Source organism: Carcharhinus amblyrhynchos, chromosome 8 (genome assembly GCF_965287045.1).
Source record: "Carcharhinus amblyrhynchos chromosome 8, sCarAmb.v2.hapA, whole genome shotgun sequence".
Classification (NCBI taxonomy): Eukaryota; Metazoa; Chordata; class Chondrichthyes; order Carcharhiniformes; family Carcharhinidae; genus Carcharhinus; species Carcharhinus amblyrhynchos.
In genome coordinates, this window is record NC_137331.1 from 74595938 (window position 1) to 74668026 (window position 72089).

Below are 72089 nucleotides of genomic sequence, written 5' to 3' on the forward strand. Positions count from 1 at the left end.
AGGAAGGATGGGATTTTCACTTGGGGGGGCACGGTTGCAGGCTGCAGTCAGGCCAGCAGCCCAGGAAGAAGCTTGGAGTCAACTACAGGGACTGTGTGCAAAGCTGGAATGTTTAAAATGCCAGAACACTAAGACATGCCTTTCTTTCCAATGGAGCTGGCCAGCTCGGGAATGTCGTGTGCAGGTTGGTGACCAGCCGCATCCTTAAATAGCACTCCTGAAAAGTGAGAACTCTGGGAATGGGGTCGGCAATCTCAGAATCAGCACCCAGCTACCATTTTTAAAAGGCTCCAAAGTCATCCTGCCCTAGTGAAAATCCAACCCATCATTGTGTTAAAGGCACTGTAAATATATGTTGTTATTATTCTCTCCCAGAAAATAGGTTGTGATGTGTGAAGCAGGCATTGGGCTTCTTATTTATCCATTATGAGAGTGACAGTGGAGAGTGACAGTAAGATTCCGTGCCAGTCTCAGCAACACCCATTACTCTGTTACTTAATAAAAACCATGATGTGGAGATGCCGGTGTTGGACTAGGGCATGCACAGTAAGAAGTCTCACAATACCAGGTTAAAGTCCAACAGGTTATTTGGGTAGCACAAGCTTTTGAAGTGTTGCTCCTTCTTGACTCACCTGAAGAAGGAGCAACACTCCAAAAGCTTGTGCTACCAGATAAGCCTGTTGGACTTTAACCTGGTATTGTGAGACTTCTTACTGTACTTAATAAAAGGACATTGATTATTCAGTCAATAGCATGTGTCAAATGTTACCTCTTATATTGATCCTATCTTCTTGGATTTTGGGCTGAATTTTTCCAGTCCTGTGGTAGCAGGCTTATAAGTGACGAGCTGATCAGAAGTTCTAGAGAACTTTCTCAAGGGTGGGCTGGGAAGCAGTCTCTCTACCAAATCTGGCCCATGACACCCATTTGGTCTGAATTTTGAGGTCCTGAAGACCACAGCAAAATCCAACGTTGGGCCAAATTCTGCTAAAAACATTACAGCTTCTGAACAATGCGAGGTGTTATTAATGCCTAAATTGGCCAGAATCTTGTCATGAAAAGAATGCCAGTGAACCTCAACTAGCCACAATTACCAAATTGATTTGTACCACTCATACATTGAAGAAATGGTATCTTATCGTTAACTTGCCTGTGATTTTCATGAATTTATACATTAGTATTTGTGTATTTATCCATTAGCCCCTTAAACCCACCACACAAAGTTAAGTCTAATAGTTCACAGTGTATGTGTCTTTATAATGATGTGACAATTGTTAATGACTGCCAATCAACACTTCAGTCCCAGGAAGTTAACAATTGAAAGTGTGAAATTTCATTTCTTCAAGCTCTAAGCTATTATGAATTTTCAAAATGTTGAAGACTTGAAGACTTTTTAAGATGTTTTCTTACCTTTTCTTTCTCTTATTTTCCCCTTGATTTTTATGGAAATTCCACTCTTTATACCTTCCTTGGGCCTGAACAGAACCTTGATTAGTTGAGAGCTAGCATGAAACTCCTTGAGACTTGTAAGAATCATAGAATTCCTACAGTGCAGAAGGAGGCCATTTGGCCCAGGCGCTGTCCCTCTTACCCCTACTAAACCCCCTGACACTAATGGGCAATCCCCCCCAGGCCCTATCTCCTTAACCCCATGTAATTACCCTCCTAATCCCCATAAGGGGGTTTAAGGGACAATTTAGCATGGCCTATCATCCTAACCCGCACGTCTTTGGAGTGTAGGAGGAAACTGGAGCACCAGGAGAAACCCACACAGGTGGCCCAAACATTTCTGAAAGAGAAGATCCAATGCCTTCCTAAGGGACCTATTTGCTCAAGTGGGAACAGAATACTGAAAAACCTGTCATGAAGGGTCACCCCGGACTCGAAACATTGGCTCTATTCTCTCTCCACAGATGCTGTCAGAGCTGCTGAGATTTTCCAGCATTTTTTGTTTTTGTGATTGGAAAAAGCCATTTCTGTTTGGGGCCAAGTGATGTATTCTGTCATTGATGTTGTTTGGATCCTGCAGTGAGATTCCATCACTGGTCCTGGAATTGGAGTCACTGATTTGCCCTTGCAGTCACCATGACCTGGCCCAGTCATACAGTTCCTCTGTCTGCTGGACTTAAATGATGATTTCAAGTGCATGGACAAAGCAATGGGGCCCCTGCATCTATGAAGAAGAGCCCAGAAATTTTGTGTCTGCCATTTTTAAGCTTGAAAGTAACCTCAATGACATTTCCAGAGTCTGCCTATACCTAGGAGAGGTATAGAATCATAGAACCCTACAGTGCAGAAGGAGGCCATTTGGCCCATCGATTCCATTACCAACCATAATCCCATCCAGGCCCAATCCCCATAACCCCAAGCATTTACGTTAGCTAGGCCCCTTGACATTGAGGAGCAATTTAGCATGGCCTATCCACCTAATTCTCGTATCTTAGGACTGTGTGAGGAAACTGGAGCACCCGGAGGAAACTTATGCAGAAACAGGGAGAATGTGCAAACTCCACATAGACAGTGACCCAAGCCAGGAATCAAACCCAGGTCCTTGGTGCAGAGGCAGCAGTGCTAACCACTGTGCCACCGTGCCACCCCAGAAGATGAAAATGTGGTCACTGAAAGAAAGCAACTTGATCTGTTTTGCTCAGCATACATTTTGTCATTTGACTTTCTCATTTCTCGTATAATTCAGTATTTGCTGAGAAATATAGGCCTTAAAACACACAGCACGAATTATACAAATTTTTAATGCATTCATTCAAAATTCTTCTCCATTATTTTAGTGCAGACCAGGTCATTGATTTTGTCTTAGTCACCAGTAACACATGACATAACATAATGGCCATGAATTATACATCAAAGGAAACATGGGATTCTGCCAGATATTACAACATGGTCATAATCTTCCAAGAAGACCTCTCGCTTTCTGTAATTCAAGAATAAAATATTTAATCAGAATTCATAGAAAGCATAATTCAAAGGTACAGGAGCCCTTACTAACATGTTTTAATTGGTTGAATAAAAAACAAGTTCAAATTTGTATAAAAGTAAAAGAAAGGGCTAATGCTGGCATGATGTTTGGTTGAGTAATTATCCTGTGTGGGTGAAAGTGAATCAACATACTCTGCCATGCCTTGTGGCAGGTTGCACATTTGTCATTTGTTCAGGGTCTGCCCACACAGAAGAACGAGATCTAATCCTAAAAATGTCAGTGTTTAATTAAGTTGAGGAAAATCCAAAGAAGACAATTGTCCTTTTCCTCAAGTAGTTATTAATATAAAGACTATATATTTAGCTTTGACTGAAGATACATTCCTCCATTTCATTTTTCAAATAACAGAATTGTGTTTCGCTGACATTGTGCTGTATGCTAATCAAAAACTCAAGACACAGGTTACAGCTTCCATGATTGAAGATCATTTATGGCAGTGTAACTTTAAGGAAATTGCACAAGAAAATGGAAAAACTGTTGGTTTATATAGTATTTAACATACATAAAATATTTCTATATTTCCACATTTCTACCACTAATGATTTAAATCTATGAAATACTTATTAGTTTAAAGTACTTCTCAACTCCTAAGCAGAATTTAGCTATTATTATTTAAGATCATTTAGAAGTGTTACTTCAGATAAACTGGTCAGTATGAACGGGACTTAGCTATGGTCAGTTTCTTGTTCAATCAGTCAAGCAAGGCCCAGTTGATACTGTAGTCAGCTTATCCTGAATTTATATTACGTGGCTTCCTGATCTCTAGTTCTCACCTAATTATTGATAAGGTTCCAGTTGGTTATTGCCACAGTAGATGAGCAAGCCAGATCACAGAGGGAAACCTATCTTACTGATCATAACATTTTTTGTTTGTATTTTGATAGCAAAGAGGAATAATTACTGATTTCAGAAGCATAGAACTCTAGTAACACCTTTACGATTTTTAAAATTAAAAGAGTTATTACAAGAAGAAAACACTTAAGTATACAAGATTAAAACGACATATTCAATAGTTTTACAAAACAACTGCCGCCACCTCCCCCCACCCTGGCACCACCACTCTAAACAAAAACACACTTGGTCAAAACACAGGTAAATGTCTTGGCAACAACTCCCATATAGATTATTAACCATAAAAATCAAATAATATTACCTAAGGCAAAAACTGCTCTCATTTTAACAAAGATATACCACATGACTCTTCAATCACTTCCACTCTGCTGGGGGAATCCAAGAAAATTCAGTAACAGACTTCTTTCTGAAAAAAGACTTTTCTGGCTTGGCCTGTTACAACCTTCACATCTTCACCCAGCACAGAGCTAATATCAGGACATCTCCACACAACTCAGATCAACAGTTTACCTTAAATATCCTTTTCTCCTTTTACATTTAAATGGTTACAGATTGCTTTAAGAGCTAATTGCATGATACATTCAAGAAGAAGAAGTTGCATTCTATGAAGAAAATTGCAACACGGAAGAAAAGATTTACAACTGTAAGAAAATAATGTCCAGAAATATGATGAAGAGCTCCAACTGAATGTATTATTCATATTGGGTGAATCATATAGATTCTGGGTGATTCCATAGTTAAGTGGACAACATATTAGAATGGCGATTGATACTGGTGCTGCTGTATCTTTAATTCCTGAGATTACATATCAACAAAAGCTGAAGCTTTTGTAAAATCAGCTGATGTAATTTTAAGGATTTACACACAAGAGATTGTGTGCCATTAACAGGTTACATAATGCTCAATGTAGAGTTGAGTGGGCAAATAGCAAAGTTGCCTATCCATGTGGTCCATGGTCATTTTCCAGCTCTATTTTGGCGATCATGGTTGGAGAAGATTAGGCTTAACTGGAGCGCTGTCAACACATTGGTCGATTCCCAAACAAACCTACAGCCGCTTCTGGTTAACTGAAAGCTCTATTCAAAGACACACTTGGCTCAATGAAGGGAGTCCAAGTAAAACTCAAGATAAAGCCTAATAGTCAACCAACGAATCTTAAAGCAAGAGTCAAGCCATATGCAATTCTTCCCAAGGTTGGAAAAGAATTAGTATGACTTGTGTTACAGCCAGTTACATTGAGTGACTGGGCTACTCCTGTCGTTCCTGCCTTGAAACCAGATGGTTCAGTTTGTACTTGTGACAATTTTAAAACAGCCATAAATCCTGTGTTGTGTGCTGATCGATATCCTCTTCCTTTAATTGAAGATTTGTTTGCTGGGTTATCAAATGGGCAAAAGTTCAAGTTGATCTTTCACAAGCATATTTACAGATGAATGTAGCTATTGAATTGCAACCATTGCTTACCATCATTATTCATTTTTTTTGTTACTAAAGAATACCTTTTGGAATAAAATCCATACCAGTTCTATTCCAAAGATTGATGGATCAGATTTTAAGTGGTCTCTCTCTGATGTATGATGTTACCTACATGATAATCTAATTACAGGGTGGAAATTGAGTTCGAAATTCTCCCATTTTCACACTCATTTGGCACTTTGAATTTTTTGGTAAGATCGCCCCTATTGTTTGCATATCAAGAAAGAAAAGTGAGTTGAAGTCATTGAATAATTTACTATAGACAGGATCTTGAGTCAGTGTTCGCATCTGTGGGATTGGGACACGGGTTCAATATCCTGCAAAACCCAGAAGTCATGAATTTTGCCAGTAAGATCACAACTTCTGTTTTTTGCCATCCCTTGCCAGTAATGTAATCGGGTTCATGCCCACAATAGGTGAGAACCTGATTAAGATGCATTTTAACATATTACCATATGAATAAAATTCTCACCACCAGATATTGAGTCCTCACAGCATTTTCAAATTGTGCTGACATGACGTCACATTGGCACAGTTTACAATAGCTTCACCCAGATGCAAATCTGTCAGCGGGATCACCTCCAGAGTCTCATTTACAGATTTACACCAAAGTCCCATACATATATTAAAAAATGACATCCATCATCGCAAAGGCCAGAGATGAGTTTCCTCATGTGAACAATAATGGACACCTGGGGTTCGCAACAAGTGTCATAATTTGAAGCTAACGTGGCTAAAATTAACTTAGTTGTCTATGGGCATTTTAGGCTTTTCAAAATGGTTTTCCCGAGTACAAACCGATTTCCTTAAACTTGCTTCTATTTCCCAAATGGATGCTGCAAACTAAGTGGGGGAAAAAAATCAGCAAAGTTACCAGTTTCCAAAAGAGAAAATGCTGGAAAATTTCAGCAGGCCTGGCAGCATCTATAAGGACAGATGACCCTTTGTCAAAGCTCCAGCATCCGCAGTAATTTAATTTTATCAGTTTCCATGGTTGTTTTTATAGATAAAAGTTACAAAAGACATAAGTTAGTAAAATGTCAAGTTAATTCATCAAAGAACGGGCAAGAGATTAAAAGAAATAGGGGTCTTCGTTCTCCAAGCCTTTTTTGTCATACAACTCTTTCTTTACTTCTGAAGGACAAACCTCCTCCCTCAAAGTTTTTGTGCTCCTTGAGTTCCAGCCAGCTCCCCCTCACACTGCTTAATGCATCAATAGTCCCTCATTGGATCTGTGACCATTGGCCTGTTCTGTAATATAGCCCACAATCTCCCCACATAATGCTGCCATACTCTACAGGGAATAAAGGGGGATAGTGCTGCACAAACAAACACGACTCAGGTTGAAAAACAAAACAGTAGGAAAAGGGATGGAGTGAACTGTAAAATGATAAGAAGAGAGCAAAACAAAATAAGTGAAAGAGAGCAATGAGAAATAAGAGCTAATAAGAAAGAGAAATGGGAAGGGTGGAATGGAAGAGATAAAATCAAGAGTCTGTGGGACAGCAGGAAAGGGGAACAGCAGCAGAAGAGAAAATAAAACAATAGACTAATAAAACAAGGTTACAGCATTGGACCATTGCGTTTTGCCAGGTTTATTATTGCTTCGAGAATGTTGAAGAGATTTAGAACATAGAACACAGAACACTACAGTGCAGTCCAGACCCTTCAGCCCTCGATGTTGCGCCGACCAGTGGAACCAATCTAACGACCCTGTAACCTAAACTATTCCAATATTATCCATATGCCTATCCAATGACCATTTGAATGCCCTTAAAGTTGGCGAGGCAACAAGTTTGGTAGAGATGTTCAAAATCATGTGAGGTCAAGACAAAGCAGATAGGAAGAAACTATTTCCATTAGCTGAAGGGTCGAGAACCAAAGGACATAGGTTTAAGATGATTGATAAAAGAACCAAAGTTGACATGAGGAGATGTGTGGGTTAAGTGGATTGGCAATGCTCAATTCCACCTTCATGTCAGGGGGACTAGTTAGGGTAAATGCATGGGGTTATGGAATAGGTCCTGGGTGGTATTGTGGTTGGTGCAGACTAGATGAACCAACTGGCCTCCTTCTGCACTGTAGGATTCTATTTCATTCCACAGTGAATAGTTAGGATCTGAAATGCTACCTGAGGACATGGTTGAGGCAGGCATAAGTGTGTCTTTCATAAGGGATTTGGATAATTATGAGAATAGCAAAACAAAATTGCAGGGATACAGGGAAAAGATGGTGGAGTGGGATTAGCTGGGTTATTCAGGCAGAGAGCCTCACAGATACGACTGGCTCAATGCAATGGTCTCTGCCTCAACTATTCTCTGTGATAGAACATTTCATGCTTTAACAATTCTGTTAAAGAAACTTCTCCACGTTATTCTTAGCCTGAGTTCATCCCAAAAGCTCTCTGTAGCCAATGTACTGTCAGGAATTTGCAGATATCAAGACACCAAAATGGCAGTCAGATAAACAACCACCCAAACTGTTTTTGAGTGATGTTGGTTCAAGGATCAATGTTGCGCAGATAAATTCCCCTGTCCTTCTTCAAACAGTGCCATGGCATTGATTATGTTCACCCCGAGATCAGGCAGCACTTTGGTTTAATGTATCATCCGGTAATGTTGCAATTCAGACTTCAGTCCAACGAGTCTGGTGAGACACTGAGAAGAGATTAACTATTGTCAAACAATAATGCAGCCAGTCAACACCATCCACAGGGGAATGAGAACTTGAGATGGAGGAAGTAACAAACAAAAAAACAGATCAAACTGTGCTAAATTTATTAATTTAGGATAAAACCACAAATCCAAACATAGGTTAGGTTAATTCTCTTAATTGATTACTATTATTAAAGCCTATCTGTATGTCAACTGGATTCTATCAAATATAGAAGACTCTCTGTAATCTATCCTGGGTAAACAATCACTGTACTTCAAAACCAAATCATGTCTCAGACCTGGCTTTGTACAAATCCAAACCAATGTGAAGCAGGTTTTCAATAGTTAATTAGTTAGACACGTTAGAAGATCTCCTGTGGTAAACTAATTACTTGTGCTTCATTTAAAAAACAGCCCTGCCAAGGCCACAGGATGTAAGCTGGTGCTCAGTAAACATGCTGGGAAAAGCTAAGGAAGAAATAAAAGAAAGCACAGCATCATATCAGGATCAGCAGATCGGCAGGGAGCCCAAAAATAATGTCCCACATCTCATAATAAAACGTTGCAAGTCTCTGAAGCCAAAAAGGTTGGACATCACTTGCCCTTAACCCTTATGGGTTGTCATAACAACAGGATCTACCCACTGCAAACAACAAGCGAGAAGGCAGGTTTATCAGACTAATTTCTGCAACTTTACCACCCACATTCCTTCTGTTTAGTCTTGTATGCCAGCAAAAGTATGGTTCATTAGCTGATGTCAGAGGGGAGCTATAGAGATACACAAAGGCGAAACACCTCATAGAGTGAGAGTTGGAATTATGAAAAAAAATCTATCTTGAGTCAATAGCTATCTCTCCCACTCTTTTTCTCTCTCTAAACTGACATGATTACTCAGAAAGGAAAGGTCTTGAATGGGCGGAGGGGTTTAACCAGAAGGCCAATGCTCAATATTAAGTTGTGATGGGTTGATTGTGATTAAGCAACATTGATTGCTGTGTGTTATCCAGTGGGGCCAGGATTGTGGGTGGGGGTAAGAACTCGTTGACTTAAAAATTCATTGACGCACATTCTAAGTGTGCTGTGAACATTATTGGATGGATGCCCATGACCTGCCCCTGAAAAAAGATTACTGCTCCTTGCATATACAATAAGGGCATTGTTTCAAAATCAGGTGCACCAAGCACAAGTAGCAGCAGACTGGCTGCATTCATGGTAACTAAGTTTAACTGCAGCCCGACTAGGAGTTACTATAGGGACCATTAAAGACTGACTTAAAAAATTTTTTAGCTGAAAGTTGAGCCAGGGAAAGCAGAAGTGCGTTGAGTTCCACAGTAGTTCCTGGCTCCCTGTTATCCTCCTTCTTTTCTGACTGATTTCTCCTTCTTAATCACATCCCTCCCCACACCTCCAGAACTGTTAGTGCCAGAGATACAGCAGCCCAGAATTTACATCTGATTGGTTTTGGAGCTACCTGTTCTGGCACCAGGATTTTTCCTTGTTCCCAATTGATGCCAGTGGATGGAAGCAATTAAATTTCACATCTGTTGTATGTGGATAAATGAAATATGTTTGCAATTGTTCCTTTTCAATGCTTCACTTGAAGCTTGGGGCTGGATTTTATGTGCCCCCTCCAGGTGTGTTCTAGGCAGGGTGGGGAACGTATAACATTGTTTGGATGGCTTCCCTACTGCCTTCCTGCCCACCCCCAAGTTTACAGGTGGCTGGGCGCCAAAATCAGCAGCCTACCCACCCTATGTAAATAAATATGGGCCATTTAAACTGGTTAACAAGCATATTGACCTAAATGATATGCTAACCACGCCATAAGACAGTACAGGCACTCAGATGGGAATGGACAAGCTGTTTTTTAAAGCATGAACAAAGGCAGAAAGGAAAGGTGGCACCTCATTCAGGGGTGCCTTTTCCCATTTCAGGGCACCCCTATGCACAATGTCAGCCCCCCTTCCTTCCTCACTACCTGACTGACAGAACACAGTCGTCCATCAGCCCCTGCTCCCTCCTCCCATGACTCTGTGATCCCTCCCCACCCTAAGACCCTGGGATCTTCGGCGTTGGTGCTGCCAGGAGTGATGGAACTGCCAAATGATTGGGTTTGGCTGGAATCTCCCGAGGGCAGTCCCACTTTCCACCAATTTAGCCTGCCCTCAGTGTGTTATGGCTGCGGGATGGGCTGGCATGTAACGAGACAGCTTCCAGCTGACTTTACCACCAGGGAGTGGGCAGTCTGCCCTCCGTAAAATGCAGCCCCTGCTTTCTCATGAAAAAAGGGTCGACCATGGTGACAAACAACCAGCCTGGCCTGATTGACTGACAACATTCATAATTGAGGGCCCCAGAAAACCTCCTTGAGAATGGTAATGGGAATTTGCCTCCTCAGATTCTGGGCCAGCTGAGGTGCAGCTCACATGTGCAATCTGCTGCAAGGGAAACTTTGGTACAATAGATTGAAGTGTTTGCAAATAATCATAGGCAATAATAGGGAAGGCAGTAGCATAGTGCAATTGTCGTTAGACCAGAGATCCAGAAAAATGCTCTGAGGACCCGAGTTCGAATCCCACCATGGCAGATGGTGAAATTTGAATTCAACAAAAATCTGGAGTTAGAAGTCTAATAATGACCTTGACACCATTGTCAATTGTAAAAACCCATCAGGTTCACTAATGTCCTTCAGAGAAGGAAATCTGTCATCCTTACTCGGTCTAAACTACATGTGACTCCAGATCACAGCGATGTGGTTGAATCATAAATGCTCTCTAAACTCATAGAATCATACAGTGCAGAAGGAGGACATTCGGCCCATCCAGTCCAACCACAATCCCACCCAGGCCCTATCCCCATAACCCAAGGATTTACCCCAGCTAGCCTCCCTGACACTAAGGGGCAATTAGCATGGCTAACCCCCACGACCTTGGACTGTGGAAACTGACTAACTAAAGTTAGTGAGCCAGATGGGTTTTTACAATTGACAATGGTGTCATTCTCATCATTAAACTTTTAACTCCAGACTTTTATTGAATTCAAGTGTCACCATCTGTGGGAGCTGACTGAACAAGCTACTCAGTTCAAGGGCAATTAGGGATGGGCATCAATTGTGACGTCCACATCCCATGAATGAATTTAAAAAGTCAGTTGTGACTTCGGATGTGTGAACATTTTCCTGCATGCAGTAGTGCTGATTGTTGGAATGGCATCTGGTCAATATGCTTGTATAAAGATGCCACTTCAACCAATAACCATCAAAGAAAAGTCTGGGGCTGGAATTTTACCAGCCCACCCAGCACAGGAATCGTAGTGGGTGAGGGGCAGAGCAAGGGTAGATCCACTGACTTCAATTTCAGGACAAGCAAGGCCACAAAATCCCACCCTGTATCTTGGACTGATCATTGGTTGCTTTATCCTGTTCTGCCATGTCTTAGCCCTATGCCCATTCAGCTTTGGTAAATTCTGTTGTTGGACTATTATGTTATCGCCCTTCTTGTGGCATCCTTTTAAAACTTCCCCATCCTATTAAAACTTTGCCCCCTCTTATTATTGTCATTCCCAGGCCCACCTGACTGCACTTGAAGATACTGGGCTGAATTCTCACAATAAATCACTAAAGCAGCAAATCTCCTGCTGTTTGCTAATGGCATATTCTGCAATCTCACCAGCCGCATACCTCTGCCATGGGTTTCCCAATGGTGCAGGGTAGCTGCAGTGGGAAATATCATTGACAGCAATAGGACCAGAAGATCTTGCCGCCAGCGAATGGCACACTGCCTCTCACTGCCAAGAAACCTGCTGATGGGAGGCTGGAGAATTCTAGCTCCAGTCTCATCTCCGGTGGGAAAAATGATGATGGGTCAGTTGGTGCAATCCAGATTTCGCCCACACTTAGGGTCAAACGCTCCAACCTCGCCCGGAGCAGGGATCCGCTGGTCCTGCTGTAGTGAATGGACATTCGGCTGAACACCAAGTTCTCGGTTCCCGTTGGCACCAGTGGTGAGGCTTGAATGCCTGGAGAATATTTTGGAGCTTAGGGAGATTCCCATACAATCAGTGCAAAAGCTGATTCTCCCCACATGAATGACACCATGCCAGAGTCCTCAGGAGTCGGATTCTCCCAGCCCAAGGCTCAGCTGTTCACTTCTAGCATAGGAAATGGTCCCTCAGCACTCACTCCCAGTCAGGCCAGGAGGATGGCTGCAGAAGGACATGCTTCACCTTTCTTGCAGGCTGACCCATCAAGGCTGGTGGATGCAATGGGGCAGAAGAGGTACATTCTGCTCTTTCAGATTGGCAGGAAACTCTGGAGTGCTGATACCAAACCCGCATGGGATGCAGTGGCAGCAGCAAAGCCTCCTGGACCAGTGCGCAGTAAAAGGAAGAAAATGAATGACCTGCTATGTGCTGCAAGAGTGAGTTACTTACTACCTGTCACCACCTGGCATCATTCCTGTTTGTCAGCCCTGAAATCTCTGTGATCCACTCCGTGCCACCTCGGATCCTCCTATCACTCAATTTCCCAGCATCTCCCTCAGCACCCATTCCACCCCCCCCCACCTCTTGGAATGCCTCGTCGTGACTCCTGTCTGCCGAGGCACAGTGCCCACACTTGCCACTGTTATAGACCACACCCCAACCTGCTAGGCATCGGCTTAACATATCTTCTTTGTGCCCCCCACAGGAAAAGATCTATCGCCATGAAAGAGACAGGAAGAAGACAGTCGGGGGGAGGGGTGGGTGCCAGAGTGGCGTGTCCTCACCCCCTACGAGGAAAGGGCGCTGCAGCCTCTGAGTGACATGCAGTGAGTCCCTTTAGCTACCAACCTTCATTCTCTGGACTCCCTCTCACCCAGATTGGGAGCCCCAATCCCCGAGGCCATTGACAGCAACATCAGGGGGATTGAGTTCAACCCTCTGGCAGAATTTTCTGGCCACGCTTGCCCCAAGACCAGATAACCCCACCCAAGGTCAACAGACCTTTGCATAGTCCACACCACCCCCTCCACCACACCCACCCACCCTGCCCGTGATGATTCCCTGTGGTGGGCTGGATGGGAAAATTCTGCCCTCTGACTCTCATGCAGAGCTTTCATCAGTGACTGCAAGAGGACTCTCATGCGGAACCTCTGCACCTCAATGTTTAGTGTGTTCCCAGCTGCTTGCATGGTGGAACAGAGCATCTGTCCTGTCTAGGAAACATTTTAGAATTGAAAAATCCACTATAAAAAAAACTGTGGTCAAAAAATGTTAGTTATGGCATGAATCAATTCCAGCCTCTTATATCTGGATCCACTTCAGTTTGCCTATCACTGCAACAGGTCCACAGCAGAGGCCGTCTCCCTGGCCCTGCACTCAACCCTGGAACACCTAGATAATAAGGACACCTATGTCAGACTCCTATTTATTGACTACAGTTTAGCCTTCAACATCATTATTCCCACAAAACCCATCTCCAAACTCTGTGGTCTGGGCCTTGGCACCTCTCTCTGTGACTGGATCCTGAACTTTCTAACTCACAGCCCACAATCAGTAAGAATAGGCAACAACACCTCCTCCACAATCATCAGCCTCTACTATACTCATTATAGACCTTTGAGGCCAAATTCCCCTCCAATTCGATTTTCAAGTTTGCTCAAGACATCACATTAATGGATTGGATCTGAGACAGATACAGGAATTCTCTATCTGAGAATCTGGTGAACTGGTGCGGCAACAACAATCTTTCCCTCAATGTCAATAAAACAAAGGAGATAGTCATCGACTTCAGGAAGCATAAAAGAGAACATGCCCCTGTCTACTTCAATGGGGATGAAGTAGAAAGGGTCGAGAGCTTCAAGTTGTTAAGTATCCAAATCACTAATAACCTGTCCTGGTCCCCCCCCATGCTGACACTACAGTTAAGAAAGCCCACCAACGCCTCTACTTTCTCAGAAGACTAAGGAAATTTGGCACTTTAGCTACGATTCTCACCAAATTTTACAGATGCACCACAGAAAGCATTTTTTCTGGTTGTATCACAGCTTGGTATGGCTCCTTGCTCTGCCCAAGACCGTAAGAAACTACAAAAGATCATGAATGCAGCCCAATCCATCACGCAAACCAACCCCCCATCCATTGACTCTGTCTATACTTCCCGATGCCTCAGCAAAGCAGCCAACATAATTAAGGACCCCACGCACCCCGGACATTCTCTCTTCCACCTTCTCCCTTCGGGAAAAAGATACAAAAGCCTGAGGTCATATACCAACTGACTCAAGAACAGCTTCTTCCGTGCTGCTGTCAGACTTTTGAATGGACCTCCTTTGCATTAAGTTGGTCTTTCTCTACAACCTAGCTATGACTGTAACACTACATTCTACACTCTCTCATTTCCTTCCTTATGAACAGTATGTTTTGTCTTTACAGCGCACAAGAAACAATTCTTTTTATAAGAACATAACAAATAGGAGCAGGAATAGGTATCTAGCCCCTTGAGCCCGCCCCGCCATTCAATAAGATCATGGCTGATCTGAAGTGGATCAGTTCCACTTACCCATCTGCTCCCCATAACACTTAGTTCCCTTATCGATTAGAAATCTGTCTACCCGTGACTTAAACATATTCAACGAGGTAGCCTTCACCCACTTCAATGGGCAGAGAATTCCAGAGATTCACTACCCTCTGAGAGAAGAAGTTCTTCCTCAACTCTGTCCTAAACTAACCCCTCCCTTATTTTGAGGCTGTGCCCTCTAGTTCTGGTTTCCTTTCTAAGTGGAAAGAATCTCCCTACCTGTACCCTATCTAGCCTCTTCATTATCTTATATGTCTCTATAAGATCCTCCCTCAGCCCTCTAAACTCCAACGAGTACAGGCCCAGTCTATTCAATCTCTCCTCATAAGCTAACCCCCTCATCTCCGGTATCAACCTGGTGAACCTTCTCTGTACTCCCTCCAAGGCCAATATAACCGTCCACAAATAAGGGGCCCAAAACTGCACACAGTACTCCAGCTGCGGCCTCACCAGTGCCCTGTACAGTTGCAGCAAGACCTCTCTGCTTTTATATTCTATCCTCCTCGCTATAAAGGCCAGCATCCCATTCGCCTTCTTGATCACCTGCTGCACCTGTAGACTGAGTTTTTGTGATTCGTGCACAAGGACCCCCAGGTCCCTCTGCACAGTAGCATGCTGTGATAAAGGGATAAAGGGGATAAAGATAAATAAGATAAAGGGGAGGCGGTTTAGAACGGAGTTGAGGAGGAACTTCTTCACTCAAAGGGTGGTGAATCTCTGGAATTCTCTGCCCGTTGAAGTGGTGGAGGCTGCCTCGCTAAATATTTTTAAGAAGCGGGTTGATGGGTTTTTGATAAGAGAGGGGATTAAGGGTTATGGGGAGAGGGCGGGAAAGTGGAACTGAGCCACAACAGATCAGCCATGATCTTATTGAATGGCGGGGCAGGCTCGAGGGGCTAGATGGCCTACTCCTGCTCCTGTTTCTTATGTTCTTATGTTCTTATGCTGCAACTTTTCACCATTTAAATAATATTCCATCCTACTATTATTTCTTCCAAAGTGGATAACCTCACATTTGCCAACGTTATACTCCATTTGCTAGGTCCTCGCCCACTCACTCAGCTTATCCAAATCTCTCTGCAGACTTTCCGTGTCCTCCACGCAACTCACTTTTCCACTTACCTTCGTGTCATCAGCAAACTTTGTCACCCTACACTCAGCCCCTTCCTCTAGATCATCTATGTATTTGGTAAACAGTTGAGGCCCCAGCACCGATCCCTGTGGCACGCCACTAGTCACCAACTGCCAACCAGAAAAGCGCCCATTTATTCCAACTCTCTGCTTCCTGTTGGATAGCCAATCCTCAATCCCCACTAACACTGTACTCCCAACTCCGTGTACCCTAACCTTCTGCAGCAATCTTTTGTGAGACACTTTATCGAACGCCTTTTGGAAATCTAAAAACACCACATCCACCGGCTCCCCTCTGTCTACCGCACTAGTCACATCTTCATAAAAATCCAGTAAGTTCATCAAACACAACTTTCCCTTCATGAATCCATGCTATGTCTGCTTGATCGAACTGTTCTTTTCCAGGTGTCCTGCTATTTCTTCTTTAATGATAGATTCTAGCATTTTCCCAACTACAGACGTTAAGCTAACCGGCCTATAGTTACCCGCCTTTTGTCTACTACTTTTTTTAAACAGCGGCGTAATAGTAGCTGTTTTCCAATCCACCGGCACGTCCCCAGAGTCCAGCAAATTTTGATAAATAACTACTAACGCATCTTCTATTACTTCTGCTATTTCTTTCGGAACCCTGGGATGCATTCCATCTGGTCCCGGGGACTTGTCTACCTTCAGTCTACCTTCATTCACTGAATGTTAATACATGAAACAATAATAAATCAAATCAAATTAAAACCATCTGTCCTGTTTGGGAACGTTTCAGAACAGAGGAAAAAAGAAATGAAAAAACAAACTGTAGTTAGACTGAACACTTGCTCAAAAGTGGCAGCACTTCAGAGAAAATGGACTGTGAAAGACCTTGGGGGGGATTTTCCTGTTCCGATTGCCATGGGAACCGAAGCGGGTGAGGAGGAGATAGTGGACCATGTAAAGGTCCGTTGACCTCAGGCAGGATTTTCTGATTTTGGGGGGAGCGCAGCTGGAAAATCCTGCCCCTTATATCAACAAACAAATCCTTCCTTTGAAATAACCTGGTCCTGTCAATCAGATGGCTTGTAAAAGGTAATGGACCGCGAAAGTGAGTGTAAATAATGCAGTGCAAAGCTTTACAGCATCTCAGCAAGCCCAGAGGCTTTAAATAGTTAAAGGGTCATGAAATGGAATAGAAAAATAACACTTCTGAACTTCTCATCACATCGTACAGAAGGCTTTTAACTTCAATTTGACAGCCGATTGAAAATGACAAGCTGAAAGAGAGTTCAAAGGTTTTCAAAGCTGTGGAGAGTAGATCAGCCACATGACCTCCCATCCTGGGGGAGACCCCCAAACTGAACCCCTCCAGTCCAGTTGAACCCCTCCAACACCCATCTCACTTGAAGGACACCCTTTGGCATCCTGACAGGGGCTGCTCTGCCCTTGGGCATCTTGGAGATAAGTGTAGGGAGTGTACTCACCTCCCCCCCCCGCTCCCCCTCAGATTCCATTGCACCTGGTCCCCACTTTTAAGGACCAGTAGCTATTTGCACCCACGTGATCTCTGCTGAGGTATACGGGGAGGGCAGGGGTGGCAGTGTGGGTGATTACCAGGAGGCCGCTGCATTCAACTTTAATCTCACTAAATGATACTAAACTCAATGCAAATTAATACTTATCAGTTTCTCAGCATTTCTGGGCGGAACCTGATCATGCCAGCTGAAGCAAACTGGGAGAATCACCATCAGTTTGCCACTTGGCACAAATTCCATTTGGGGCCTTTCGTGGAACTCTCTGGCCCTGCAGTGTCTGTGCCCAGGGCTAGCAGGACCAGAGAATCGCTCTCACTAATAATGATTAAAATAAGGTTAAATGGAAAAAGTAAGTGCTGTTAGTACTCCAGAATCTAACAAATGTTAAAACGGTGCAAAGAAATGTGGAACTGTTTTACTCATTTACATTTTGGGGTCAGCAGTATTCATCACCATTTATCTGAAGGGCATTTGAAGCTGATAGAAAATGCTATTGAACATTCCAATTCCTCAGGGAAATGTTGCAGCGTGCACACTCTGAATCAAAGTAAGCAAATGTTATTGTGTTGGAGGCACTCGACTTAAACCAGAACTAATCCTGTGCAGCAATTCCAGAAATAGAGGCAACCAGAACTGCATTCCCCAAGGAGATGGGCAGGGGGAGGAGGGGGATTGATTTGGCTTAACTTGTTTATCTTTTTAGCTCTCTTCCAGCTACACAGCGTTAGAACTATCAAAAAGAGGCAATTTAATTTGGGGTTGATACTCTTCCACCTTTTTAATTGTGGAGACAAATAGAATACTCCTGACATCTTTCTTTAATCTGGTAATATTATTCAGTTTATTGAGAGGTTTATTCTGATATTTCTCCAAATATCCCGGCTGCATGTTCAGAATCTGCTTATCTGGATGATGCATTAATTCGGAGATCAGCAGAATAAGCCTAAACGCAGTCCAATGACACTTATAAAACACTGCTTTATCCCCTAACATGGAAGGAAAAGCTGAATGCCTAGCCTCTGTTGCTTAACTTACTCTGAGCCCTTCAATGTTGCTCGTCACAGCATTGCATTGATTTTGAGATAAAGCACTGTATTAATAATTAAGCAGTCAGTTCCCAGAATGTTCCTGCTAATCTGGTAATATGACAGTTTCAGCACAGAATTAAGACGCTTGCACAGTGAGGAACAAATTCATGAAAAATGGCGGGGTGGCCACTCCCACTCACTTCCACACTGAGATAGCGTTATATGCGTGCCCTGCATATGTACAGCCTGGACAGGGTCTGATGTCAGTTAGCATATGAGTATTCAATTGATGAACTATTTGCCATCTTCAACTTTATTGCTCTAGCTAATACCCTCTCCTATTCATGTACAGTTGAGGGACATGCAACTACTGTTAGTTAAAGTTAGGTTCCTTTGTAAAAGTTTGTAAGCACAACAGGGTAGTAGGATAAGATGTGGAAAGTTGATAACGTCTACAGAGAATGGTACTGGCCATTGATTGTTACTGGAGGGCTTCTGAGTACACCCACTTGCTCCCAGCCGTGGGAGATATAGTGCAGTTTCCCTTAGGCTACAGCAGATGAGCAGCAGAAGCAACAAAAGGCATACTCCGGCCCACTGATCCTGCAAATTCTTCCTCAATACCATCTCGAAACTTGTCCCAAAATTAGGAGAGCTGTCTCACAGACTAATCCAGAAACAGCCTGATATAGTCACATTCACTGAATCATACCTCGCAGCCAATGTGCCAGGCTCCTCCATCACTACCCCAGAGGTGCCAGCTGAGTGCACACAGGTGGAACGGAATGGTCCTAGGAGTCCTCAATATTGATTTTGGATCACATGAAGTCTCATGTTATCAGGTCAAACAAGAAGCCTCCTGCTGACTACCAGCTGGTGAGTCAGTACTCTTCTATGTTGAACATCACTTGGAAGAGGCACAGAGGGCGGCAAGGGCACAGAATGTACTTATGGCGGATGGCTTCAATGTCCATTACCAAGAGTTCAGTAAAACCACTGCTGGCAAAGCCGGCCACATGTTCCTATCAGAGTGGCAGGACAGACTGATAATGTTGAAGAGACATATGGCATACTTTTCTTTATTTGCTGATGCATCGAATGTGCTATGGACAGGAAAGGGTTCATTTAAACGCCACTAATTTCTCCTCTTGCCATCAGGAAGCACAGAAAGATGCTTTGATTTGTTTCACTCTTCATTAGCAGTGGTGTATTTCCCAACCTCTCAGTTTTGTTGTGTTCCAATTTTTCATTAATAATCCCACAGCAAACTCAAGTTAGGATGAACTCAAAGGATTCATTTATTGCGCACACTCACAATGCAAAAGGAGGGTTACAGTATTGCCTCCACACAGACAGTGAAGAAAGGAATGCAGAAAAGGATTTACAGTAGAGAGACCACAGAGAAAATCAATATTTTCTCACATGGGCTCCAGAGTCCAGAATCAAAGTGCAATGAGGTATTCCTTCACAGAGACTGGTGGGTTGAAAATTCTTGCTATATAATTCACTTTTCCGGTGGTATTGACTTCAAGAGATGAGATAGGCACCTGGAGATGATTCACTTCTTGCAGAAGCCGTGTTTAACCTGGGCAAAGTTCCTTTTCTGTGAGGCTGCTAGTCAGATGGTAAACAGTAAACTGAATGGAGGAAAAGCATTCAGGAAGTTGCTGAACGCCCTGAGTTTCATTGCTGAGAGCAAGCTGAAGGACAGTGGAAGGAATGCTTGGGTCATTCCACCCACCCACCCCTTCAATCACCATCTGCTGCACCTATGATAGAAACTGTAGGTCGCTCATTGGAGCCCTCAGTCACCCGAGGACTCTTCTTGTAGGATGAAAGCAAGTCGTGTTTGACTCCAAGGGAAGTTCTCTTTGAAGTTCAGCTGTACAGTCGACACAGGTAGTAGCAACTCAGGATAACAAGGTGTGAAGTATGGCATCACAGTGGCACAGTGGTTAGCACTGCTGCCTCACAGCTCCAGTGGCCTGGGTTCAATTCCCTGCTTGGGACACTGTCTGTGCAGAGTTTGCATGTTCTCGACGTGTCTGCGTGGGTGTCCCCTGGATGCTTTGGTTTCCTCCCACAGTCTGAAAGCCATGCCCATTAGGTGCACTGGCCATGCTAAATTCACCCTCAGTGTACCCAAACAGAAGTGTGGCGACATAGGGAATTTTCACAGTAACTTCATTGCAGTATTAATCTAAGCCTACTTGTGATACTAATAAATAAATAAACTTACCTTAAAATTGCCCAGTGGCTTCTTTTGTTCTGGGGTCAGAGACAGACACAATTTTAGCCATTTCAAAGGTGTTTGTTCAGCTTTAAACATTTTAGAAATAGTGATGAAAATATCTATTTATATTTTATAAAAATATACAGTGCGAGGTCTTAATCTTCCCAAATGTAACACCAGGGAAGTCAAATTATAACTGTATATAACACTAATTTGACCACAGCTTGAATACTGCATCCAGTCCTGATCCCACCACATTATAGAACATAGAACATAGAACACTACAGCACAAACAGGCCCTTCGGCCCACAAGTTGCACCGATCACATCAATACCTACCAATCCATAGACCTATCTATAACGCCCAATCCCATTAAATCCCATATACTCATCCAGAAGTCTTTTAAAAGACCCCAGCGAGTTCGCCTCCACCACCACTGATGGCAGCCGATTCCATTCACTCACCACCCTCTGAGTGAAAAACTTACCCCTAACATCACTTCTGTACTTTCCTCCCCGCACCTTAAACCTGTGTCCTCTCGTAGCGACCATTTCAACCCGGGGAAATAGCCTCTGAGAATCCACCCTATCTATTCCTCTCAACATTTTATAAACTTCTATCAGGTCGCCTCTCAACCTACGCCTCTCCAGGGAGAAGAGTCCCAGCTCCCTCAACCTATCCTCATAAGGCATGCCTCCCAATCCAGGCAACATCCTTGTAAATCTCCTCTGTACCCTTTCAATAGCTTCTACGTCCTTCCTATAGTGAGGCGACCGGAACTGCACACAGTACTCCAAATGGGGTCTGACAAGGGTCTTATAAAGTTGCAGCATTACCTCCCGATTCCTAAACTCAGTCCCTCGATTAATGAAGGCCAGTACACCATACGCCTTCTTGACCACCTCTTCCACCTGCGAGGCCGATTTAAGAGTCCTGTGGACCCGGACCCCAAGATCCTTCTGCTCTTCAACACTGCTAAGACTCCTGCCCTTGATAGTGTACTCGTTCATCCCGTTGGTTCTGCCAAAATGGACGACTACGCATTTATCCGCGTTGAAGTCCATTTGCCACTTCACCGCCCAGTCCTGCATCCTATTTATGTCCTGCTGCAACTTTTGCCATCCTTCCAGACCATCCACAACACCACCGACCTTCGTATCATCGGCGAACTTACTAACCCACCCCTCCACTTCCTCATCTAGGTCATTTATGAAAATGACAAACAGCAAGGGTCCTAGAACAGATCCCTGGGGCACTCCACTGGTGACCGACCTTCATGCAGAAAAAGACCCATCCACAACCACTCTCTGCCTTCTGCAGGCAAGCCAGTTCTGGATCCACAAGGCCAAAGGCCCTTGGATCCCATGCCCTCTCACCTTCTCAAGAAGTCTTGCATGGGGGAACCTTATCAAACGCCTTGCTGAAGTCCTTGTACACCACGTCCATGGCTCTTCCTGCGTCAATGTGTTCAGTCACATTTTCGAAGAACTCAACTAGGCTCGTAAGGCACGACCTGCCCTTGACAAAACCATGCTGACTATTTCTGATCGTGCTAAACCTCTCCAAATGCTCATAAATCCTGTCCCTCAGAAGCCTCTCCATCAGCTTACCAACCACTGAGGTCAGACTCACCGGTCGGTAATTTCCTGGGCTATCCCTGTTCCCTTTCTTGAAAATAGGAACCACATCCGCAATCCTCCAATCCTCCGGAACCTCTCCCGTCTCCATCGACGACGCAAAGATCATCGCCAGGGGCTCTGCAATCACTTCCCTCACCTCCCACAGTAACCTGGGGTACATCCCATCTGGTCCCAGTGACTTGTCTATCTTGATAGAATTCAAAAGTTCTAACACATCCTCTTCCTTAATATCCACATACTCAATCTTTTCCATCTGCTGCAAACTTGTAGCAAAATCTCCCAGATCAGTTTCCACCGTGAATACTGAGGCAAAGTACTCATTAAGCACCTCTGCCATTTCTTCTGTTTCCAGGAAAGATGTGATTGCACTAGAGAGAGTGCAGAGGAGATTTGTGAGGATGTTGTCAGGATCGGAAAATTTTAGTGATGAAGAACAAAGAGCAAAGAACAAAGAACAAAAACAGCCTGGGAAACAGGCCCTTCGGACCAACGAGCCCGCGCCGCCATTTTAACATTACCGGTCCCCCCCTCCACCCATGACCCTTATCTATTGTTTATGGCATTCGACATTGAGGGAAACTAATTTAGGGACAATTTATTACCTCCAATCAGCCTAATATCACATCTTTGGGGTGTGGGAGGAAACCGGAGCACCCGGAGAAAACCCACGCAAGCACGGGGAGAATGCGCAAACTCCCACAGACACTGGCCCAAATCCATGTATCTGCACAACAAACAGTGAAAGTCACTGAGCTGTCGTGTTCCCAGCATCTGGTCCAGTTTAAGCACACACTAAGGACATGAAGCACTAGGCCAATCTCGAACATTCAAGAGCAGCCCAAGTACGACCCATCGCGTGTATGCCCCTCGTTGGACAACAAGGTGGACTGACTTAAAACCTGTGAATTAAAAGAGGAAAACGTTAAGAAGGAGTGAATAGTCTGGGATTGCATTGCTTGGAGCAGAGGAAGCTGGAGACTATTTAATTGAAGTTTATCAAATTACAAATGGCCTTGATAGAATAAGTAGGGATGATCTGTATGCCTGAGCAGAGGGATCAAAAGCCAGGGGAAATAAATTTGAACAAATTGGTACAAGGATTAGAGGGGAATGAGAAACACTTTTTCACCCACAGGTGAGTAGGATCCTGAAAGAGTAGCAGAGGCAGGAACTCTCCTTGCATTTAATACTTGGAAGTCTATTTGAGGATCTGAGTCACTGGCTATGGACCCAATGGAGGAAGATAGGATTAGACTGGAGAGCTCTTCATATACCATCCTCAACATTATTGCCAAATGGACTCATTTTATTTTGAAATGTTTCATGTTTTCTATGATTTCAGACTTGGCCTGTGCAGGTGGTGAAATAACCAACAAGAGGGAAAAGCCTTCTTGATCTTGTCCTCACCAACCTATCTGCCAAAGGTGCATCTGTCCATGTGACTACCATACTACTCTTTTGGAGACAGAATCCCATCTTCCTGCTGAGAACGTTCTTCATCCTGTTGTGAAGCATACCTCTGTGCTAAATGGGATTGATTCCAAACTGATCTAGAGGCTCAAAACAAGGCACCAATGAAGTGTTGTTCACCATCAGCACCAGCACAAGTGTAACCTCATGGCTCGGCATATCCTTCATTCTACTATTCTGACCAAGCCAGGAATCAACTCAGGTTTAGCAAAGAGGTATTTTATATTTCTCCATGGGATGTGAGTGTTGCTGGCTAGGCCAGCATTTGTTGCTCATCTCTAATGGTCCTTGGGAAGGTGGTGCTGAACAATCTTCTTGAGCCACTCCAGAGCTTTGGTGTCGCTATACCCTGAATACAGGAGATTACACCAGGAGCAGCACCAGGCATACATAAAAATGAGAGACAAGATGCAGGACTACAGGCATGCTAACTGGAAGAAAGAACATTTTATACAAAGAGCTAAGCAATCCCCCAACCAACAGATCCGATCTAATCTCCGCAATCCTGCCACATTCAATGTGAATGGTGATGGACAATTAAACAATAAACTCGAGATGGAGGCTGTTTAAACATTCCCAGCCTCAAGGATAAGGGAATTCAGCACATCAGTGAAAAAGACAAAGTTGAAAAATTTGCACCAATGTTTAGCTACAATTGTTACTTGAAGGTTCTCCCGAGGTTCCCAGCAGCACTGATGCAGTCTTCAGCCATTTTGATTCACTCCACGTTATAGGCACATAGGAACAGGTGTAGCCATTCAGCCCTTTGAATTCACTCTGCCACTCAGTAAGATCATAGCTGATCTATGGCCTAACTCCAAGTACCTGCGCTCGGCCCATATCCCCTAATACCCCTGCTCAATAAAAAATTGTTTATCTCAAACCGAAACTTAACAATTGAACCAGCATCCATCACAGTTTGAGGGAGAAGGTTCCAAACCTCCACCACTCTCTGTGTATAGAAATGTTTTCTAACATCTCTCCTGAACGATTTGACCCTAATTTTTAGTTTATGGCCCTTGGTTCTAGAGCCTTCAACCAGTAGGAACAGTTTATCCTTATCCACCCTGTCCTCTATCTTGTTGACCTATCAAATCACCCTCAACCTTCTGAATGCGAGAGAATAAAGATCTAATTTGTCTAGTGTCTCCTAATAACTTAACCCTTGAAGCCCAGGTATCAATCTTGTAAACCTGCATTGAATTCCCTCCCTCCAAAATATCCTTGCTAAGGTGAGGTGTCCATTTCATCCAAATCACTTAAAATGGGGTCTAACTTGAGCGGTGTACGTCTGCAGCATGACAACTGCATAACAGCAATGAATGGGGTCCTACAATGCATGGATTGCAGTGACTCAAGAAGGCAGCTCACTTAAAGGATTAACATCGGCAGTACACATGATGCTGATGTAATAATGATGCCTGATGACATGACTGAGAAATAAGTTTGCTCTGGAAGGAGAAGTTCTGGCCATGTGTAGTGGTCTAAATGTTGAAACACTTAGTGTAAGTAAAGAGCAATGGTCTTAAAAAGCTACAAACTCCAGCTATTGTAGACAATAGTAGACTCAAGCAGCATACGTTTGGAAAATAGACCTCTTATTGAGCTGAGTGCCACCAAGTCTGTATAGCATTCTTCTAACAAAGCAGATTCACCGGAGGTTTAAACAGTTCATTCTGAAACAATGTGACTATTAGCATCTGGTCAGGCAGTTCCAAGCCTGTCTGGTTTCAATAGGAAGTTGGTTGTACAAGGCCTGGCTGCATGAAAACTGTTTGTTCCAACTCTGCAGTTTGCAAATTGCAGAGTCCGACTAAGTTTAAACTTGGCCTCCATACATCGTGTTTTATCCATGCTTATCAAAAATTATCAATATTTATGTAACCTTCCTGGAGGACATGGGTCACCTAACCACAGCACTGAGCTACCTGGTACAGTCATGAAAATGAGCAGACAGCATTAAGTGTCTGTTGCCTGTGTCACTTTGGATGGCCATAGGGTAATCACAGGATATGATCCTCATGCCCAATGTTGGGATATCCAATTTTGTCCCAAATCTTCAGGTTAATGATGTTCCATCAAAACTAGAAAAAATTAGAAAAATATAATCAAGGCAAGGAAAGTGTGATGAAGGAAAGAAGAAAATGGAAGGTCTGTATCAGATGGAAGGCAGGGAGAATTAAATGACAAAAGGAACGATGGTGCAAGGCAAGAAGAGATGGTAGTAAATAACAAAGATGATCCAGGAGCAGCTGTAAATGGCAACAGCAAAACTATTATTAGCATCTGCTGTCTGAAACAATAAGGGCGGTGATTATGGTCCAAAGATATTGCAACCAATGTTGAGTCCAGAAGCTTGTAAAATGTGTGAGATTGATTATGTTGTGTTTCTGTATTTTATTCATACTGTAACTGCTTTGTAACTGCCTTTGTGTAACTAAACATCTGCAGTGCACCTTTGATCAAGCTTCAAAGCCTTTCAAAAAGTTCAATTCTCAGCAAGACTACAAATAGCACGTACTCTAGTCGGAAATTGGGAAGATTTAGAATAATGTATGGGATAACTATTAGGTTGGATTAGTTCTCATTCTGCAGCCAGAAGGTGTTGGGATGACAGTATTGATTACTAATATAGTCAGCAAGGTACTGAAAGTACACAATGGGCTTTAGCTTCCAACAGAAAAAGACAAAGCTGAGATTGATGCTGTTTTTATCAAGCTGTGATAAGTAGGTATTGAGGAAACCAAATGAAGTGATAAATTTTACATTTTCACCTGTAAACGCCAAGGCCTTGATTAAACTACACAGCCCTTTGTAATGAGACAGTTGGAACATTCAGCAATGGTGCTGTAAAAGTAAATGTAATCAAAGACAGGATAGATATTGAAAAACATGGAAAACTTGTATGCAGAGCAAAACTGACATTGACAATTAATTTTAACACATTTAAAGCTAGTGGATTAGCAGGAAAGGAGCTGAAAAGGAGCAGACAGTAATATAATGGAGGGCACGGGGAATTTTATGGATCCTGCAAGAGTGAAAAATGTGGCACACGGGATGACTAAATTAGAATGGAGCTGAAACTTCAGTTTCCTGACAGTGGCTTTAGGTACAGAGATTAAGTCAGTGGTGGCGTTGTAGTATCTTGGGCCTCATGCTGTACTCCTTGGTATAAAACTTCATAAAATTACACTCATTGTTTGACCACTGTCTTTTCTGCCAATATTTGATTCCAACTCACTCACCCCAGATACATTCTCATCCCATTGAAGTTGGCTTTCACCCAATTAATTATCACTGTTATGCATTTCTCCTTGTCCTTCTCCCTGATCAACCTAAACTTTATGATACAATGGTCACTGTCCCCTCAATGCCCTTCCACTGTTGTTTGATCTACTTCAGCCAACTCATTCTCCAGAACTAGGTCCAACAGTGCCTGACCTGTCATTGGACTAGAAATATGCTGCTGCAGAAAATTATCTTCAACACATTCCAGAAACTCTTCTCCCTCTTGTTGTTTTGCACTATTTCTTTATTTGGATAATTGAAGTCCCCCATTGTAATTAATCGTTGATCATAGAATCCTACAGTGCAGAAGGAGACTATTTGGCTCATTGAATCTGCACTGACAACAATCCCATATAGGCTCTATCCCCTCAATCTGTTAGATTACTCTTTCTCCCGCATTGGCAGCAATATTGTGCCTTTAACATATGCATTTACTCTATTTACTCTAGTCCCCTGGCACTAGGGCAATTTAGCATGTCCAATCCACCTAAACCTCACATCTATGGACTATGGGAGGAAACTGGAGCACCCGGAGGAAGCATATGCAGATGGGGGAGAATGTACAAACTCCACACAGACAGTGACTCAAGTCGGGAGTTGAACCCGGGTCCCTGGTGCTGTGAGGCAGCAGTGCTAACCACTGTCCCACCATGCTGCCCCAATTGCATCTCTCCATAATTTATTTGCATTCCATGCACTAGTTGGTGATCTGTATACTACACTGATCAATGTTATTGCATCTTTTTCATTCCTTGCCTCTAGCCAGAGAAATTCTGTTCTTGACCCCTCTGGAACACGCTCTCTGTCTCTCTCTCAAATACTGTAATACCATTTTTAATCAACACTGCCAATCTATCCATTCCCTTTTCTTCCTTTCCTGTTTATCCTATATAAATATCTTGTATGCAGGAATATCTAACACCCAGTCCTGCCCTCCTTTGAGCTGGTCTGTGTTATAGCAATAAAATCATACTTCCGTTTGTCAAACTGTGCCTGTAGTTCACCATTCTTTTTGAGCACACTCCCAGTCAAGATGGTGTGTGGCTTGGAAGGGAACTTGCAGGCAGTGATGTTTCCATATATCTACTCACCTTGTCCTTCCAGGTGATAGAGATTGTGGGCATACCAAGTCAACCATATATACTAGTCCAGAGTTGGAGAGTAATGCAAACAGTAGCTCTAGAAAACGTGGAGTTTCTGGTGACTCATACAAAGATTATATTCTCTTACTTTGAAGTGATGGATCTATCATAAACCGACACACCAAGTTACAAGGTATTTCCACAATCCCATAGCCCTAGTGAGAGACAGGTTCACTGGAAGAAAGGGTGGGAGATTCAAAGTTACATCATTGTAACTTTTTCTAATGCAGGCACCCTATGAAAGTGACTACTGCTGAGAGTGTGAGAACATGGAATCATTCCCACTATTCCATAATGCTCATAAATGGCGGGGCAGGCTCAAAGGGCTAGATGGCCTACTCCTGCTCCTATTTCTTATGTTCTTATGTTCTTATAAATGCACCTAAGCACCTTGGCTGCAATTGGAGTATCTTGCATTTACTTTTGTTATTCTGTTCTAGGGTCTATGACTATCAGATAGTCAGTCAATCCTTGGTATTTAATATAAGGTACATAATTACTGTAAATATTAAACTGTCCTCACTATCTGTTACATTGATCTTTCAGTTCTCCCGCATTGGCAGCAATGTTGTGCCATTAACATCTCTGAACTATGCTGGCTGCGGCAACATAACTTCCTTTCTAAGGGTAACGTATTTTTCAATTATATATTATTTGGTGTTTCTAATTTTCAGACAGGAATAGGACAATGGTTCCCTACCTCATGGTACCTCTAAACTATAAGAACAATTTGAAGCTTGCATCCTATTTTCTCTGTTTTCACTTACTGGGAACCTTGTTTTTAACTTCTCCCTGTCATTTCGCCTCCTTTTTTAACCATTCCATCTCTCTCTCGCTTCTTCCAGGATTTTTGTGCCCTTTTTAAGGTTTTGTTTTTTGTGTGGGACCTTTCTCTTCCGCTCCAAGTTCTGTTGGTGATGCGCATCGGCCTGACCAGCATAAAAAATCTAAACCGCGCTTGTATGACTCTTTCCCAGACGGAGGAGGCCCAAGATTCGCTTTGAAGATGCTGACCACAGGGCTGAAGATGAAGATTAGTTTGAGTTTAATTACATTAAATTTGAATCGTTTGGTATCTTTTCGGTGGCACACTTGGTGGGGGGGGGGGGGGGGTGCGTTCTTCACAGCACACCAGTGTGTCAGTCGGAATAGGCAGCCAGTTACTAATTATAATATAAATACATGTCTGTGTGTGTTCAATAAAATGAATTATTCTTTTGACTCATAATCAAAGAATGATTGATTCTTGCTTGAATTTGTTCTTTGAGGCTGTAAGTCAGCCGATAGCCAGACAAATATGTGAATCTGCTCTGAGATTTTATGGGATCACATACCAGCCACAAACAAAATAACTCAATGAATCTGCACTCTACATGTTGTTATGGAACTCCGCTGATGTTATGTATAAGAGGGTTCCAACCTCAAACACTGGTTTCCCATGGTGTATTTTTTTCCGATATTAGTGAGAAACGTTTGCACTAATGATAAGAACTCAGACCTTTCTTTTGTTAAACAAACAAAGAATTTATTAAAGTGGAAGGAAGGTAATAAAACTCTGCAAAGAACAATCTTATATTTTGCAGGTTAACAGTGAACACTTAGTCCCTCAAAGGCATCTGTTTCCCTAAACTTTGCTGAGACTCCAACAGCAACCATAAACCTATTGGTCAAATCAAGCTAGCGATTACTACACGTACAGCTTAAGAGACCCGGATTTGGTCTTTGGTTCAGTGAAGAAAATGACAGTACACACTGGCTTGCAATTAGCACTTCAGCCAGAATTGTCCCAAAAATATTCTAAGTGTTGAAGTTGTGTGAAAATGCTGTTTTTTTCAATGGGATTTCAGAGAACATAAGAACATAAGAAATAGGAAATAGGAGCAGGAGTAGGCCATCTAGCCCTTCGAGCCTGCCCCGCCATTCAATAAGATCATGGCTGATCTGTTGTGTCTCAGTTCCACTTTCCCGCTTTCTCCCCATAACCCTTAATCCCCTTGCCTATCAAAAACCTATCAACCCGCATCTTAAATATATTTAGCGAAGCAGCCTCCACCACTTCAACGGGCAGAGAATTCCAGAGATTCACCACCCTTTGAGTGAAGAAGTTCCTCCTCAACTCCGTTCTAAACTGCCCCCCTTTATCTTGAGGCTGTGCCCTCTAGTCCTACTGTCCTTTCTGAGCGGGAAGCGCCTCTCCACCTCTATCCTATCCATCCCATGCATCATCTTATATGTCTCAATGAGATCTCCCCTCATTCTTCTAAACTCTAACGAGTACAAGCCTAGTTTATTCAGCCTCTCCTCATAGTTCAACCCCCTCAACTCCGGTATCAGCCTAGTAAACCTCCTTTGCACTCCCTCCAAGGCCAAAATATCCTTGCGTAAGTGCAGCGACCAAAACTGCACACAGTACTCCAGCTGCGGCCTCACCAGTGCCCTGTACAGTTGCAGCAAGGCCTCCCTACTTTTATATTCAATCCCCCTCGCTATGAAGGCCAGCATCCCATTCGCCTTCCTGACCACCTGCTGCACCTGCAGACTGGGTTTTTGCGACTCATGCACAAGGACCCCGAGGTCCCTCTGCACCGTCGCATGCTGCAGTTTTTCGCCATGTAAGTAATAGTCTTTCCTACCATTATTCCTACCAAAGTGGACAACTTCACATTTGCCAACATTAAATTCCATTTGCCATTTCCTGGCCCATTCGCCCAGCCTATCTAGATCCCTCTGCAGACTTTCCACACCCTCCGCACAATTTGCCGTTCCACCAATCTTGGTGTCATCAGCAAATTTCAGTATGGACTCCTGCTCTGCCCAACACCACAAGGAACTACAAAAGGACGTGAACAAAGCCCAGTCCATCACTCAAACCAGCCTCCCATCCATTGACTCTGTCTACACTTCCCACTGCCTCGGAAAAGCAGCCAGCATAATTAAGGACCCCACATACCCCCAACATTCTCTCCTCCACCTTCGGTGAATGGAACCTTAGGTACTGTTCCCTTCCTGTTGGTGAACACTTCAGTGGTCACGGGCATTTGGCCTCTGATCTTCGGGTAAGCGTTCTCCAAGGCGGCCTTCACGACATACGACAGCGCAGAGTCGCTGAGCAGAGACTGATAGCCAAATTCCATACACATGAGGACTGCCTCAACCAGGATCTTGGGTTCATGTCACACTATCTGTAACCCCCATGACTTGTCTGGACTTGCAAAATCTCACTAACTGTCCTGTCTGGAGACAATACACATCTCTTTAACCTGTGCTTAATCCTCTCTCCACTCACATTGTCTGTACCTTTAAGACTTGATTAGCTGTAAAGACTCACATTCCAATCAGTATTCTGCAAACTGAGTGTCTTCATATGCCCTGTTTGTGATCAGAACCCTCCACTCACCTGATGAAGGAGCAGCGCTCCAAAAGTTAGCGGCGTTTACAATTGAATAAACCTGTTGGACTTTAACCTGGTGTTGTGAGACTTCTTACTGTGTAGACTCATTACTCAGAGAGTGGTTGGAGTGTGGAATGCACTGCCTGTGGTGAGTGGAGTCGGACACTTTAGGAACTTTCAAGTGGTTATTGGATAGGCACATGGAGCACACCAGAATGATAGGGAGTGGGATGGCTTGATCTTGGGCTCAGCACAACATCGAGGGCCGAAGGGCCTGTACTGTGCTGTACTGTTCTATGAGCATGGATAGAGGATTGGTTAATGAACAGAAAGCAAAGTGTGGGGGTAAATGGGTGTTTTTCTGCTTGGCGATCAGTGACTAGTGGTGTGCCTCAGGGATCAGTGTTGGGACCACAATTGTTTACGATTTACATTGATAATTTGGAGTTGGGGACCAAGTGTACTGTGTCAAAATTCACAGATGACACTAAGATGAGTGGCAGAGGAAAGTGTGCAGAGGATGCTGAAAGTCTGCAAAGGGATATAGATAGTCTAAGTGAGTGGGTGAGGGTCTGGCAGATGGAGTACAATGTTGGTAAATGTGAGGTCATCTATTTTGGTAGGAATAACAGCAAAATGGACTATTATTTAAATGGTAAAAAAAATTGCAGCATGCTGCTGTGCGGAGGGACCTGGGTGTCCTTGTGCAGGAATCACAAGGAGTTGGTTTGCAGGTACAGCAGGGAATTAAGAAGGCAACTGGAATTTTGTCCTTCATTGCGAGAGGGATGGAGTTTAAAAACAGTGAGGTTATGTTGCAGCTGTATAAGGTGCTGGTGAGGCCACACCTGGAGTTCTGTGTACAGTTTTGGTCTCCTTACTTGAGAAAGGATATACTGGCACTGGAGAGGATGCAGAGGAGATTCACTAGGTTGATTCCAGAGTTGAGAGGGTTGGCTTATGAAGAGAGACTGAGTAGACTGGGGATATACTCATTGGAATTCAGAAGAATGAGGGGAGATCTTATAGAAACATATAAGATCATAAAGGGAATAGATAAGATAGAAGTAGGGAAGTTGTTTCCACTGGTGGGTGAAACTAGAACTAGGGGGGATAGCCTCAAAATAAGGGGAAGCAGATTTAGGACTGAGTTGAGGAGGAACTTCTTCACACAAAGAAGAAATAGCGAGGCACCCAGAAAAGAATGGTTTGATCGAGCAGACGCAGCACGGACCCGCCAAGGGGAAGCCGTGCCCGACAAATCCACTGGACCTCCACGAGGATGTGACCAGCACGGCAGACAGAGGGGAACTGGTGGACGCAGCGCCCCCAGACTTCCAAAAGGCGCCTGACAAGGTGCCCCACAAAAGGCCGCCACAGAAGGTGAGGGTGCACGGAGTTGGGGGCAAGGTGCCAGCGTGAATAGAGGACTGGCCACCCAACAGGAAGCAGAGAGCTGGTATCAATGGATGCTTCTCTGGTTGGCAGTTGGTGACCAGCGGAGCGCCGCAGGGATCAGCACTGGGGCCCCAACCATCCACCATCCATGTAGATAATCTCCCACACTCTGTGCATTGCATAGGTTACTAGCATCTATTTCATTATTAAGCTGTGGGCAGGACCTACTCCTGCCTAGGAAGCCAGCAGCATATCACCGAGCAGGTCACTGCACATGAGCTGATCTGTCAGCGCCAAGATCAGCACATGCGCAGTAGCCCCTTATTGCCGGCCTCCTGGCAAGCTCAATCGCTGGCCAGCCCTGTGATCTCCCTATTGCTGGCTCTTTGCACACCACCCAACGGCCCGATCGCTGGTCCCCCCAACCATTCCCGTGCCAGCCCCGAAAACCTCTCTCGAGCCGCTCCTATCTCCAGCCCCCCTGACAGTTGCCCCCTTGCAGCTCTGAAACCCTCATCAGTATGTTGCCCCCGCCCACCACCCGTCCCCCGATTGCTGGCCCCCCTCCTTTCCCCTCCGATCCTGTCTGCAGCGTGGTAGCAGGAGCCTCCACCCCCACCAATCACTCCACCAAGCCCTGCCCCATCAGGCCCCACCTCCGTATGCCATATCCCCCATAGGCCCTGCCCCCTTGGCACTGCCCCATGCCTGATGGACTGTGCCAAGTTGCTCCCTGGGCATTGGCACTTTGCCCCTTGGGCAGTGCCAAGGAGTGCAGGCTGGCATTCCCAGGGTGTCAATGCCCAGGGCAGCATTGACCCTCTAGGGAGCCCTGATTCCCCCCCTTCACTCCAGTAGGTCAGACTGCTAGATCTCTGAAAGTAGGGAGCTGGAGGGAACCACTCAGATGGGGGGGAGAAATGCGAGCGGGCCAGGAGATTTCACCCCCAGGCCTGCTAATCTCATTTAAATGAAATTCAAATGAATATATAAATTACATTGGCATGGTGCTGGTGCCGCCAGGAATCCAGCACCAGGAGACACTATCATGGCAGGAATGCACGCACAAACCCTATGAATTGGCTGATGTGAGACTTTCCTGGCCCACTGCACTAAACAATTAGCACAGCGGGATGGGAGAATTGTGACCTTCATCTCTGGCTGCGCTGTTTCCTGAAGGTGGCTGCCTCTCGCTTTTTCTTGCTACTGCTTTTTCAACACCTCATCTGTATCAAATCGCCTTCCTGGCTCACAGCACTGTGATTACTAATTATATCAATTGCAAAGAATGCCCTGTTCCTTATTCTTTGCTGTCTGCTTGTTGCTGCTCAGTCAATAATATACAAAATACATGGCAGGTTGATATACTTGTACAAAAAAATTATTTTAATAGCATCCTACCAAATCGTGACAACATAGAAGGGAACTTTGACAGCAGTGGACCCAACAATTTAACAAATTAATAAATGGCATCTCAGCGCATGAAATATGACTCTGCAGAGACAAACTAGACCATGTGACTGTCAAATTAATACATAAAATTGTTCTAAAAAGTATAATTAGCTTTAACAGCACCACTGTCCTGACCACATTGTTCCCAAACCTCCATCATATACTGTAAATTACTGTGAGCAATGCCATGGGAGCCCAGTAGCATCATCTTACTGCCACCTCAGTGGAGAAATCCTACCTGTAATGTTTATCATATGTTGCAGAATCATATGTAGCACATAAGGAGAACGCTTAACCCAATGCAACAGGGCTAGCTCTTTGAAAAAGCTGCCCATTAAATCCCACTGCCGTCCTCCTTCCCTGTGAACCCTTTCCCTTTAGTGCAACTGATTCCCTTTTGAAAATTACAATTGAATCTGCTTCCATCAGTTCCTACAGTGGAATCCAGATCAACTCACTGCATCACTTCTTTTTAAATAAATTATTGAAACCTGTGTAGTAACAAATCAAACAATTGGCAGCATAAAATCTATCCCCATGTCGCCGCCGGTTCTTTTGCATATCATCTTAAAGCTGTGTTCTTACATGTTCCAGCCTTGCTCAGAAGATAAAAAGACTTGAATAGCTTTCTCTCTGGAGTCTCTGATAAAGAGAATGATTACTTATTTATATTCTTCACATATTTATCGTTGCCCACTTGGTGAGCAGCGGCTTCACTTTTCAACTGCTATTCATGCAACGATAAATGAAATAGGGGGCTGAAAGTTTGGCTTTGGTAGAGGCATATAACTGGTTGTGTTGGAATAGCCACACCCTGCCTGATTTCATTTCCATTGACCGAAAGAATCAGTTAGTTTGCAGAATTAACCTTTCATTCCTTCTTGGAATAAATCATATGCACGGTGTGCATTTTGACACTGTCATCATTGAATCATTGACTACTGCCTTCAGCTTATGTTCTGAGCATTTTGACTTATTTGGTCATGGGAAGGTGGTAGTAGAATCCCAGTAAGAAGTCTCACAACACCAGGTTAAAGTCCAACTGGTTTATTTGGTAGTAAATGCCACTAGCTTTTGGGGTTTGCCCCTTTGTCAGGTGAGTCTCCCTGGGAGTAGACTCCCATGCAGAATATTTCAGGGCTGAACAGTACAGGCCAGTTGTGTTCCCTAAAGGGAAATCAGATTAGAAATAGAATCATAGAGTACTTACAGTACAGAAGGAGGCCATTCGGCCCACTGAGCGTGCACTGACAACAGACCCAGCCAGGCCCTATCCTCGAAACCTCACATATTTATCCTGCTAATCCCTCTGACACTAAGGGTCAATTTAGCATGGCCAACCCACCTAACCCTCACATCTTTGGTCTGTTGGAGGAACCCAGAGCACCTGGAGGAAACCAACACAGACACGGGGAGAATGTGCAAACTCCAGACAGACAGTCATCCGATGCCAAAATCGAACCCGGGTCCTTGACACTGTGAGGCAGCAGTGCTAACCACTGTGCCACCATGTTGCCCGTGCTATCCAAATAGTTTAGATCAATATGTTATTTGTATAGGTGCCAATATAGCATGCTTTGAGCAATTGACTTTGAGTTAGCTAGTCTATACCCCCACTGTGCAGCACCATCAACCAGTTTTCATATTTTTACTGCTAAAAAATCACCCAGAACTCTGGAGAGATTATGGGCGGGATTTTACAGCCTTGCTTGTCCCAAAACTGTAAAATCCTGTCCTATGTCAACGGGCATTTCTATTATCCACCCCTTGCCTGCTCCGATTCTGTGGCAGGTGGGACAGTAAAATTGCAGCATTTGTGTCAATGCACTGAGATCCATGTACTGAGGGAAAGGAACCTGAGTTCCATCTCATATCCCTACGTACAAACATAGAAAGCAAGGAAAGAAAAATGGCTCTGTGGAGGAATATTTACTTATCCAGATAATGTGATTCCAGCAAGGAATCCGAAAGTCCATCTTTCCCTGCACACTGGTCAGCATAATTGCCTTGAAGCACAAGTGAAAAGGATTCTGAGTTTGGAACATATGCTTTAGTCAACCTGTTTTTTTTTAATCATTTGATGGCAGAAGATTTTAAAAAACTGTAAAAACTGGGTATTAAGAACTGAATCGCTTTTTTCTATCGGCAGATGAGCAAAGATTACCAATGGCCAGAATTTTATGTAAAGAAAACACGTATGTGTCATACTCAAACTCATCTCAAATCGTGTCAGAAGACATCAGGCAAGTGCCCCACTGCCCTCACAAGCGAGAGTGATATTACAGTCGACCAGCACACATGTAAGTCTTAAACACATCTGCAAAATCTTAACAAGCCAATTAAAGCTTTTGATTTACCAACTGAAAGGAATTTTTGTCATCGCATGGGCAATGCAGACATGGACATGTTTTCCATGAATTTCCATCCAGAGGAGGCTGAAAGGCTCCAGGAGCAAAGGCTCTACCCTTTATTCAAAGGAACATCCATTTGGATCTTTGAGCCTGTTGCATCAATCAAAGTGATTGTGGTTGATCTGCGACCTCACTCCATAAGTTCACCTTTGCCCATATTACTAATACCTCTGGTTAACAAAAATCTATCAATTTCAGGCTTAAAAACTAGATTTGATCAATGACCAATTGTCATTTGCTGAGGAGGCTTCCAAAATGATCTCTTCATTCACCTTTTTGTGCAGAAGTGTTTATGAATTGAGTTCCTGAAATGTTCAACTTCAATTTTCAGACAATGCCTCCTCGTGCTGGTCTGTCCAACCAGCAGAAAAATTTTCCTGCCATCTACCGTGTCTGTTCCCCTTAATATCTTGTAAGCTTTCATCAAAGCACCTTTAACTTTCTAAATACCAGGAAATACAGGGAGAGAGGGTGGTGCCGGCTTTGACCATGGGAGGTGAAGGGGGGTGGGATGGGAAGAGATGCTGGCTTTGATCGGAGGAGATGGAAAACCCCTGCGACCTCTGCAGTGGGGTGGAGAAAAGGTTTTTTTCCTCTGACCTGGGCATCTTTTAAAAGTGGTGCTCTGATCTCAGTGCAGTCGAGCTTAACCAGGATGTTTAGGCCCCGGCCTTCAACATGACGATGTGAAACTTGCCCACCTGTTTTTGCAATCAGACGTCAAAAAACCTGGAGAGAAAAGCAGACTGAGAAAAACACATCGGATTTTAGTCAGACTCTGACACTTTTCCATTTCCACCTAAGGAGCTCCCATGTAAGACAGAGCTGAGGAAAAATTTCTTCTCAGAAGGTTTGAGTTATCAAATTGCCTACTCCTGCTTCTATTTCTTATCTTATGTGGTTATGACCTTGGGTGGTGACTTCACACAGTTCTGCACCTTGAAAATTTGGCTTCAAAGTGCAGCATCTCAGCATAGGCTCCAGCAGTCTGGTCTGGCTGTCTGACAACAACAGCATGGGAACTGATGGAGTGACAGGGGAGGAAGCGGGAGTGCTGTTATCCTGAGAGGATAGCAGTTTTGTGTTTCAGATTTACTGATTTGTTGGAGATCAGATTGATAGTCTGCTGTGACTCTCTGTGAACAGTTTTCTCTCTACCTATGAGGGCAGTAGTTGGTAAGGCAACAGTAGAAGCTTCCAGCATAGCACACAGATCTGTGATGAAAACTGATCAAACTGCTCCTTATCAGAGCCACCAGACTGTGCCTCAGAGAAAAAGCTATAGACTGGTGGAGGGGCGGGGGGGAAGAGAGAGGCCTGATCGTTCTCTGGTGGGTGAGGAGCTGGGTCAGAGGGAGGCCCCATTGCTCTCTGGCAGAAGGGGGGGGGGGGTGCAGAGGGAGGCCGATCATTCTCTGGCGAAGGGGGGAGCAGAAGGAGGCCCGATCGTTCTCTGGTGGAGGGGAAGGTCAGATCATTCTCTGGTTGGGGGGAAGGCCAGATGGTTTTCTGGCTGGTGGGGGGAGGGGGCAGAGGAGGGCGACCAGATGAACCCCTGGTGCGGGAGGGAAGCGGCAGCGACTGCTGCCTCTCTGTGGCGATCGTTGGGGAGAAGGGGGCATAGAGGGTCGCGATCGGTCTGGGTAGTGGGCAGGGTAGATGGATTACTTGAGAAAGGGGATGTAGAGGAGATTCACTAGGTTGATTCTGGAGTTGAGACGACAGACTGAGTAGACTGGGGTTAAGCTCTGGATTTCAGGAGAAGGAGGGGAGATCTTATAGAAACATGTAAGACTATGAAGGGAATAGACAAGATAGAAGCAGGAAAGTTGTTTCTACTGGCGAGTGAAACTAGAACTAGGGGGCATTGCCTCAAAATAAGGAGAAACAGATTTCGGACTGAGTTAAGGAGGAGCTTCGTCACACAAAAGGTTGTGAATTTATGGAATTCCCTGCCCAGTGAATCAGTTGAGGTTGCCTGAATGAATGTTTTTAAGGCAAGGATTGATACATTTTTGAACAGTAAAGGAATTAAGGGTTATGGTGAGCAGGCGGTAAGTGGAGCTGAGTTCACAAAAAGATCAGCCATGATCTTATTAAATGGTAGAACAGGCTCGAGGGGCCTGATGGTCTACTCCTGCTCTTAGTTCTTATGTTCTTATTATAAGAGTGACAGTATGTTTGTGTGGGCTATCGCTCCCGCTTTTTGCTCCCGGGCAGCCTTATCTGCTTTTTGTGGCCTGGGAGCGATGTGACAGGGACGCGATTCTCAGTTTTTTTTTCACGGGCATGCACAGTTCAAAGCTCCGATCGAAATAGCAGTGTTTCACTCATGATAAGTCCCACCCACAGCATGATTCAGACCCACAATTTTTTTTTCAGGCTAAGTGTGTATGGGGACACCTGAGAACAGATTTCCAAGCCAGATCTGAATTGCACCCAGATTCAGCACTTCGAATGAAAATTGGGCCCGTATTGGATCTAGGTAGTCTGGAAGGCTGGAATGGATTCGTGCCATGACTAACCTTTCAAAGCACTTCATAATGATGGATGTCAGAGGCACCAGATGATAGTCGTTAAGGCATGCTGTTGACCTGTGTTGACCTGCGAGAAGGCTGACTGACGTTTGCAGTAGTGACCTCAGATACAGGTTCATCTGAGGCATCAGTGGTGGAGGGCATGCTTTCACTGAACTCTTCTCAAAATGGGCATAGAATGCATTGAGCTCATTGAGATTGGAGAATCAGTGCAGACACAATGAGCTAAATGGCATCCTTACGCAACATAACAATTCTGTGATTGTGTGACCTGTCAGTGAGTGATCTGCAATATGTTTGATAGAGCAGTCATTATGGATGGATTGCTGCCTGTATGTGCAAGCTGTGAATTCTAGGTGTAAAACTTGCAACAGTGTATGATGCCAGGATGAATCATCTGAATTGAAGGGCTGAGCACTGAATGACTGATGGAGATGTTGCTAAGTGGGTGCTGGTGCTTTTGTGAGTTGAGCAATGGATGAAGTTAATGATACAATGATAGGATCTATCATTTGAAGATGAACATATCCACCTTGGTATCATGTGTCAGATCATTAAATTTCTTCCTGCATGGCACCCGTGTTCTTGAAACATTGGTCTCTGCAGTTATTTCTTCCCATTGCCTCATTCCTGAGCAATTGTTCAGGATGGCTTCCCGCCCCCTTGTAGATACATGATATTTTTCCTTCTTTCCACATCTGGTAAGCAGACTTTCAGTGCATTGTCAGAAATCCTTGATACTCTTTCTCTGATACATGGTCAGCCATTTCTCAAGGTGTCACAACACAGCCTGACTTCTGAAAAAAAATTACACCACAAATTGGAGAAGAGTATTTGGGGGGAAAAACACTGTCAGCCTGTGTACAGAAACACAGATTATAAGATGCAGGAAAGTATCTTCATTGGGGACTTGTTTCACACCATGATGAAGGAATTGCACTCACGTTGATGTAGAATATGTAATTCAACGACAGTAGCTTTCTTAGTTGAAGCTGACTCCTGTAACAAACTTTCTTCATTGCTTGTTGGTGGAGAAGGAGAGCAGAAGTTCCTTTGAATTGAGACAGTGATGATTTGACAGGTCAGCTGACTGAAGTTTAGAATCAAGTCAATCATCTATAACACTGCTTACAGAAACAAAGAGATATATTTGCTTTTTGATTGCCCGTAACTTCAGATATATAATTTGGCAGGATTTTTTTCAAACAGTGAGACCGCTGTGTCATTTTAGTAGTTAGCATTTTCAACTGTTAAGTTTCATATGCAAATTAGCATCATGTATATTCAGTGTTTGTTCTCTCAGTTTGGTTGTGGTGCATTTAATTAAAGCCAAATTATTAAAAATGTCATGGTTCAGTGACATAGGCAGAACGTGGAAAATGCTCAAGTTTATTTATTAGTCACAAATATAGCTTACATTAACACTGCAATGAAGTTACTGTGAAAGATCTGCAGCTTTAAAGCAATATTTCCCATCACATTTTGACATGACTCTCATTTATGCTGGCTTTTTCTTGTTCTTTTCTTATTTGTTTCTACCCTGCAAATAGTACATTAACTTTCTGCACAGTCTTTCATTGTGCCAAAGTTGATGGCACACTTTTCTTGCAGATGTAGATGGTGACCCAGGAACTATAAACACTTAGTTGGGGTTCAAATCTGAGGTGCTGTTCAGCTGGAAAGAGTTTTGTCTACCAGTGCTTCTCCGTTGATCTATCCTTTAGCTAGTATCCCAGTTCACTTAAGCTAGCTCACTTTTCATGCCGCATTGTTGCCCGTAATTAAGTTTAAAATACTAGCCTTAGACCCACTCTTCTCCCTTTCATTGTGGTTGTAAAATTCAATCATACTGTAGTCACTGCTCCCCAGGGTGGCTTCATTAATTAATCCTATCACATTATACATTACCTAGTTGAATATCATCTACTCTCTGGTTGGTTCCAGAATGTGTTGTTTTAAGAAACATGCCGGAATTTTCCTGTCCTGCCCACCATGGGAATCGGAGCGGGTGAGGACGGACCATAGAAAGATCAGTTGACCTCGGGCAGGATTTTACTGTTTCAGGATGAGCGAGGCCATAAAATTCCACCCACTATCTCAAAAACATTCTATGATCTCCTCATGTAGGCTGCTACTGATCTTTCCAGTTTATATGCAAGTTAAAATCACCCTTGATTAATGCCATCCCTTTATCACAAACCATCCAATATTTATTCTTGTATACTTTATCCTAAATTGTGATTATTGCTGGGGGGCCAGTAGACCACTCCCACTAATGATTTTTCCCCTTTGCTCGACCCTGCAAATTTCTGCACAGTCTTTTATCTTTTTGTTCTTCAGCTTTACCCAAACTGATTTTACATCCTGATTTCCAGAACCAGGTCATCTCTAACTATTGCCACTTTAATTAGCAGTGCTATCCCTCCACCTCTGCCTAGCTTTCTATTCTTATTGAATGTCATATACTATTCAATATTCAGAACCCAATCCTTCTTCCAATATCTTCCTGCAGCCATGTCTCCATAATGGCTGTCAGATTATATTTAATTACCTCAGCGTGCATGATCAATTCATTAACTTTGCTATGGATGCTATGCACATTCAGATATTCAGCTTTTAGTTTTTTTTTGTTTATCTTCATGTTGATGAACACTTAGGTATTTTGTTCTCTGTCCCTTCCTGCTATTCCCTTACCCCTCATTTCCCTTATTACTATTTTGCTCTCCTGCTTTGACTATATCCCTTGATTTGCTACATCTACCGCAGTGTGATCTTTATCCATCCCACACCACCCCTTTGTTTAGTCTCTGCTTCCCTAGTTATGCAGTTTGCTAGATCACTGGTCCCATCAGATGTACACTATCCCAATGATACAGCCCCCACTTTCTCCTGTACTGATGCCAGTGCCCCATGAACTGGAACCTGTCCTTTCTTCTCAAAGATGGATTTGCCACATCCCCTTACAGAACTGAGGAAATACCTCACTAAGTGAAGTGGATGCTGTCTGAATTCCACCCCAATCACAGGCTGTCATACTCTCAAAGACACAGCAGGAATGGAGAGCCAGGGTGGTGAACATGCCAGCAGTGACTGATTGGCTGCACTCTCCAAGATACCAACAATCACTTTTGTGAGCCCCACAGAGAGTATGACAATGACCCTGGGAAAATGTGTTCTCAAGGAAAAGGCTGACACATATTTGCACTATCTGCTGCAAGACAACCTGTGATTATCATACAACATGGACAGTGACAGTAACCGTCGTCTATCGTTCAGCTGCAGATCCATATCCCCACTCAACAATCCTTGACCATTCATCTCTGCATATCTCCTTTTGGATATATGTCCTTTGACCTTGGGATAGAATGCTAATTGAGAGTGGATTGAGATGCCTCTGATCTGTCTAAAACACAGCAATAGACATTGTGCTGACTATTCCAATATTGAAATGAGACCACAAGAGACACAGAGGCCCCAATTTTACCATCGTGTTGCACCCATTTTCAGACACAAAAATGTGGTAAAGTCGGGCTTGAGGCAAGTAGCGCGATCCATGCCCACCTCTGCACCAGTTCTCCCTTTACCAAGGCCCGAAAATGGCTGTAACTGGGACAATGCCCGAAATGGACGCGACAGCCAATTAACTGCATTTGCGTGTATTTCAATTGATGCTGCATGCCCAACCTTAACGGCACTTCCCCCTTCACCACTGCGTTCGCCCATCTGGAATCGGCTCGTAACAGACATGCTCCATATAAACGAAAATCACATGCTGGAATCTGAAACCAAAAGAGGAAACGCTGGAAAATCTCAGCAGGTTTGATAGCACCTGTAAGGAGAGAAAAGACTGACGTTTCGAGTCCAGATGACACTTTGTCAAAGTTAAAAGGCATAGAAAGTGGGAGATATTTATACTGCAGGGGGAGCGAATGAAAGATGAGTAATAGCCACAGATCCCAGGGGAAAAGACTGCTAATGGCTGTCCACAGAGAGAATAAAGAGTGTGAATGGACAAACGACAGAGAAGCTGTAAGGTGTGACAGATGAAGATGTTGGATGAAGTAGGGGGAAAGAGTGGCGGGGCAGTGGGGAAGAAAAATGAGGAAAGACAATAAAGAAATAAAAGGTAGAGAACAGCAAAAATTAAATAAAATAGAATGAAAACCAAGGGGACTGAGGTAGGGTAGAGCTAATCATCTGAAGTTGTTGAATTCAATGTTGAGACTGGAAGGCTGTAAAGTGCCCAGCTGGAAGATGAGATGCTGTTCTTCCAGTTTGTGTTGAGCTTCACTGGAACATTGTAGCAAGCCAAGGACAGACATGTGGTGTAAGAGCAGAATTGTGTGTTAAAATGTCAAGCAACCGGAAGATCAGGGTCCTGATTGTGTACAGACTGAAGGTGCTCAGCAAAGCGATCACCCAGTCTATGCTTAGTCTCTCTCCGATATAGAGGAGGCCACATTGGGAGCAGCAAATGCAATACATCAAATTGAAAGAGGTGCAAGTGAAACACTGCATAATCTGGAATGAATGTTTTGGACCTTGGATGGTGAGCATGGAAGAGGTAAAGGGACAAGTGTTATACCTTCTGCAATGGCATGGGAAGGGGCCATGAGTGACGGGAGAGGTGTTTGATATAATGGAGGAGTGGACCAGGTTATCCCATAGGGAACAGTCTCTGCAGAATGCTGACAGAGGAAGTGAAAGGAAGATATGTTTGGTGGTGGGATCATGCTGGAGTTGGCGAAAATGGCAGAGGATTATGCTTTGCATACGGAAGCAGATGGGGTGAAATGTGAGAACAAGGGGGACTCTCTCCTTGTTCTGGGAGGGAGGGGAGGCGGAGAGAGTCGTGGGGTGGGAGATAGACTGCATGCTGTTGAGAGCCCTGTCAACAACTGTTAATGGGAATCCACGGCTGAGGAACCACGCTCCATTTAAATTCAATTTGGGTGCTCCATCAGTGGGAGTTAGTGAGGAGTAAGTACCAAGGTCAAATGGCTCTCTGCTTGATATCAGGGAGGATGGAGGGGGGGTGGTGGAGTGAGGTCCACTGCCACTCTGCCTGAGATTGGTGAAGGAAGGGAAGAGGAGGGCAAGGGCCTGTGATTGGTCTGGATGGTGGTGGGGGTTGGGGGATAAAGGGATCAGTAATGTTTTGGAAGTGGAGCAATGTCTGTGGGGGCCAGGGGGAGTCATTATCCAGCCCGGGAGGGATGTGGCAGGGGAGCAGCATTCTATCTTATTTTTCTGTGCATGCGTAGTTGGAGGTGCCAATCGGAGCTGTAGGGTTTCGGGTGTGTTAAGCCCCGCCCACAGGCTTATACAGCACGATTCGGAGTCGCTGTTATTTTTGCAGGCAGAGTGCGTACAGGGGCATCTCAGGACAGGTCTAAAAGTTGGATCTGAAACACTTTCAGATCCAAGTCCGCCCAGCACTTAGGGTCAAAGTGGTGAGGTAGGGCCCAGAGTCTCCTTTTGTGTGGAACAAAGGAGTTTCACCAGGCATAGGAGAAAGTGTCAAGCAGAAGGTCAAGACATGAGAATGGTAAATTCTTTCCCATGAAGGTGCAGAGTCCAGAGCTTGAATTTTCATCCTCAAAGCAGAAATTGTGATTTGGACCATTTTCCAACATTGTGAACGTACCTCTAGCTTGGCAGTGGCAGGCACATTGTTTTCATGGTGGGGTAGTGGGAGTAAGCTAGAGTCAGACTAATGTAAGAATTCAGGTTTTGATGAGTAAAACCCCTTTAATGAAAATTCTAAAGGTCTGAATTTTGAATTTGTATCACAAGGTCCTCAGTTGTGTTTGACCTACAAGGTACGAATAATGAGTATTTATAAATCAAGTAGAATTTATTAAAAAAGATTGTACATATACTTATCACAAAGCAGTGAAAATAACATAGAACAAAAGAACAAAAGAAGTTTCTCATCTCTCCAGATCCTGGAGTTCTTGGTGTTGTCAACACAGACGATGTCTCTCTCTCTCCCTTGTCTTTGTAGTGATGTTGAACTGTGTCCAGAAGAGCCTTACACCAGTGGGAGAGGGGGAGAGGGGCAGTGCGAGGGTGCAAAGCATGTCATTAATGCTTAAATCGACCTTGTGCCCTGCCGGTATGATCGGGGAGGTGAAAGACTGGGTATGAACCTGATTTTGTGCCTCCCACCCTATGTTACTGCCTCACCTTGCTGCAAGTTGGGCAGAATAAGGTCATAAGATCACACTCTAAGTGTCATCTTAAATTCATATGTTTTAGCCATTCCTTCAAACTGGTTTTAAAAAAATACACCCAATTGCATTGTGGGCCATTGAGGCAAATCCAGCTGCTTCAGCTCAAAACTCAGTGACTTAGACAGAAAACAAATAAACAATTTTATTTCTTCATAAACAATAGCTTTTCTGCAAAGCATTCCAACTCACAGAAATTCAAACTGAATCATTCAAAAGCTGGTTAAAAAAATCTAAACATGTTACAGGTTCTAAAGATTAATAGAATGATCAAAATCTGACATTACTTGTTCTCAGAAGTAGGGCAAGGTGGGAATGGGAATAGGAGGATGCTAAGGAAGGCAGGTTCAAGGCCCATTTCCCTTCACGGGGCATCAGCCCACTTTAATAAATGAGTTTGAGGCCCCATTTTTCATCACCACCAACCCAAAGCACCACCTCCACACACCACATTGTCCTTCACATTCCCTTACTCCCTCCATTCCTCCACGTTCACACCATACCTCGATGTCCACTTCTTATCATCGCCATGTTTACTCATTCAGAACCCACGATGCATAGAACCATGAACTCAATGATAATATTGAGAAGTGTTTGAGATGCTCATGAAAAAGTCAACAAAACAAAGTTCCCTTGATGGCTGTAGCAACAATCCCTCCTGAGTTAAATCCATTAGTGGGGCTTGGAGTTCAGCAAAATATTCACAGTGTGATTCCAAACCATAGCCGTGCGAACAAAATTTCTAGAGCTGAGTACTTTACATCCTTTTGAAGCAGAAGAACAGATGGACCTCTGATCCACAACTTCAAAAGGCTGAGTGAAAGACTGGACTTTCAATCAAATCTATCTCTGTCTTAAAGATAAGACCACATATAGGAGCAGAATGAGACCACTTGGCCCATCGAGTCTACTCCGCCATTCAATCATGGCTGATAATTTTCTCATCCCCATTCTCCTGCCTTTTCCCCATAAACCTTGATCCTTTTGTTAATCACGAACCTTTCTATCTCTGTTTTAAAGGTAAATAAGATATAATGGCTGAATTCTCCAACCTTGCCTGGCTGGGATTATCTGGCTCCACTGCCATGAACAGAGATTTGGCTGAGCACCAAATTTTCTGTTCTCACTAGCAACAGTAACAGGGCATGTAAGAGCAGGGAAATCCAGCCTCCATCATAGGGAGAAATTAACACACTAAAACCTTAATCTCAGTACAGTTAAATGTAAAAGAGCACTTTATCAATTGAATGAAGGATTCAAATGCATCTGATTACTTTTATAATACTGGTCAATTTATATGTCATTTATCTTTTAAGAACAAAGGCCTATCTTTAATCACTTTACTCATTTGTAAACTGTTTAAGTTATTATATAGCATTACATTTTGACATATGAAGTTGTCAACACCTTTTGAACTTACCTGTTGAAATGTTCCTGACTCCAACTAGGCTCCTTCTCTCATGCAGGACTTATCAGATGTGCTGCAAATTACATCTCCAAACAAAAGGGGCCTTAGTCCATGGAAATAGTGGGGTATGTACGCCTCCAATGGAATAGACAGAGGCAGGATTTCTGGATGGGGGCTTGCTACATGTATCCTTATTCCTCGCATATAAAGATAGAAGTGGGGACAGGAATCCCAGAAGTGGATCTTATCTGCCATTTTTAAATCACCCCAGCCTCCATTCCATCACAGGTAGAACCATAAAAATTCGACTCAGAGTCTTAAGTGAAGTGAATTATGCGCATGCATCCCTGGAGGAATGAAAATCCTGGAGTGACCATTTCTGATCCAACCTCAATTTCCTCCACAAACCTACACTAGGGTATCACCTTCCAAAAGAATGGAACATGGAGAAATCAGTAGAGAAGCATTAACATATCTTCAGTATGATATGCATTACCACAGTTCCGCAATCTCTTTTTACAGCACTTTATTATCTCTGCTGCATGGAGGATTCAAGTATCATCTACTTAATTCAGTCGAAAAAATATGCAAACTGACTGAAGTGTCATTAAAGATCTTGCATATAGAATCAAAAGTGGAGAATTATCTTTGTAACTTGTTTTGAACAAAATTATTAGGCTTTAAAGTTTTTTTCTTCTCTAAGCCTCTTTAACAGTCTAAGGAGTGGATTGGAGGAATTATCCAGTGAGTGCTTTATCAATCAAATATCTGTCATTACTTCCCTAAATCCGGCACAGATTTACCAACTGCTGTAATACACACAAATCTACTTCAACACAGTCAATGTTATACACATTAACTATCTCCAGCAGATCTAAAGGGTAAAAGTCAATGAAGGTTCAAAGAACCTTTAAGCTTCAGCCAAACAGTGATCTTTTATATGTTGTCTAACTGGCCCCATGTTCCACAGGATAGTGTACATTGAATGCATTCCTAGCTCATTTCAACATAGTCAGATATAAAATCCCTTGCTGACACGAAATGGGCGTACTTGTGTCATTGTTGCAAATATGTTCCTGACACTCTGTATCAAACTGTACAAGTGCAAATGCTAACCAGATCTATTTTACTGCATGGAAGAGGAAAGTAAGAGGTGTGACCCAGGATAAGCCCAAGTATCTCCACGCATCATTCTACAATTTGTATTTATCGTCCAGAAATCCTATATTTCAAAATAATTATTTTCACTAAATAATTATTCTTTAATGTTTTATTAAAAACCAACTATTGGATTTTGTTGATTACTGCCCCGGGGCCAAAACCAGGAGGGAATCCCACTTCAGTGGGCAAGAGACCGCCACTAAGGACACCGTCCAATTGATGGTAGACCTCCACCACGAGATGGCGCACCAATCAGAGGACCAGCAGCTCAGCAGCCTCACCAGCACCATCACTGTGGTGGTTATTGTTGAGGTTGCAGCTCCTGAGACAGGGCATGTCGATAATTTGGGGACAGCCAGGGCCAGGTCACCAGGCCTGAGAGTTTTATGGTCTATATGGTGGACGTAAACAACAGGATGCACAGTTGCTGCCATGGTAGTCGATGCCGCTGATGATCTCTCCATGGGCCAGGGAGTGCTCATAAAGGACACCTGTAACCACCACCGCCCCTCCCCTCCCCACCTCCCCTGAAGGCTACCAGGAGGCCACAATGTTTCACCAGCCTACCAGCATGGGAAAAATGCCAAAGTAAATTAGATCCCCAGTGTTTATCAAAATACAACTACATTCCTGCTGCTGGCAAAATGACATGGGTATTGGGAAGACATCAGGTTCCTCTCCTGTAGCCTTCTCCCACCATTTTGTCAGGGTGGAAATAGGTTTTTCTGCTTGGTACTTGGTCGGGAAAGGTGGTGGTACCTGCATTGCTGGTGCTATTTTCCAATGGGAATGTCCCCTCCCCCCAGATCTCCCCTCCTTCTCTGCCAAACCTCCCGTCACGACCCATCCCCCTCTCTCCCACACCTCAACCCCCACCCCCCTCAACCCCCAGACCTTTCCTCCTGAATCTGCCATGTGACCTCAGATGTACCTGGTGCAGTGCATCCAGCATTTACACAGATGGAACTGCTTGTACTCCCAGCTGCGACCACCAGGCTCGGTAGCATTGCTGGAGCCAAAGAGCTGCCAGACAATCAAATTGGCCAGAAGCTCTGATACAGAACCTCATCCTAAGTGGCATGAGGAAGTCCTGCCTCCAGCCAATTCACACTCCGCGGTGCATTAATTGGCTACGGAGCTTCGGTGATAGGTGGGGATGTGCTCTCCACCAAATTTTTTTTGCAATGTGATGTCAATCCTTGAAACCCTGCTCAAAGTTTCTATTACTAGAATTCAATGTTTAATATTCTAGTTAGAATTGCCATTACAATGTAATAATCCCTGGATGGGAATACTTTCTCAATTTGGGTAAGGTACTATTGATTGATCAAAAACAAATAGAGATGGGCAGCTCAGAGATTGTTCAGCTTCAGATCATATTGTATATTTATAACCAAATGCTTAACTCCTCCAATGCCTTCGTTTCTAACTGGATTCTGTGCAAGTTGCTCAGGGAGACTGTTGTCTCAGAGTCTTGGCACTTGAAGTACAAGTGGAAACAAATCTTTGTCCTTGGTTATTACAAGGACTGACCTTTAGTTCCATAGATTTTCAACAAACATTATCAACAAGCTATTTTGGTGGCAATTTTGCTTGACAGATATTAAAAATTAAATGAGAGGTCCTGCCAGGGAACTGTTTTGAAATCCAGTTTGACTGAAAATGTTAGCCAGCTATGGAGAATATATTTTGCATCATTCTTCATATCAAGTGGAAAGAGAAGAATTCTAGCTTAAAGTAATTGTAATACTTTCCAGTGCTCTTCTTATCATTTTATTGCTATATTATTAAGGACTAATACTGAGGCAATGGCAATGGGGGCTGGACACTGGGGAGGTGGGGTTGGCGGGCATGAATGGTTGGAAGTCAGGATTTGGGTGGGGGGTGAGGAGTCAGACATCAGAGGGATGGGGGTGAAGGCTCAGAGCTCAGGGAGCTGTGGGGGAGGGTGTAAGGGGGTCGGACGCCAAGAGGGTGGGGGTGTTTGAATTTGAATTTTAATATTATTAGTGAGCCTGGAATGATTTTGTAAGGGATCATTTGCCTTCATGGCCTTGCTGCTGAAGATCCTCACCGGCAAGGATCATGTATGGTCCCCCATCAACGGGAACCATACATGAAGGCCCTGTCAGTCGGACTGGAAGATATTGAGGCCCCACAGGTAGCCATAGGTAAGGGTGGCAGAGCCCCGTGGGCAATGCCAGCCTGGCACTGCAAGCACGGGCCCTGGCAGTGCCAGCCTGGCACCCTGGCACTCAGTCTGGCACTGCCCACTGGGCACTCTGACTTGCCCACTGGACACTGGGCAGTGCCAGAGAACGAAGCCTAAGGGGATCTGACAGGGCCTGAAGGGAGCAGGACCTAAGGTGGGGTGGGCTGAGGTGGCTGTACACTCTGCAGTCAGCAATTGGCCAAGGGATGGTATCGGGGTGGCAATTGCCTGGGGAGGCCAGTGATCGGAAAAGAGTTAGGCAATGTGAGACTTCTCACTGGGCTATACATTTGTGGGCCACACACTGTGCGTAGTATCATTTTTCATTTTATCTCTACCGTGATCTCATTAACTACAAAGAGGAACACAGCCTTTTGAATTATTGCTCCCAGGTCTCAATGTTAGGGTCAAACGGCTCAATCTTCCCAATTAAAGGCTTCTTAAGGCATATGTACTTGAATCAACTTAGTTTCAATAATCACTCTCCTCCCCCTCCAACTGCACTGTGATCTCCCAAAGGCTAATTTAGTTTTTCCTCATTGCCAAAGTGGTAAAATCATAGGCAGCTCATTGTAGCTTATAGAGTCATAGAATTTTACAGCATGGAAACAGGCCCTTTGGCCCAACTTGTCCATGCTGCCCCCCCCCCCCCCCCCCCCCCCCCAAGTTTTTGCATTAAGCTAATCTCAATTGCCCACATTGGGCCCTTTCCCTCTATAACCATCTTACCCATGTAACTGTCTAAATGTTTTTTAAAATACAAAATTGTACCCATCTCTGCTACTACCTCTGGCAGCCTGTTTCAGACACTCACCTTGCTCTGTGTGAAAAAATTGCCCCTCTGGACACTTTTATATTTCTCCTCTCTCACCTTAAACCTATACCCTTTTGTTTTAGAATCCCTTACTTTTGGGAAATGATGTTGACTATCTACTTCATCAATGCCTCTATAAGTTCACCACTAAGCCTTTTATGTTTCAGGGAAAAAGTCGCAGTCTATCCATCCTTTCTTTATAACGCACACTATCAAGTCCCGGTAGCATCCTAATAAATCTCTTCTGCAGTTCTTCTAGTTTAATAATATCCTTTCCATAATAGGGTGCCCAGAACTGTACACTGTATTCCAAGTGTGGCCTTAATAATGTCTTGTACAACTTCAACAAGTCAACCCAAACTCCTATATTCAGTGTTCTGATCAATGAAACCAAGCATGCCAAATTCCTTCTTCACCACTCTGTCCACCTGTGACTCCACTTTCAATGAACTATGAATCAGCACTGCTAGATCTCTTTTTTTATAACTCTCCCCAATGTCCTGCCAGTAACAGTCCAACCCTGGTTCGACCTACCAAAATGCATCACCTCACATCTATCTAAATTAACTTCATCTGCCATTCGTCAGCCCACTGGCCCAATTGACCAAATTTCCATTGCAATCCTAGATAACCACCTTTACTGTCCACTATGTCACCAATCTTGGTGTCATCTGCAAACTTATTACATGTGCCTCCTAAACTCTCATCCAAATTATTAATATAAATAACAGTAGACCCAGCACTGATTCCTGAGGCACACCGCTGGTCACAGGTCTCCAGCTTGAAAAACAACCCTCTACAATCACCCTCTGACCTCTGCCATCAAAGCCAATTTTGTATCCAATTGGCTACCTCATCCTGAACTCCGTGAGATTTAACCTTATGCAACAACCTACCATGCGGTAGACCTTGTCAAAGGCCTTGCTAAAGTCCATGTAGACAACATCGACTGCACTGCTCTCAGCTACTTCCTTGGTCACCCTTTCAAAAAACTCAATCAAATTCATGAGACTTGATTTTCCACTCACAAAGCCATGCTGACTGTCCGTAATCAATCCTTGCATCTCTAAATACATGGGGTTACAGGGGTAGGGCCTGGGGGGGGGGGATCGTGGTTGGCTTCAACAAAGACAATTCATTACTAACACTATATATGTATATATAGAAAATAAGGGTCTGACAGAACTAATACACAAACCCACTCTATTCTCTCTAGGTTCAGTTGAGGTTCCTCCACATCCCAGGATGTGCACCCTTCCTCCCGATTGGCTCAACGTCCTGAGTAACCTCTCAATAGTGTCCAGCCTGTTCACTTGGCCCTCAAAGAATCACCCCTTGGCCACATGGCCATCATGTGGTCACTACTCCAATACAATTAGTTGCGATTTCTTTTCTTTTCTGCAGCCTCATCATAGAAAATTGTCTGTCTGTGAACTGCCATTTCAAAATATTCACAACCCTAAATATCGATTTCTTTGTGATGAATTCCAAATAGTAATTTTAAGTTATTGATTTTGTGAACAATTCTGATTCCCTTCCAAGAGTCCTGGCTGTTTCTCCTTTGCATATTTGTATCGTAAACTCACCAATGTTAATGCATTGGACATGCATTTGGCAAAGAAAGAAGCTGGAACCTGTCTATCTTGAACATTGGTCTATTCACAAAACCCCAGTACAACATCAGTTCAGGCCACTTTTCTCATGGAAACAAACAAAGTTATTGGTGAGAGATAGGCCTAGGAAAGATCTCCTGACACTGTTGTTAAAACTGAACTTGACTATGTGGTTTTCTGAGTTCATAATTTCAATGAATACAACTTCAGCTATTGGTAATGTACCAAGATATAGTGATGTTGTGCAAATCGTTTCGTTAAGCAGAACATTAGTGGATAGGCTGGCAACGCTGAGTGAGCACATGGATGTGGTATCATTATCAATATGCAAGTTCAGCATGGTCTTTGGAAAGGTGAAGGAATCTTTTACTCTGTATGCAGAGAACCAGCTCAGAACTGGTTGTAGTAACTTGTTCAGCCATTTGACCAATCATGTTACGCAAAACCATTTATGGATAAAATAGGGTGTAAAAGGAGGCCATTTTTGTGTGTCCTGGGCAGCTCATACATATGTGGATATAATGAACCATGAGGGACAATCCTATCCCACTCAGCAGCTCATTCCTCTTACGTAAGTTCAACAGGCATTTTTATAATTTGCTTTTGAGCAGGGCATTGCAGTGGTGCATCATGGCTAGTCCAATGGATATGAGTTTGGACAGCTCATTAAAAATAGTGCGCATTTTGTCAATAAAGTCATACATTTTTAGGATGATTATTCTAGTCATTTTTGGGTTTACAGACATGTATGCTACAATGCTACCATACATTTATATTTCATGTGAAAATTAGACAAATCATTGGCAGTTCTGCAATATGTATGCACCATATCAGCTAGGTGCACTTTCAAGGTCTCAACGTCTTCTTGGATGTTGGTTTGTAGCAACATAGCTGAGAGAAGAGCAACCTGAAGCCAGGAAATATCTCGTCCCGTTTGATGTCGGATGAAAGTGTAACAAAGTTGAAACCAAGCACCAGAACAAACTCCTCATTTTCACTGGTTACATGGTCAGGGAGATTTATTACATATTTGATGCTATTATTGATTCTGTTGCCAAATTACTTTCAGTTCAGAGAGTTTACAGTGCGGCTGTGTCTCAAGTGGCTATTTTGTTTTGGTGCAGTCACCTACTGAGGCAAAATAATGGCATAAACAGATTCAATCGAAAAAGAAATTTACACACCTCAGACCAAATACAGTGAAGGGTACGGGTAAATTAGTAACGCCACTACTGATGTGTTTCATCTCATCCTGCATAAACGCTCACTCGATTGTGGGATTTGGGTATTCTGCAGCAAATTTAAATATTTCAGTTATGAGTCTCATAATGGGAAATTTTTTTATAATCACCTCACAACTGGTGATAGTCCTTTCATACCTTGTTTCCAAAGGGTTTCAAAATGATTTTAATCTGTTTTTTTGTTAACTATTTCAATCTGCAACATGCAAAATTTGGAACTCATTTCTCATCTGAAAATCTGAATAGCAGACAGAACAACTTTTTACTGGCATTTTAAGTGTCATCTAACAATAGTAACATGCATGGTGTTTAATTTTGCCACAGCTGAGTTGTCTCACTATGATCCTTTCACAGAATTGATTGATGAATTATAATTGCGGTGGCTTATTCATGTGCTGCTTGAAATAATCATCCAGAAACAGCCCAGTGCCTGCAAAACCACATTCCAATCTTGGTCAAATCTGAGGTTTTAACACAGTTAAAACTATTTATTTGCCCCCCTTCTCACTGAAACTTCTGTTAGTTTGTGAAATGTATGATACGGCATCCAATTATAATCAAAGATTTTGATCAGGCTTATTGTTCGAGTTGGATGTGTCAAAGTCCATTCTCTCTGTTCATGGAAAACCACAGGAGCACAGAAGGCGCATACCTGAATTCCTGACACATCCAGTGGAATCTTACTGTTACGTTCTTATGAGTTCCAAATTTTGCAAGTTGCAGGCTGAAATAGTTAACAAAAAAGCAGATTAAAATCATTTTGAAACCCTTTGGAAACAAGGTATGAAAGGGCAATCGCCAGTTGTGAGGTGGTTATAAACACATTTCCCATTATGAGCCTCATGTTTAAAATATTGAAATTTGCTGCAGAACACCCAAATCCCACAATCGAGTGAGCGTTTATGCAGGATGAGATGAAACACATCAGTAGTGGCGTTACTAATTTATCTGTACCCTGCACTGTATTTGGTCTGAGGTACGTAAATTTCTTTTTCGATTGAATCTGTTTGTGCTTATTTGTTAGAAAGATGTAAGGCACCAGCCATTCAGAAGTCATGGGGTAAACACATGTGGGCACATGAGAACAGTCTTACATTGTTTTAATGCTTAGGGCACGAGGAACTACCTCCTGCTATGCAGCTTGCAGGAAAAGTGAACCCAAAACTGGAACACACAATACATATAACAGGGGTGATTCTCCCATCGCGACCCACAAATTTTCTGGTGGGTCCAATCAGGAGAATCACGTGTCAGTCATTTTGCGGGATTTGCAAGTGCGTTCCTGACGCCTGCACAAGTCCCAGAACCAGGGAACAGGCACAGTTGTGACAGCACTGGAAACTGGTGGGAAGAGACGTAAGTGATTTAAATCTGTTTTAAATATATTTTAAATGCTATTAATAGGCCCAGCATGGAACTTCACTTTGGCAGGGTATAGTGTAGCTCTCCACTTTCGGGGAACTAGTGGAAAACACCCCTGGAGTGAAGGGGGGGCAATCGGGGCCCCCAGGCGGTTGGGTGGTGCAGGGGGTGCCCCTTGGGCATGGGCACCTTGGCAGTACCAGCCTGTGCCTCCTGGCACTGCCCCAAGGGGCAACTTGGCACTGCTCACTGGGTATCGGGCAGTGCTAAAGGGACAGGGCCTATAATGGGTCGGGCCTATGGGTGATTGGTGGGAGTAGGGGGTTTCTACTGCTGCTCTGCATGGGGATTGATTTGGGCTGGAGGGAGACCAGTGATCGCGGCGGGCTGGGAGCTGGTGGTCTCCCGCAGTGGGCCTGTCTCCCGGGAAGGGAGTCTGCCTCCCATTGGGGTGGTCTGACCCCGGGGTGGCGGGAGATCAGCAGGGGCTGGACATCAGGGTGCTCTGGGGTGGGGGAAGGGGTCAAGGCTGGTCCAGAAATCGTCATGAGGGCCTCAATCAGGCTGTGGGAGGGCTAGAGGGTAGCGCTGCGGGTGTCCTGGGCTGTTGTAGAGATGCTGGTGTTGGACTGGGGTAAACACAGTAAGAAGTCTCATAACACCAGGTTTAAGTCCAACCAGTTCATTTGATAGTAACCCCACAAGCTTTCGGAAACAGTGTTCCTTCATCAGGTGTGTGGAAGGTTCCGGGCTGGTCAGTGCTTGGGCAGGCCGGCAAATGGGGAGACTGACAGATTGGGGCCACAGCACAGGCACAGAATTCCAGAACGGTCAAACTTCTGCATGAATAGCCCCACCCCCTGGTTTATAATGATATTCACAATTATGACCTCTGCAGTGCACAAAGTGCAGAGATTCAGTTCTGAGGTTGGACTGAAAAAGCAGTCATGATCTAGAACAGTTTTCCACCAATTCAGCAATTTTGGGAGAAAACTCCCAACATCTCCCTTCTCATAATGTATACAGGAATATGCATACATATTCCGCAATATCCCCCTTTCTTTCTAAAGATACTTTCCTACCTTCCAAAGAAATGTAACTATTTGAAATGCGCATTCATGTTGAGTAATTATATAATCGTGAAGAACTGATGCATCCATTGGGCTCTAAAGCAGATTTTTAAAGTTGATTTATTATTGTCACAAATAGACTTGCATCAACACTGCAATGAAATTACTATGAAAATCCCCTTCTCACTCTCCAGTGCCTATTTGAGTACGCTGATGAAGAATGTAGCATGGCCAATGCCCCTCCATTGTTCTTTCATGTATAATGATTTCATAGGACATTGATTCTGAAAAAATTCTTGACACCTCATACCTTCTGTGGGATTATGGATGTGAGGTTGTTATCCAAACTGTAAATCTGGTGATTCTGTCCTTGTATTGTTACTATACATAGTGATCATCTTTTCTTGTAGTTTTACAGGTTGCTGTCTAGTTTCTGAGAGAATAGAATGCTAAGAATAGGTAAGCTGGATTGTACTTTTCTGCCAAACATGAGCTCTACTGGTGATGAAGTATTTGCACTTTAAATTTCATGCTCTGGTGTAACAGGGCAATATGCAGATCTTGTTTGGACTGCTTACATTTGAGAATTAGGGATTCCATCAAGTAACTCATTCATTCAGTTGTGTCATTAGATCCAGAGTGGTGAGAAGAAAAAGTTTGGTCAGTATTCTACTTCTCAGGCTTCTCAGAAATAGCTTACCAATAATTTGCAGACCTTTATCCAAAAGGATGGGCCTGATTTTACCATTACAACGCTCCTGTTGTGAGAAAACTTGGTGAAGCTGGGCATGAGGTGAGTAGTGTGATCTGCACCTGCCTCCATGCCACTTCCTTTTTTACCAAGGCTCAAAAATGGCCGTGATTGGAACTGTGCCCACAACAGGTGTGATGGCAATTTAAATGTATTTGCATGTATTTAAATTTACTTAAAGGGCTGCACGTCCAACTTTATCAGCACTTCCCCCTTTACTACTGCGCTTGTCCATCCAGAATTGGTGCAAAATCGACATGCTCCAAAAGTCCAATTTGGGCGCTCCAGTTAGTGAGCTGCCCAGTGTCCAACTTGAGATTGGTGGGGGTGGAGGGGAAGGGGGGTCCACTGCCATTCTGCCTGATATCAGTGGAGGGGGGGGGAGGCGTGGGGGGGTGGTCAGGGTGGCGGGCGGCTGGGGGATAAGGTGTCAGTAATTTTGGGGGGGTGGGACAATATCTGTGGGAGTCTGGTATGTGGAGACTTTCAAAAGTGTGTTAACCAGTGTTCAGGGTAAGTACTTTCCTCTTAGAGTGAAGGGCAAGGTTGGGAGAAGTAGGGAACCCTGGATGACTCGGGATATTGAGGCCCCGGTCAAGAAGAAGAAGGAGGAGGCACATGACATGCATAGGCAGCTGGGATCAAGTGAATCCTTTGAAGAGTATAGGGGGTGTAGGAATACAGTTAAGAGAGAAATCAGGAGGGCGAAAAGGGGTCACAAAATTGTTTTGGCAGATAAGGCAAAGGAGAATCCAAAGAGCTTCTTCAAATACGTAAAGAGCAAAAGAGTAACTAGGGAGAGAATGGGGCCTCTTAAGGACCAACAAGGTCATCTATGTGCAGATCCACAAGAGTTGGGTGAGATCCTAAATGAACGTTTTTTATCAGTATTTACTGTTGAGAAAAGCATGGATGATAGGGAACTTGGGGAAATAGATTGTGATGTCTTGAGGAGTGTACATATTACAGAGAAGGAGGTGCTAGAATTCTTAAAGCGCATCAAGGTAGATAAATCCCCAGGACCTGAAGTGTATCCCAGGACAATGTGGGAGGCTAGGGAGGGTCCCCTAGCAGAGATATTTGAATCGTCGATAGTCAGAGGTGAGATGCCTGAAGATGGGAGGGTGGCAAATGTTGTGCCTTTGTTTAAAAAGGGTTGCAAGAAAAAGCCTGGGAACATCAGGCTGGTGAGCTTCACATCTGTGGTGGGTAAGTTTTTGGAAGGTATTTTGAGAGACAGGATCTACAGGCATTTAGAGATGCAAGGACTGATTAGGGACAATCAGCATAGCTTTGTGAGTGGAAAATCATGTCTCACAAATTTGATTGAGGTTTTTGAAGGGGTAACCAAAAAGGTAGATGAGGGCAGTGTAGTTGATATTATCTACATGTTCTTTAGTAAGGCCTTGGATAAGGTACTGCATGGTAGGTTGTTGCATAAAGTTAAATCTCATGGGATCCAGGGTGAGGTATCTAAATGGATACAAAATTGGCTTGATGACAGAAGCCAGAGGGTGGTTGTAGAGGCTTATTTTTCAAACTGGAGACCTGTGACCAGCGGTGTGCCTCAGGGTTCAGTATTGCGTTCACTCTTATTTGTCATTTATATTAATGATTTGGATGAGAATATAGGAGGCAAGGTTAGTAAATTTGCAGGTGACACCAAGATTGGTGGCACAGTGAAGAAGGTTATCTTGGATTGCAATGGAATCTTGATCAATTGGGGCAGATGGAGTCTAATTTAGATAAATATGAAGTGATGCATCTAGCTCGGTTGAATCAGGGCAGGACTTACTCAGTTAACGGTAGGGCGTTGGGGAGAGTTACAGAATAAAGAGGGCTAGGGTACATGTTCATAGCTCCTTGAAAGTGGAGTCACAGGTGGACAGAGTGGTGAAGAAGGCATTCAGCAAGCTTCGTTTGATTGGTCAGAACATTGAATACAGGAGTTGGGACATCTTATTGAAGTTGTACAAGACATTGGTAAGGCCACACTTGGAATACTGTGTACAGGTCTGGTTATCCTATTATAGAAAGGATATTATTAAACTAGAAAGAGTGCAGAAGAGATTTACTAGGATGCTACTGGGACTTGATGGTTTGAGAGGCTGGATAGACTGGGACTTTTTTCTCTGGAGCGTAGAAGACTTAGTGGTGATCTGACAGAGGTCTATAAAATAATGAGGGGCATAGATCAGCTCAATAGTCAATATCTTTTCCCAAAGGTAGGGGAGTCTAAAACTAGAGGGCATGGGTTTGAGGTGAGAGTGGAGAGATACAACAGAGTCCAGAGCGGCAAGTTTTTCACACAGAGGATGGTGAATGTCTGGTACAAGCTGCCAGAGGTAGTAGCAGAGACGTGTCCAATTTTGTCTTTTAAAAAGCATTTGGACAGTAACATGGATATGATGGATATAGAGGGATATGGACCAAATGAGGACAATTGAGATTAGCTTAGGGGTTTAAACAAAAAGGCAGCATGGACAAGTTAGGCCAAAGGGCCTGTTTCCATGCTGTAAACCTCTATGACTACTATTGTAAATGCGAATTGGCTCTCAATTGACTTACTTGGCTCAATAAAGGTTAAATAAAAATAACATTCTTTCACTATTTCTTCTTGGAGCTGCTGGCACAAACTGTAACAAATCAATTTGGAGAACATTTTCCAAGTCCGATATCAATCAAGTCAACTTGTAGATCTGGGGAGATATCTTCTGTTTTCATTTCTTTAAGCAACCTGCAAGTGTATCTGATGTGACCATTACATTGCCTGGCTTGTACCAAATCTTGCAGTTGTTATCTTGGATCAAGAGATGCTACAATCTTGGCAGGCACTGGTCTATGGATTTCACTAAATCATTGCCAATGTCTTGTGGCTGGTCTCCACCAAAATATTTAGCCAAATAAATAGGTATGAAAATGCCTAATTCCAATTACAAAGGCTAATGTTACCCACTCGATATTGAGGTAATAGGATTGTATTACTGACAAAGATTTTGAAGCGACTGCCATCAGTTTGCCTTTTTGTATTAAGCTCCTTTTGTATTAAGACCTTTCTTGATGCATCTATCTCCAGGCTAATTGTCTCCCTAGTATCATAAAATTGCAATGTCAATGCTTCTGATACTAACTGTTTCAGTGCTTCAAAGAGTTATTTGTGGTCATCATGCCACTGGAAAAGTGCATCCTTTCTCAACAATTCCCTCAGCTATGAAGATTTGAGAATATATGGAGACAAGAGTTTATACAGACCTAGACATCTTCAAAGATCTTCTTCATGTTGGGCTTTTGGCAGGGCTCGAATATCCTCTAATTTACTTGGATTGGGACATATGGCAGCACTTGAGTAAATGAAACCAAAGAAATTGATCTACTGCACTTCGATATTACATTTCAAACATTTGATCACACATCCTCCTTTAGTGCTGCTTGCATCAATAAATGCAGATTCTGATTGTGTTCTTGCATTTTTCTTCCTACAACAGCTATACAATCTGTAATACATATGTATCCTGGTACAGTGCACGTTTTCCATTTGAGCTTTAAAAAATCCTGGCTAACCAAGAGACCAAAAAGAAGTTGTTGAAAGCGATATCATCAGAATGGGGTACAAAACTCTGCAACCTCTCTGTGCAATGTACTGACCAATAACAATACTTGGCACCAACTGGGAGAAGAATGTTGCACCTGAAAATCTCCAATCTAACTCTTCTAATGTGGATATTTTATGTGGGCAACATTTCAAAGCAGTGGCATTTAAATATCATATATCGACGTATACACTCAAAGATCTGTCTTTATTCATGATACATGCATCAGTCTGTGTGCTCTTGTATTATACTAATGATTCAATCTTTTACACTTTGTCTAGTTGAACCCTTAATTTGTCTTTTTTGTAGATCCCACAATTATATGATGGATCATATGATGACCTTGCATTTTCCTGCAAATGTAGTGGTGCAGCTTTCTGGGAATTGCTAATATTTTGTAGAAACATTCTGGTTAATTTGATAGATCATGAACTGAGATGATTGGAGTAGTTTCTGAGCTTGATCTGCCTTGCAATATTTGACTGATTCCGTGGATTGTTAGCAATATGCGATCAACGTCCTGTGATTGCTAGGTTGATAGTTTAATATCTGTGGCACCCAGGAAGATTGATTGTACTTGCACTCCAGTCCTATAGATCTTGCATATGGAATTAATGAACTGTTGTATGCTGTAAGTTTCACAGTAGCAGGTTCCATCATATTCTTCCATGAATGTGACTATGTGCCTTTAGACTTTGAGGAGGTAGTCTACCTTGCTCCAGTGCCTACACTGACCAATGATGAAAAGCTATCAACTTCCTTAGGACATATGATTTGAAACTTGGCAAATGCTTCTGACAATCTGATGGCATCTGTTTGTTGCATGAGAATGATGGTGTAAAACACATGCTCATCACTCTTCATCTCATCATGTACATCATCGTATTTTGGTTTGTCGGTCACTTCCCAAATAAGTTTCTGATGGTCTTTCTTTTTCGTTGAAGGTACCACTTGTATACAGTCTGTTTGGGTCAGTGCACAGCTCTATGATAGTCCATCAGCCTTTGCTGTACTGTACTGCTGCTACCAAAAGCCCTTTCTGACACATCTTGCAGAATTGACATTTCCAGGCATTTTGAGCTGCTTACAAATCTCAGTGACAGCTTTAAAAACAGGACCTATGTATGGTTAGAAAATCCAGGATTCGGGGCTAAAGCATCTCATAATTGGCTTAAGAATCCCAACCACTACTCAACTACTTACTGGACTGATCCAAGAGGGTTTCCTGCTACAATTCAATCCTGCCCCTAAGAAAGCCATGATCCTAACCCAGCATCCGTTTCCAGGACTTTACCATCCCATTTACCCTGAACACTCCTCCCAACAACCTGTGAAAGGTCTACCTCAAGCTCCAATTTCTGCAGAAGGATGATATATTTCGAAAATTGCTGCTGAAAAGTGAGCAAGCTGAGTAAATTTCTTTTCAAAAGCCTGAAAATTAAGTAACATATCATTTGCTCCAAAGAAAAAGCTTGGTCAACACCTGAGAGAAACACTAAACATAATTACACTCAAAAATAAAAATGAGAAAAAATCCCAGCTTGTTACGTTCAGAGTTATGACAGGAGATATTTACATACGAAAGCACGGTATTCAGATCTCTAAACTGAGAATCAAACTGAATGGAATGAATACAAGGATACTCAGTGGAATCTGGAAGTGCAAATGGATCAATGAGTATCAATATCAAGGCAATGCAGTGATAAAATGCTGAAGAAGCTTTCCGAATACAGTGATATTTGGTCAGGACAGTGGAATGTAAGTGTGCTGAGGTCTATAGAAGAAAGTCACTAGCTGGTCCCATTGCTGGCGTTGTATATAGTCTTCACCCCCACACTGCAGAAGGAATGTGTAATCATTGGAGAAGCTATTTGCCTGATTTTGACAGACTCCCTTCGCACCACAGCTACTCCCCCTCTCAATCCCACATTGAAGGATCTATTGGGAAGGGGGCTCAAATTTCAGAAACTGCTGGCAAAGCAGGTAAGCAATTTTTAAAAGACAAAGAAAAAAAAAGACTCTGGCTGAAGTCAATGATTCTGCAACTTAATTTTCAGTTTTAAATCCACATCTCCATCCACAGCAATGCTGAAAACCAGGGACTATCCTGACATACTTTGAATCCAGCGTTGCCATGGTGCAGGTGATGGAATATACATCGAAGGAGGAAGTACAATCATTTTCATCTGCTGCTGATGCAGTCAATTATAAAACTTTTTGATCAGAAACAGCTAGAAGATTCCATCTCCATAGACAGCTGAAAGGCATTGGAACATCCTGGAAAATAAACTTCGCTGAAGATTTTCAAAACACATTATCCCAATTCTGCTCAGAGAATAAATCTGTAATCATTTGTGTAATAATTTAGAATGAAAATTTCCAATTTAAACAGTTGACCAGCATGGTTTAATAATGACATTTCAAACATTTTTAATATCACATCTTTTTGTCGGTAATTGAAATTTGTACGTCCAGCTTTGTTAACCATTATATTATCATCCCTGACATTCAATTGAATTACATCAACATCCTGGGGGTTCCCATTGAACAGAAACTGAATTGGACTAGCTATATAAATACTGTGGCTACAAGAGCAGGTCAGAGGTTAGGAATCCTGTGGCAAGCAACTTACCCCCTGACTTCCCAAAGCTTGCCCACTATCTGTTGGGCGGAAGTCAGGAGTTTAATGGAATACTCTCCACTTGCTTGGATGGGTGCAGCTCCAACAACACTCAAGAAGTTTGATACCATCCAGGACAAAGCAGCTCGTTTGATTGGCCCTCCTCCCACCACTTCTAACATCTACTCCCTCTACTACCAATGAACAGTTGCAGCAGTGTGTACTATCCACAAGGTGGACAAAAGCAACTCATTAAGATTCCTTCTACAGCACTTTTTAAACTAGCAATCTCTATCACCTCAAAGGACAAGGGCAGCAGATGCATAGGAACACCCTATCTGCAACTTCGTCTCCAAGCCACAGGCGATTCTGATTTGGAATTATATAGGTTGGGAGTTACTCGGCTCAGGAGGGTAACAAAGTTAAGGCTGAGGTGGCTAGTTGGGTGATCGGGGAGGTGGGTAGTCTGGTTAGCATGGTGGTCAGGTCAGGGACTAGTCAGGTCAGATCAAGGGATAGCTGGGGGATGGGTAATTGAAAGGTCAGTTGTGCAGTCATCCAAATGTTAGATTAGGTTGTAATCTTTCTAACGTGTCCGGGATAACTATCAGGTAAGCATTATGGAACTGTCCAAAGTCACCAACTCTGATTCAGAGTTTTTTTAGTTCAACCAAAACACCCAATTCAAATTGAATCCAATTCATGGTCCCCATGTGAAGGACAAGCAAGATCCAAGCCGACAAGATGAGGCATTGCAACCCATCCTGGGCTTGATCAGCAAGATTCAAGCTGACAGGAGGAGGCATTGCAGCCCGTCCCGGGCTTGATCTGATATTTCATCTCAGCCAAAAGGCCGAGATGGCTTTGAATAATTGCATCAGGTAAAGTTTTGGTTTAACCTCATTGGCTACCCTGATCCTTTACTCTACCCTAGCCTGGGCAAACAACCATCACAAGCATCAGCACACCCCAATTGCAATGGGCTGGCCTCATCACCTGCCTGACTATAGTCTTACCTCTTCCAGGTTCTGAGGAACCATCAAAAGTTAAACTTCTTGATCAGCACATCAGAACTTCCACAGGAGCCTGGCACACAGCTTTAGTTATATGTCTGTTCTCCGATGATCCAGAGACTGAAAGATTTTCCCCATTATTTAGAAACAGAAGGCAAAAGCATTCAGCACTGGAAGACCTTCGCTGATTTGCTTATGGTACTAAAACAAGATGGTTTATTTATTATATTTTGGGAGGTGCAAATTCCTCATGTGTGGGGATCCCACAGCCCAATGCATTTGCTCTCTAGTCCCTGTGAAAATAGTATGGCTCTGATGTGTAAGTGAAGATCATTTTGATATCCCCTTTCATATTCAGCTGCACAATTGTGCGGGAAAATAGTCTGAAAATTAGAACCTGGTTCAGCACCAGTCAAAGCTGAGAAGTCTCCACTCAAAGTTTTTGCCCTTCCCAGCAGCCTTTCTGACCCTTTCACTTCAAAACAGAAGCACCTCACTGAGTTAAGACACATTTAGCAATTCAACATTTGAAGAACATTTGTATGATCCTGGTTTAACTCCGCTTTGTGTTCCTTCCCCCCTCCCTCACCATGTAGCACAAACCTGGTCATAAAGACTTGACAACTAATATTTCTCATGTCAAACTGGTTAGTATGTGGGGGTGGGTAAACCAGATAAAATTATAAATGATCAACCGATGCTTGACACTCCTGCCTAGTCTGTGAATTAGCACTTAACAGTAAAGCAGTGTTTAAACTGTTCTGTTTGAGCCACAATTTTGGAAAGAAATCTATAAATTTTTGTCATGCAGGTAGTACCTTACAATTATATGAAGTACAGATATTACCTATCCATTGCTTGCCTGTAATTATTCCGCAGGATCTGTTGTAGTGTCATGCTAATCTTCTTGTGATGTTGTCCCCCGTGTGTCTGTTGATTTACTGCTTTATTCCCTAATGGTTACAATACTTGTGGTGGCTCACCATGATGTTACTTTGCTGTACTATCTTTCAAGTGCTGCAACAAGGATCTATTTTAGTGCATTTACCCTGAAATACTGACATTAGCAGTTAATGAGCTGTCTTCAGCATACCTTGGGTCATTTCTTACCAGGAAACTGCAAGATGTGCTGTAGGTGTGAAAACACTGGATATATTGAAATGTCAGATATTGGTTTGACAGGTTGAATCTTGTTATGTTATTCTGACTCAAGGAAGGTACTGCTACATAAAGAAAAGTTTGGCTACTTTGGGAGAGTTGAACAATGGAAGCAAAGCAGGAAATGCTGGAAAATCTTAGTGGTCTGATGGCATTTGTGGAGAGGATAGAACCAATGTTTCAAGTCCAGATGAACCAACCTCAGAACTGAGAACAAAGATACTCAGTGGGGATTTATACTAATTTATACTATAAGAGTGGGGGGAGGGAGGGTTTGGAATGAGACAAAAGGAATGTTATTGAGGATACAGAAGGATGAGAAGGTGATTAAAAACTGTTTATTAAGTAATCAGAATGTGTGAATGGCAGAACAGAGGTGTAGATTGTTAAAGGACTGTCCGAGGTCTCCCATCACTGGTGCAGCATTCAGATGTGAACCACGACTTGGACCCCTGCATGCTTATGTTGAGCAAATCATTTTGCAGATGTGTAACAGGTCATGGAACCTCTTCTTGCACTCACAATTTTCCATGGTGTCCTGTTGTACTCACATCACAGACTATCTCCTGCCATTCTCCCTTGGTCACTGTGGGTTGGTGCTAGCAGTCACTAGGATAAAATGTGGAGCATGATCTCTAGACGTCCTCCACAGGATCTGGAGGTCTTGGTCACAGATGTGGGGTGCCGCCCCTTCCACTCCTTTCCCACTGGCCCTCTAAGATATTCTGGCATTGGAAGAAAAGACATGTAACGTTTCAAGTTTCAAATGGCCTCATACACATATGTCTGTTCACATACATGAGCCATGTTCTCTATCTCATCGATGTTGAATGTTGGGCAGGTTTGGGCAATGGGTCTGGATTATTGGAGGGCAGATTTTATTCTCATCACTCCCAGATGGCATGTTAAGCACTAACTGCTCCCTGTGAGTAACAATGTGTGCAGCTGTGAGGGTCCTAGTCAAGGCTCAATCACATGGCCAGACCCAGATGGGCAGAGAGAGGATAGCTGGAAGGTCAAAGGTTCCTGGCAAATGTGATGTGTATCAGTCATCCCCTGAAACATTAGACTGCATCACTACAGAGAATTGTGCACAGCTGATGGTGCCGAGATACTGCTTCTCCATGGCTGTGTCTTGTGGAGTTGTTCCTGTCAGAATTCTGTAGGGTTTGCTCCTCCATTGCAATGTGAATAGGCAGCAGCAACGATTATTTTCCTATGGGAAGCCTGCGCTGAGTCATCTCCTCCAGTGTCAGCAACCAATTGGAAAAATATTACCGCTAGTGACCGTGATTTGACATCTTCTCCAAGAGACAGCAGCGCCTCCATCAACTTCCAGCTCTGCAGGAACTCCTTCTCTGCTCACCTTTCAGCTCCGAACAAGCAGCCTAACTCACACTGGGCCCACTTCTGCCTCTTCACTACTTCTGAGGTTGCTGGGCTTAACTTGCATCACCCCACCCCACCTCCCCATTCCCCCCCTTCCAACCCCTCCCTAAAGTGTGGGGAAAAGGGACGTTATGAGGACAGCAGTGTATGGAAACAAACAAAACGAGCTACAGTAAAGTGTCCAGTAATAAATGGAAGAGAAGTTGGTGGAACAATGGAGGGAAGAATGGCTGGTACTGGAGCTAAAGTTTGGTGTTTCAGGGCTGTGTAAAAATTAAGAGAGATGTGAAGGGGAATATCAGCTTTGTAATTTTAGTAAGACTCAGTATTGGGTAGGATCTCTCGAACTATGCTTCTTGAATTGACCCACACAGCCATTCTTTCCGTTCTTGCTATTTAATTTGTTGAGGCTCCCATTGCCCTTTGGATGGAAGGAGAATCTCTATCTTATTTCTCAATTTCTCCGCCAGCACCTCCTTAGGTGGTGCTCAGGATAAAACAATGCTGTCTGATGCCTTAGTAATGCACTTTCCAATTCCTCCCTTTGAAAAATGCACCTTCCTTGTTCATCTTTCATCTTTTGAATACCTTTTAGGGCATAGCCTTTCATAAGACTGCCATGTCTAACACATAGCTGCTTTCCTTGTGAATTACAGATCGTTCACAGACCTGGAAGGATAATGTTGCTTAAAGTCTTTGGTGAATGCTGTACTCTGAAGGAGAGAATTTTCCTAATGTCTAAGCTGAAAGGTAAACTAATGGCCAAGTAACTTTTTCTGAAACAAGGCAGTTTTCGGACAAGAAACAATGATGCAGTGTTAGTATAATCTCATTTACCAGTTACATTCTCTTCTGTTGAAAAACAAATGTGAAAAGGCAATTGGGTGTACTGCACTCAGAATTGCTCAAAGATGTGACAGGTCTGATGTAAAGTAAAGCTCCAATTTTTCAGCAGGATGGATGAACTGACAGATGATGCTTCTCTGAAGTGAGCGAGAAAAATATTCTACCGCTAGTGTTTCATCAAAGCATCAATATTGGATGCTATAAACCATAATTTTTGTTCAGTGTTTTAACTGTCAACAAGGCTTAAGAGCCAAGAGATTTTTGAAGATCTTTTGGGAGGAGACCAAGAAGAAAGAAAATAATTGCTTTTATTTGGCATTTTTCAATGCACTGTGCAGTAAAATGAACGCTGACTATGAACACATTTTACCAGCAAATTGTGCATGTTTCTAGGTGCGAAAACTTGGTAATGTTGGGTGTGAAATGAGTAGCATGATCCACGCCTGCCTCCAGGCCGGTTCCCCCTTTATCAGGGGTTGAAAATGGTCGGCGTCGGGACGGTGTGAGAAATGGATGCAACGTCAATTTAAATACATTTGTATGCATTTAAATTGATTGAATGGACTTGTTCCTCAACCTTACCGACACTTCCCCTTTTACCATCATGTTTGTCGGCCCAGATTCAACATAAAACAGACATGTCCACAAAGCTCCAATTTGGGCTTCTAAGGGGGTAAGTTTAGAGCTTTGGGCAGCTCTCCGACTCAGATTGGTGTTAGTGGACGGGAGGGGGGGAGAAGAACATCAGATGGTTGACGCAGATTGGAGAGGCAGAGGGTATGGGGGGAAGGGGTCAGGTGGGCAGGGGGATCTGCTGCCATTTTGGGTATGATCAATGAGGGGAAGGGGTGTCCACCGTCACTCTGTGTGTGATCGGTGGGGTGGAAGGGGGATCCACTGCCACTCTGCCTCTGATTAGTGGGGTGAAGGGGGTGTCTGCTGCCACTCTGTTGTGATTGGTGGGATGAAGGAAGGGTCCGCTGCCACTGCGTATGATCGGTGGGGGGGAATGGGGGGACGAGCCTGCGATTGGTCTGGGTGGCGGGGAGGTTGGGGGTAAGGGGGTCAGTAATGTTGTTGTGGTAGGGCAATGTCTGTGGGGGGCCAGCGCGGGAGACATTATCTGGCCCGAGAGGTATGTGGCAGGGGAGTCGCATTCTCTCATTTCTTTTTCTGTGCATATGCAGTTGGAGGCGCCGATTGGAGCTCCAGGGTTTTAGGCGCATTAAGTCCTGCCCACAGGTTTGTGCAGTACGATTCAGAGTTGCAGCTATTTTTTCAGGCAGAGTGCGCATGGTGGCACCTGAGAACGGGTCTAAATGTTGGATATGAAACACCCCCAGTTTCAAATCTGCCCAGCACTTAGAATGAAAATGGTAAAATAGAGCCCACTGCGTACATTTGTTCAATTCACAAGAACAAATCGAAATATGGGAAGATACAGATGGTAGTGCAGAATTTCTCAATGTGGACTAAGATTACCAAAATAGAAAATTTCTCCTGCAATGTTTGTTGAAACCATGTTTGACGGTGATATTAGTGCTGGACAGGAAGTTCACAGAATGAAACACCAGCTCAATAGACCATTACTGTTACTTTTTTTTTAGAAACATGAATGAACAGACTCACAGGACTGCCAATTAGCTTTTTACAAAAGAATAAAAGATTTATTAAACACAAAGTGTTTGACTAGAGTACTTCACTCCACACTATAATCCTTCACTCCCACTCTACAGATGTACATAGATTATAAAGGTAACATTGGTTATAAAATAGATCTTAAATTATATTATCATAGATTGTAGAATCATAGAATCCTAGAGTGCAGTAAGAGGCCATTTGGCCCATCGAGCCTGCACTGATAACAATCCCACCGATCCCCTTATCCCTGTAGCTCCACATATTTACCCTTGCTGATTCCTGTGACACTAAAGGGTGAAATGGGCAAAGAATGGGCCATCTGGAGGAATTTCCCTTTGATGGGATTGGCCAACATGTTTGCTCCCCCACCCCCAAATATTTACTTTTAACTTATCTTTCTGAGGTGCCATGTCTAGGTGACTTCTTGATCTCTGACCTGGCTTAGTGTTGCCCACCTCTTCATATGGGGTTGCCTGGGCTTCAAAGCTGCCAGCCCAGTGAGTGGACTGACAGAATTGAGGACTTGCCCACCATCCTTAATTGGACAGTGAGCTCAATCTGGCTCCTGGCAAGTGCAAGTTCAGGATTTCCATTTGCTCTTGATGCCAGGATCCCAAAACCCATGGGAAAATTCATCCCAATGCAAATTTCCTTCCTTCATTCTTTAACCACCCTGACTTTCGAACTGAGGATTGTCTCAGCATCCCTTCCAGTAACACATCTTTGCTGATTGTGGGATGGAAAACAGAAATCCTTTCACAGATCTATCAAAATTACAGCTGTGGGGCAGGAGCAGTTCCGAGGAAATTCCTGGTTTATTTATAGTTCATAAGGCACCACTAAGCAATGCACTAATTTGAGCTAAATCAGGAATGGTCAAACAGTCTGCTTTCAGAGTCACGCAGTCTCACAATTAGATTGTATGGTCTGGTGAAGAAGTGAATTAATCTTGGCGACCAATGATTAAATATTTCTTAAAATTTCTTCACATTGGAGAGTCAGAAGTATAACATTTCAATCAGCCTCAGCTGATGTTGGTAAAATGTTTGGCTATTTGATTCATCACTGAATAGCCCTTAGTTCAATAGAAGCACAAATCAGAGGTTCTGGGCACAACAACCAGCCACCACGATCATTTTTTATATTCAGTCATGGGATGTGGCATTTGCTGGCTGGGCCAGCATTTGCTGCCCATTCCTAATTGCTCCTGAGAAGTTGGTGGTGAGCTGTCTTCTTGAACTGTTGAAGTCCATGCAATGTAGATACATCCACAGCACAGTTAGGAAGGAATTTCTGGGATTTTGGCCCAGAGTCAGTGAAGGAATGGTGATATATTTCCAAGCCAGGTGAGTGACTTGGAAGGAAACTTCAACAATGGTGGAGTCCAGAATTCCCAGCATCTAACCTGCTCTTGTAGTCATCATGGCTGGTCCACATCGGTTTCTGGTCAATGGTAATCCCTAGATTGTTGATAATGGGGATTCAGCAATGGTAATGCCATTGAATGTCAGGGAGATGGTTTGATTCACTTTCATTAGAGATGGTCATTTCTTGGCACTTGTGTGGTGTGAATGTTACTTGCCACTTGTCAGCCCAAGCCTGGATGTTTTTCAGGTTTTGCTGCATTTGGATATGGACTGCTTCAGTATCTGAGAAGTCATGAATGGTGCTGTACGTTGTGCAATCATCAGCAAACATCCCTATTTCTAACCTTATGATGGAAGGAAAATCATTGATGAAGCAGCTGAAGTTAGTTAGGCCAAAGACACTACCCTGAGGAACTCTTACAGTGATGTCCTGGAGCTGAGATGGTTAATCTCCAACAACCACAGCCATCTTCCTTTGTGCTAGGTATGGTTTCAACCAACGGAAAGTTTTCCCCCAATTCCTATCAATGTCAGTTTTGCTAGAATTCCTTGATGCCACATCTGGTCAAATGCTGCCTCGATGTTGCGAGCAGTCACAGTCACTTCACCTCTTGAGTTTAGCTCTTAGGTCCATGTTTAGACCAAGACTCTAATGAAGTCAGGAGCTGAGCGGCTCTACATAATCTAAATTAAGCATCAATGAGCAGGTTGTTGCTGAGTAAGTGCAGGTTGATAGCACCATTGATGGCACTTGGCTGATGATCGAGAGTAGACTGATGGAGTGGTAATTGGCCAGGGTAGATTAGTCCTCCTTTGTATGTACAGGCCATACCTGAGAAATTTATGGGTAGTTCAGTGTTGTAGTTGTACTGGAACAGTTGACTAGGGCTGTGTCAAGTTCCAGAGCACAAGTCTTCAGCACTATTGCCAGAGTGATGTTAAGATCCATTGCCTATGTGCATTCAGAGTCTTCAGACATTTCTTGATCTCATGCAGCGTGAACTTAAATAGCTGAAGACTGGCATCTGAGATGACGGGTCTCCAGGAAGAGGCTGAGACAGGTGACCCATTCGATATCTCTGGCTGAAGATTGTTGCAAATGCTTTAGCCTTGTCTTTTGCACAGATGTGTTGGACTCCTCCATCACTGAGGGTGGAGATATTTGTGGGATGGGGATATTTGTGGAGTCTGCTCCTCCAGTGAGTTGTTTAAGTATCCATCACCATTCATAACTGGATGAGGCAGGATTGTGGCGCTTAGACCTGATCCATTGATTGTGGGATTGTTTAGCTTGGTGTGTTGCATGCAGCCAGTACTCTTTAGCATGGAAGTAGTCCTGTGTTGTAGCTTTGCCAGGCTGGCATTTCATTTTAGGTATGCCTGGTGCTGCTCCTGGCGCACACTCTTCATTGAACCTCCAGCTTGATGCTAATGGTAGTGTGGG